Raw genomic sequence first — 72,089 nt, 5'->3', positions numbered from 1 at the left:
TCAGGTCAGCCACCAACTGCTTTATTAGACATCAGTCCTAGTGAGTTAAACCTTGTGAGCTGACATGGCAATTCATCTACCAGAATCAGCTAAGTGCCTTTACAGTTTGCCCAGATTTCCTTGCAAGGATGGTGTGGTGGTGCATAGCGGGCAATACAGAGTTAGAGGTATAAAAATGTGCCACTCCACAAAATCTCTCTCTATCTCGATCTCTCTCAGAATCAGGAAGTCCCCCTAGTATGTGACCCAAATGCAGGAATGGGGGGTCAGGAAGAGGGGGATGTTGACATGATGGCTGTTGACATGACAACTTTGGATGAAATGCAGGCTGAGGACTTTGGAGATTCTTCTGGGGTGGTTGAGGCTCATTTACAGTGGGCGTGGGGTCCCAGGTAGTGAGAGAGCAGGGTTTGGGATACATGTTTCCCAGTTTCAAATACACCAGGGTAAGCAGCTTTCTGATGGACTTTCAGTCTTTTATGATTAAATGCTGTCACTAATGTGGCCTCTGTAGTGGGTGGAAGAAGTGGGGCCTGACAGGGTAATTTTGTGTTCAGAGTCTGCCACTCTCCTGGTTGTACTGAGCGAATGGAAGTCTAGGGCACATCCAAATATTTGTTAATCGAGCTGCTGATGGCACTTTATGGGGTGGGGCAGAAAGGGTGTGTAAGGTATGTTTTCTGTGAGTCCCAGCCCATGTAGGGGTTAGGGGGAAATGAAGCAGCAGATAAGGAAGCTAAGGCAGCTCTGAAGAGGGAGAAGGTAGATGTGGTGGTCCCGTTAGGGAAGATGGAATGTAGGTGCATCATAGCAGAAGGGATGACTCAGAAGTGGCAACGTGAGTGGGAGAGTAAGTAGATTGAAGGATTGTTTTTCTCTATCCAGAACTCTGTGAGGAAGGTCAGTAGGTACCTGGGGAGAGAAAGGGAATGGGGTTCCTGTTAACAAGGCTAAGGTTAGGTCATTGTGGATTGGGAGGTGGGTTAGCTTTAGTAGGGAAACATACAGATGGGAAGTGTGAGAACTGTTGGGAGGTGGAGTCTGTACAGCATGTCCTGCTATAATGCAGGTGGTATAAAGAGAATATGAGGGAATTGTACTGTGAGCTGGCTACAATTTCACTAGAAAGTCTCTTGGGTTCAATATGACCGGCAGTGCGAAATAGCTTGACAGCTTTTGGCTTTTCTCTATACCACTGGCCTGCACTTACTGGTGCGAGGCTGGAATGTGAGATGTATAAATGTATAATAACTACGCCAACCTGTGAAAGGCAGCAATGCATCGGAAAGTTACAAGAAGAAGAAGACAAGAAGTACCTCCTACAAACTTTCTCGAGACTCTGAGTTTTCTGTCTGTGTGAACAACAACAGTCCAAATGGCACAACAGAGAGTTCTGCTGGACCAGGACCAGTTCTGTTGTTCTGTCTGTCTGGTTCAACCGAATGATCAAGTTACTTTTCACTGTGGACACAGTTACTGTAGGAGCTGTATTCAAGACTGCTGGGATCAGGATGATGACAATTGCACACAGTCCCCATTGCACACAGACCTTCACTCCAAGGCCTGCTCTGAGGAAAAATAACATTTTGGCTGAGGTGGTGGAAAAACTGAAGAAGACAGGACTCCAGGCTGCTCCTGCTCTGTACGATGCTGGACCTGGAGATGTGGCATGTGATTTCTGCACTGGGACCAGAAAGCAGAAAGCCCTCATGTCCTGTCTGGTATGTCTGATGACTGCTGTGAGACTCACCTCCAGCCTCACTATGATAATTCTGGACTAAATAAACACAATCTGGTCAAAGCCACCGCACATCTACAGGAGAAGATCTTCTCTCGTCATAACAAACTGCTGCATATTTATTGCCGTACCGATCAGCAGTGGGTTTGTTATATTTCTACAATGGATGAACATAAAGGCCATGATGCAGTGTCAGCTGAAGCAGAGAGGACTAAGAAAAGGGTAAGGTGACTTTGAACATGGCACAGTCAAAGGATGCCACCTTTCCGACCAAACAGTTTGGCAAATTTCTGTAAGGCAAAAAAACTGTAAGTGCTGTTATTGTGAAGTGGAAACTTCTAGGAGCAACAACAAAGGCTCATCCGCAAAGTGGTAGGCCACACAATCTCACAGAACAGGACCGCTGAGTGCTGAAGCGCGTAGCGTGTAAATATTGTATGTCCTCGGTTGCAACACTCACTACCGAGTTCCAAATTGCTTCTGGAAGCAATATCAGCACAAGAACTGTTCATCGGGAGCTTCATGAAATGGGTTTCCATGGCCGAGCAGCCGCACACAAGCCTAAGATCACCATGCGCAATGCCAAACGTTGGCTGGAGTGGTGTAAAGCACGCCGCCATTGAACTCTGGAGCAGTGGAAACGTGTTCTCTGGAGTGATGAATCACGCTTCATCATCTGGCAGTCCAATAGACTAATCTGGGTTTGCCAGATGCTAGGATAACTCTACCTGCCCCAATCCATAGTGCCAACTATGAAGTTTGGTGGAGGAGGAATAATGGTCTGGGGCTGTTTTTCATGGTTCGGGCTAGGCCCCTTAGTTCCAGTGGATGGATATCTTAACGCTACAGCATAAAATGACATTCTAGACAATTCTGTGCTTCCAACTTTGTGGCCACAGTTTGGGGAAGGCCCTTGGCTGTTTCAGCATGACAATGCTCCCGTGCACAAAGCGGTCCATACAGAAATGGTTTGTCGAGATCGGTGTGGAAGAACTTGAATGGCCTGCAAAGATCTCTGACCTCAATCCCACCGAACACCTTTAGGATGAATTGGAACACCGACTGCGAGCCAGGCCTAATCACCCAACATCAGTGCCTGACCTCACTAATTGTCATGTTCTGACCTTAGTTATTTTGTTATGTCTTTGTTTTAGTATGGTCAGGGCGTGAGTTTGGTGGGTTGTCTATGTTCTTTTTTCTATGATTTGGGATTTCTGTGTTTGGCCTGGTATGGTTCTCAATTAGAGGCAGCTGTCAATCCTTGTCCCTGATTGAGAACCATACTTAGGTAGCCTGGTTTCACTTTTGAGTGGTGGGTGTTTATTTTCCGTGTCTGTGTTCCACACGGAACTGTTTCGGTTTGGTTATTTCACGTGTCGTTTATTGGTTTGTTTTAGTGTTCGATTGTTTTAATAAAAGAGCATGAACACGTACGACGCTGCGCATTGGTCCTCCGATCCTTACTACTCCAAGGTGGCATAGCAGTTCAGACGTCTTTTGTCCTCGTCTTGTCGTGTCCTGTATATATATATATTTACAACTTTTTTCACATACATTTTATTTTTATTTTCCATCAACTCATCTTCAAAACACTCTCCTGCAACCCGCCTCACCAATTTATATTTATAAAAAAGTATTATTTACCTCAAATCTGTAATCCTCCAAGAAGCTAGCCAGAAACTCCAAGAAGCTAGCCTGAAACTAGCCAGAAGCTAATCCAGAAGCTAATCAGAAGCTAGTTCAGAAGCTAGTTAGCTTCTTTACTGGCAAATCGTTAGTATTCAGCTAACCACGGTTTGTGGTCATCAGCTATCCTTTAGCTCGAAAATCTATTGCCAGTTCTGTACGGGCGCAGCGCGGCTCGGAACGGAACATACCGGACCAATTTTTCTCTCCATGTCCCTGGATTTCGACTGCTCTCTGGACATTCATACCCGGATCTCACAGCTAGCTAGCTGCTATCCGTGTGACTATCGGCCTTCGTCGATTCAGGAGCAAACATCAATTATTCCGGAGCTAGCCAGCTCCGTCAATCACTCCTGAGTTCCATCAATCACTCCTGGGCTGCAGTCACCTATCCGGACCCGTTTTACTGCCTACGCGGAGCCCCACCGGGCCTTCACAACTGGACTGCCGACGTTATCTACCCGAAGGAGATCCGGCTGGCTCCTCCGTCGCGACGTTACCTGAACGGCCATCTGCGGCCTGCTAACCGTTAGCTGTCTTACCGGCTGCTATCTGAATAGACAATCGGACAATTTATTTATTTTTATTATTATTATGTTTTCTTCTTGGGCCTCTATAACTATATCTATTGTTTTTATTTTTGTTGTTGTTGTGTGATTTGGATTAATCCCCTCTACCACACGGAACCCCACTTATCTACTGACAGAACGCAAGAGGTGGCTAACAACAGACCTCCATCCTATGCTAGCTTGCTACCGATGGCCTGGCTAGCTGACTAAATCGCCGTGACCCCCAACCAACCTCTCCACTCACTGGACCCTTTTGATCACTCGACTAAGCATTCCTCTCCTTAATGTCAATATGTCTTGTCCATTGCTGTTCTGGTTAGTGTTTATTGTCTTATTTCACTGTAGAGCCTCTAGTCCTGCTCACTATACCTTATCCAACCTATTAGTTCCACCACCCACACATGCAATGCCATCTCCTGGTTTCAATGATGTTTCTAGAGACAATATCTCTCTCTTCATCACTCAATACCTAGGTTTACCTCCACTGTATTCACATACTACCATACCTTTGTCTGTACATTATACCTTGATGCTATTTTACCGCCCCCAGAAACCTCCTTTTACTCTTATGTTCCAGACGTTCTAGACGACCAATTCTCATAGCTTTTAGCCGTACCCTTATTCTACTCCTCCTATGTTCCTCTGGCGATGTAGAGGTGAATCCAGGCCCTGCAGTGCCTAGCTCCACTCCTATTCCCCAGGCGCTCTCTTTTGACGACTTCTGTAACCGTAATAGCCTTGGTTTCATGCATGTTAACATTAGAAGCCTCCTCCCTAAGTTTGTTCTATTCACTGCTTTAGCACACTCTGCCAACCCGGATGTTCTAGCTGTGTCTGAATCCTGGCTTAGGAAGACCACCAAAAATTCAGAAATTTTAATTCCAAACTACAACATTTTCAGACAAGATAGAACTGCCAAAGGGGGCGGTGTTGCAATCTACTGCAAAGATAGCCTGCAGAGTTCTGTCCTACTATCCAGGTCTGTACCCAAACAATTTGAACTTCTACTTTTAAAATTCCACCTCTATAAAAACAAGTCTCTCACTGTTGCCGCCTGCTATAGACCACCTTCTGCCCCCAGCTGTGCTCTGGACACCATATGTGAACTGATTGCCCCCCATCTATCTTCAGAGTTCGTGCTGCTAGGCGACCTAAACTGGAACATGCTTAACACCCCAGCCATCCTACAATCTAAACTTGATGCCCTCAATCTCACACAAATTATCAATGAACCTACCAGGTACCTCCCCAAAGCCTTAAACACGGGCACCCTCATAGATATCATCCTAACCAACTTCCCCTCTAAATACACCTCTGCTGTCTTCAACCAAGATCTCAGCGATCACTGCCTCATTGCCTGCATCTGTAATGGGTCAGCGGTCAAACGACCTCCACTCATCACTGTAAAACGCTCCCTGAAACACTTCTGCGAGCAGGCCTTTCTAATCGACCTGGCCGGGGTATCCTGGAAGGATATTGATCTCATCCCGTCAGTAGAGGATGCCTGGATATTTAAAAAAATGCCTTCCTAACCATCTTAAATAAACATGCCCCATTCAAGAAATTTAGAACCAGGAACAGATATAGCCCTTGGTTCTCCCCAGACCTGACTGCCCTTAACCAACACAAAAACATCCTATGGCGTTCTGCATTAGCATCGAACAGCCCCCGTGATATGCAGCTGTTCAGGGAAGCTAGAAACCATTATACACAGGCAGTTAGAAAAGCCAAGGCTAGCTTTTTCAAGCAGAAATTTGCTTCCTGCAACACTAACTCAAAAAGTTCTGGGACACTGTAAAGTCCATGGAGAATAAGAACACCTCCTCCCAGCTGCCCACTGCACTGAAGATAGGAAACACTGTCACCACTGATAAATCCACCATAATTGAGAATTTCAATAAGCATTTTTCTACGGCTGGCCATGCTTTCCACCTGGCTACTCCTACCCCGGTCAACAGCACTGCACCCCCAACAGCAACTCGCCCAAGCCTTCCCCATTTCTCCTTCTCCCAAATCCATTCAGCTGATGTTCTGAAAGAGCTGCAAAATCTGGACCCCTACAAATCAGCCGGGCTAGACAATCTGGACCCTTTCTTTCTAAAATTATCTGCCAAAATTGTTGCCACCCCTATTACTAGCCTGTTCAACCTCTCTTTCGTGTCGTCTGAGATTCCCAAAGATTGGAAAGCAGCTGCGGTCATCCCCCTTCAAAGGGGGGACACTCTTGACCCAAACTGCTACAGACCTATATCTATCCTACCGTGCCTTTCTAAGGTCTTCGAAAGCCAAGTCAACAAACAGATTACCGACCATTTCGAATCTCACCATACCTTCTCTGCTATGCAATCTGGTTTCAGAGCTGGTCATGGGTGCACCTCAGCCACGCTCAAGGTCCTAAACGATATCTTACCCGCCATTGATAAGAAACATTACTGTGCAGCCGTATTCATTGATCTGGCCAAGGCTTTCGACTCTGTCAATCACCACATCCTCATCGGCAGACTCGACAGCCTTGGTTTCTCAAACGATTGCCTCGCCTGGTTCACCAACTACTTCTCTGATAGAGTTCAGTGTGTCAAATCGGAGGGTCTGCTGTCCGGACCTCTGGCAGTCTCTATGGGGGTGCCACAGGGTTCAATTCTTGGACCGACTCTCTTCTCTGTATACATCAATGAGGTCGCTCTTGCTGCTGGTGAGTCTCTGATCCACCTCTACGCAGACGACACCATTCTGTATACTTCCGGCTCTTCTTTGGACACTGTGTTAACAACCCTCCAGGCAAGCTTCAATGCCATACAACTCTCCTTCCGTGGCCTCCAATTGCTCTTAAATACAAGTAAAGCTAAATGCATGCTCTTCAACCGATCGCTACCTGCACCTACCCGCCTGTCCAACATCACTACTCTGGACGGCTCTGACTTAGAATACGTGGACAACTACAAATACTTAGGTGTCTGGTTAGACTGTAAACTCTCCTTCCAGACCCATATCAAACATCTCCAATCCAAAGTTAAATCTAGAATTGGCTTCCTATTTCTCAACAAAGCATCCTTCACTCATGCTGCCAAACATACCCTTGTAAAACTGACCATCCTACCAATCCTCGACTTTGGCGATGTCATTTACAAAATAGCCTCCAATACCCTACTCAACAAATTGGATGCAGTCTATCACAGTGCAATCCGTTTTGTCACCAAAGCCCCATATACTACCCACCATTGCGACCTGTACGCTCTCGTTGGCTGGCCCTCGCTTCATACTCGTCGCCAAACCCACTGGCTCCATGTCATCTACAAGACCCTGCTAGGTAAAGTCCCCCTTATCTCAGCTCGCTGGTCACCATAGCATCTCCCACCTGTAGCACACGCCCAGCAGGTATATCTCTCTAGTCACCCCCAAAACAAATTCTTTCTTTGGCCGCCTCTCCTTCCAGTTCTCTGCTGCCAATGACTGGAACGAACTACAAAAATCTCTGAAACTGGAAACACTTATCTCCCTCACTAGCTTTAAGCACCAACTGTCAGAGCAGCTCACAGATTACTGCACCTGTACATAGCCCACCTATAATTTAGCCCAAACAACTACCTCTTTCCCAACTGTATTTAATTTTTATTTATTTATTTATTTAGCTCCTTTGCACCCCATTATTTTTATTTCTACTTTGCACATTCTTCCATTGCAAAACTACCATTCCAGTGTTTTACTTGCTATATTGTATTTACTTTGCCACCGTGGTCTTTTTTGCCTTTACCTCCCTTCTCATCTCATTTGCTCACATTGTATATAGACTTGTTTATACTGTATTATTGACTGTATTGTTTGTTTTACTCCATGTGTAACTCTGTGTCGTTGTATCTGTCGAACTGCTTTGCTTTATCTTGGCCAGGTCGCAATTGTAAATGAGAACTTGTTCTCAACTTGCCTACCTGGTTAAATAAAGGTAAAATAAAATTAAAATTAAATCTAGTGGAAAGCCTTCCCAGAAGAGTGGAAGCTGTTGTAGCAGCAAAGGATAGACCAAATCCATATGAATGCCCATAATTTTAAAATACGATGTTTGACGAGCAGGTGTCCACATACTTTTGGTCATGTAGTGTAGTTATTCACATGAAATAAATTGAGGTCCAAAGATGAAAATATGATCATAAACCAGGAGTATATTGATTCATCTAGATTCTCAGAATATCCCTGTGCTCTAGTCAGACATCATAATCCTATCCAAAAGTCAGTCTAAGCTTCCAGATAAATGCACTGTAAAAACAATAATCATTCAACTATTAACATAGATAATATACTTTTTTGAAGGGACTTCCATAACATTTGAATCCCTACGCTCTATGGGCCTTAAATCACTATACTATACTATTGAGCAAATATCGTGACATCTCAATGAAGGCTGCTGTCCACAGAGGTACCTGTACATGAGTCAGCAGAAGGTCCAGCAGGCTGTGAAATCTCTCAAGGTGAGTATTATTGATCAGAGGAGACAATTCCACTTCTCTCCTCCAGTCAGCCGATGAGAGAGGCCCCTCTCCAATCCTACTGAGCCCCAATGTGGGGAACAGGGTCATATTGGCCCCCAGTTAACAGTGGTCTTGTCTTCTCTTTCTCTCTCTCTGTCCTAACAGCGCTCTGCACAGGCAGCAGTGGAGGACAGTGAGAGGATATTTATTGATCTGATCCACTCCATTGAAAGAAGGTGATTTGAGGTGAAGGAGCTGATCAGAGTCCAAGAGAAGGCTCAAGTGAATGAAGCTGAAGGACTCATGGGGCAACTGCAGCAGGAGATAGCTGAGGAGGAGAAGCACTGAGCTGGAGCAGCTCTCAAACACAGAGGATCACATCCATTTCCTCCTGGTTGATACAGGTGATATGGAAAGAATAGAATAGATACTTTACTGTCCATTTTGTGAGAAACTCTCTCAAGGGCAATGGCAGGAGACCAGCAGCTGCCAGATTGACAGTTTTTTTCTCCCTCTCTCGAGTTATCAGTCTCTCTCCAGCCCCAGTATTTCTTCAGACTTACCCAGCATTGTTGTCCATCCTCTTTCACATTGAAGATGTGACTGGGGCTGTTGCTGAGCTGAAAAATAAACTACACAGATTCCTTAATAAAGGATATATCCTATAGAGGTGGGTTGAAAATAATAGTAAAACAAATTGTGAAACACTTTAGACCAATGAGGTCTTACGTGTGTGTAATATGATCATAACATTCTCTCTGTGAATGTGTTTGTGTGTCTGCAGTGAATACAGTGGAAGTTCTACTGCCTCCAAAGCCAAAGACCAGAGAACAGTTCTTATAATGTGAGTGTCTTTATCCTGAAGTCTCTTTGTCTCTTTTTGTTGGCACTCCTCATAAACCATAAGATAGAAATATATAGCCAAATACTAGTTAGACACAATATCTGGCTCTTGGTATCTGTAACGGCCATTGTTGGTGGAAGAAGGTGAGGACCAAAGCGCAGCGTGGTATGTGTTCATGATGTTAATATTTAATGAATCAAACTGAACGCTGAAATACAAAACAACAACGTGAACGAACGAAACAGTTCTGTCTGGTGCAGAATACAAACACTCAACAGAAAATAATCACCCACAACTAAAGGGTGGAAACACGCTATCTAAGTATGGTTCTCAATCAGGGACAACGATTGACAGCTGCCTCTGATTGAGAACCATATCAGGCCAAACACAGAAATCCCAAATCATAGAAAAAAGAACATAGACTGCCCACCCCAACTCACGCCCTGACCATACTAAAACAAAGAGAAAACAAAGGTCAGAACGTGACAGTATCACTCTGATTTGATCTATGCTCTGCTATAATCAAAGAGGGTAGTACCAGTATCTGACTTAACTTATTGTTCTAACTCCCCTCATTGGTCTCCGCTCTTTTTCTAGATTCATGTCAGCTCACATTGGACCCAAACACAGTACACACATACCTCGCTTTGTCTGAGGAGAACAGAAAGTTGACAAATACAGAATTAAACCCACTCCATCCTTTCCATCCAGACAGATTCACCAGCTTTTTCCAGGTTCTGTGCAGAGAGGGTCTGTCTGAAGGGTGTTACTGGGAGGTGGAGAGGAGTGAAGGGCAGGTTTATAGAGCCGCCTTATCTAAAGACATCATCAGAATAGCAGGTGATGACAGTAAATTCGGAAACAATGACAAATCCTGGATCCTTATATTACTCTAGTGGTAGTTATAGTTTCAGACACAATAATGTTGTGACTAAAGTATCAGGCCCTCAGTTCTCCAGAGTAGGAGTGTACCTGGATCACAAGGTAGGTATTTTTTAAATTATTATTATTAAACCTTTATTTAACCAGGAAGGGCTCACTGAGATTTAAAATCTCTTTTTCAAGAGTGTCCTGGCCAAGATAGGCAGCACCAAAGTCATTACAAAAATTACAGACAAACAACATGAAAAACTACAAGTAATCTAGTAAAAACCATAGAATTCACAAGAGTATAACAAAATCAGAAACACCAAATCAAAAACATTGACAGGTCAGGGAATCAGTCTCAAGATCATTCATCAGTGATTTAAAAATACCAATCGAGACAAGTTCTTCCAGTTTAAAAGTATTTTGTAAGGCGTTCCAAGACTATGGCGCAGAGTACATAAAAGCGCTTTTACCAAATTCAGCTCGGACATGTGGAACAGTTAGCAGGATAATGTCCAGCGAACGAAGAGAGTACCCACCACATTTCTGAACAATAAAAATGCCCAAATAAAAAGGTAGTAAACCCAAAATGGCTTTGTAAATAAAAGTATACCAGTGACTGAGCCTACGAGTGACTAGAGAAGGTCAGCCAACCCTGTCCTACTCTGTCCTTCTACAGTGTCTCTGAAACAATGACCCTCCTCCACAGAGTAAATAAAAAAACAAAATGTACATAAAGAGGTTTAAAAAGGGTTACATTCACGTGAAAACAGCAAAAATGCCCAGTACACCCCCATCACAGAGCTACACTTTCAGGTATTAATTAAACATAGTTGGGTTCCAATTGTCTAGTGTTGGATTGATGAGCAGAGTTTCACACTCCCACCTCTTCCAGGATGTTGGATTCAATGTCGGACTCTCCTCCTCTGTAAAAATGTGACATTGATAATGCAATTAGTACTCACAAACAGTATCCTAAAATAAAGAAGAAAACTGTGTGGTAGCTCCTACTTGTATAGTGCAGTGTAGTGTATGTAGTATAGCATGCTGTAAGTCCTTGCCTATGATGTCATCCTCAGTGTCAAGCTCTTTGCAGGATAGTGGATCCGGCCTAAGGCAGACAGTTTAGCTATGAAGGCCTCTTCTGCCTCCTGATGGAGCAAACACAAAAATGCATTATGTAACTTGGTAAGGCTGGTAATTTACTGTTTTTTCATAAATAGTTTGTTAACCATTAGTAAACTATATATCATTCTTCAAATCAAATATTTGGCAACTCTTATGAACACTCTCTGCTTTCACATCTAAATGATCCTAATGAAGAACCACAATGTCATTCAGGTTGTATAGAGTGGTTCTTACCTGTAACTGTCCTTTGAATTTCTCCATGTTTTTTGCTGGGATAACTTCCTGCTCTCAAAGTTTCACACGCAACGTCCAGCTCCAAGTCATACGGTTCCAACATCCTCTTCTTCTGCAGTTCAACTCTATATAAGTATTACTTTTCGTGTGCAATGAAAAAGAGTGAGCCTTTCTCTGTATAATATATTCACAGTATCAGACCTGGATTGAAGTAATATTTGTTTTATTTAGCTTTTTTATGTGAACTTTAGCTGCACTTGATTGAGGTTGCCTGGCTGCAATGTAACCAATGGGAATACTCCAAAAAGTGCAAACCCTGCCCACCCCAGGCAGGCTCAATCAAACACTCAAGAGTATTTAACAAATACTCTTTGAATCCAGGTCTGTACATACAGTATTTAATCAGCACATGCTTAAAATGTAGCCAACTTGTGTTTGTTTGTTGGCATGCCAAGACATAAGAGAGAATACGAAGGAATAAAACATGTTAACAGCAATTGATTAGTAAACAGTACCTCTGGTAAAACTCAGTGGACATGGGCTTTCTCCCCCAGTTGACCAGCTCCTTCAGCAGGGCCTTGTTAATCTGAGAGCTGTTCTCTCGTCGTTCCCACCCCTCTGTGACAGTGACAGTCGTATTACTTTATGCCAAAATTCAATCAATCGAAGAAGCGTGAGTTACATGAAATTTTGAGTTACGCATACAGTAGCCTTTTCTCAATTGCATACTCCTTGCTTCCTCTCTCCTCGTCTCCTTCTCAAAACCGAATGTAAGATACGGTCAGAGGGGAGGGACCTCTGGCTTTTCATCCATTGATTTTTGAGAAGGCAACAAGGAGAAAGGACGCAAGGATTATGCAATTGAGAAAAGGCCATAGTATCTCTAGTTAGGATTTAGCCCTTACGGACAGTGCGCTTATTCTGTTTGCATGAAACGCCCCCATTCAACTCAAATAGAGTAGGGTAGAATTAAGCAATAAGATCCGACGGGGTGTGGTATACAGTGCATTCGGAAAGTATTCAGACACCTTGACTTTTTCCACATTTTGTTACATTACAGCCTTAGTCTAAAATGGATTTTAAAACATTTTAAAAATCCTCAGCAATCTACACATAGTACCCCATAATGACAAAGCGAAAACAGGTTTTTAGAAATGTTTGCAAATTTATTTAAAAAAATAAAAACAGAAATACCTTATTTACATAAGTATTCAGACCATTTGCTATGAGACTTTTTAAATTGAGCTCAGGAACATCCGGTTTCCACTGATCATCCTTGAGCTGTTTCAACAACTTGGAGTCGACCTGTGGTAAAATCAACTGATTGGACATGATTTGGAAAGGCACACACCTGTCTATATAAGGTCCCACAGTTGACAGTGCATGTCAGAGCAAAAACCAAGCCATATGAGGTCGAAGGAATTGTCCGTAGAGCTCTGAGACAGGTTTGTGTCAAGGCACAGATCTGGGGAAGGGTACCAAAAAATGCCTGCATCATTGAAGGTCTCCAAAAACACAGTGGCCTCCATCATTCTCAAATGGAAGAAGTTTGCAACCACCAAGACTTTTCCCAGAGCTTGCCTCCCTGGCCAAACTGAGCGGTTGGGGGAGAAGGGGTTTTGTCAGGGAGGTGACCAAGAACCCGATGGTCACTCTGACAGAGCTCCATAGTTCCTCTGTGGAGATGGGAGAACCTTCCAGAAGGACAACCATCTCTGCAGCACTCCACCAATCAGGCCTTTATGGTAGAGTGGCCAGACAGGCGACACTCCTCAGTAAAAGGCACATGACAGCCTGCTTGGATTTTTCCAAAAGGCACCTAAAGTCACTCAGCCTTGAGAAACAAGATTCTCTGGTCTGATGAAACCAAGATTGACCTCTTTGGCCTGAATGCCAAGTGTCACGTCTGGAGGAAATCTGGCACAATTCCTACGGTGAAGTATGGTGGTGGCAGCATCATGCTGTGGGGATGTTTTTCAGCGGCATAGACTGGGAGACTAGTCAGGATCGAGGCAAAGATGAATGGAGCAAAGTACAGAGAGATCATTGTTGAAAATCTGCTCTAGAGTGACCTCAGACTGGGGCGAAAGTTCACCTTTCAACCGGACAACGAACCTAAGCCCACAGCCAAGACAACGCAGGAGTGGCTTCGGGACAAGTCTTTGAATGTCCTTGAGTGGCCCAGGCAGAGCCTGGACTTGAACCCGATCAAACATCCCTGGAGAGACCTCAAAATAGCTGTGCAGGGACGCTCCCCATCCAACCTGACAGAGCTTGAGAGGATCTGCAGAGAAGATTGGGAGAAACTCCCCAAATACAGCAGTCATGCCCAAGAAGACTCGAGGCTGTAATCGCTGCCAAAGGTGCTTCAACAAAGTACTGGGTAAAGGGTCAGAATACTTATGTAAATATATTCTTATTTTTTATTTATTTATGTATTTGCAAAAAATTCAAAATAACTGTTTTTGCTTTGTCATTATGGGGTATTGTGTGTAGCCAGCCCTTAGCCGTGGTCAATTTGCCATATACCACAAACCTCCGAAGTGCATTATTGCTCTTATAAACTGGTTGCCAACGTAATTAGAGCAGTAAAAATACAGGTTTTGTCATTGCAGTGGTATACGGTCTGACATACCATGGCTATCAGCGAATCAGCATTCAGGGCTCGAACCACCCAGTTTATAATATAATCTAGATCATCTTTGCCCCTGTTAGAGTGCTGCTGCTGAAGGCCCTTGGTGATGTCTTTGATCTGAGACTAGTAGCTGGTGACCAGAGCACTAAGCGATTCCCTGGTCACATATACACTGCAAGGCTACCACCGTCAGCTGACTCTACACATGCACAAAGCATAAATAATGAGAATAGATCACATATCCCATCTATGCCAAATGGTTGGTTATTAAAACACATATAGGCCTAGGCCCCTCATTTCTATTTGGGTTTGGTCATTCAACTTTAATCCAAAATGATCACATGGGCTGTAGTTTTCCCATGTCTGGCCTAGGGGGTAGGGACTAGGGCAGCATTTCCCAATGTCGGCCCTGGGGACCCTAAGGGGTGTGCATTTTGTTTTTTGCCCTAATACAACACAGCTGATTCAAATAATTAACTAAATTAATCTATCAAATGTAAAGCCCTTTTTACATCAGAAGATGTCACAAAGTGCTTCTACAAAAATCCAGCGAGAAAACCCTGCACATCATCATCTCATCATCAAACTTTGATTGTTTGAATCGGTTCTGTAGTGCTAGGGCAAAAACCAAAACATGCACACCTTGGGGTCCCCAGGACCGAGTTTAGGGAACAGTGGCCGAGGGGTTGTTTCTGGATGAGGCCAAAGGATCTGGTACCTTCCTGCTGTGGTCAGGTTGGGACCTGGGAGGGGCCTGATCCATCTGCTGCCAGAGGCCCTGGCTGAGGGCGTGTCCCACCAGCAGCTGGGCGTTGGCCTGCAGGAGCTCCGCCCCCATCTCCAGTTTCCTGCTGGAAACTGTGGCCAATCAGCTGCGTCTCCAGTCCCAGGTGCGTCTTGGCGATTCTGGCACTGAGATCCTGTTGGAGGGAGAGATGGAGACATAGGGAGGTGGGTGTCAGACCACAGTGACAAGGTGACAGGGACATCTTGACAGTCTCAAACAGAGCCATAGTTGGACGGAGTATAGCGAACATTAGAAACATCTTCCTAATACTGAGTTGCACCCCCCCTTTTGCCCTCAGAAGAGACTCAGTTAGTCAGGGCATGGTGTCTACAAGGTGTCGAAAGCATTCCAGTAGGATGCTGGTCCATGGTAACGCCAATGGTTCGCACAGTTGTGTCTAGTTGGCTAGTTGGATGTCTAGTTGCTAGTTGGATGTCCTTTGGGTGTTGGACCATTCTTGATACACACGGGAAACTGTTGAGCATGAAAAACCGAGCAGTGTTGCAGTTCTTGACACAAATTGGTGCGCCTGGCACCTACTACCATACCCTGTTCAAAAGCACTTAAATATTTTGTCTTGCCCATTCACCCTCTGAACAGCACACATACACAATCCATGTTTCAATTGTCACAAGGCTTAAAAACCCTTATTTAACCTGTCTCCTTCCCTTCATTTACACTGATTGAAGTCGATTTAACAAGTGATATCAATATAGAGTCATAGCTTTCACCTAGATTCACCTGGGCAGTCTATGTCATGGAAAGAGCAGGTGTTCTTAATGTTTTGTATACTCAGTGAATGCCTCTAAAGCAGTTTGTCAATTAATTCCTTGGGGGGGATCTTAGAGTGTCCACTAACACACCTGATTCAACTAATCAAGGGCTAGGCAATTAGACATGTTTGCTCTGGGATGTTAACAGAAATGTGCACCCCCTTGGAATGGTTTGAAGAAACTCTGGACAAAACTAACGTCTTCATCTCCATTTTGTTGTAAGAAATCAATGGAACAAAAATGTGAACGCAAGATGGAACAATTTCAACAATTTTACTAAGTTACAGTTCATATAAGAAAATCAGTCAATTGAAATAAATGCATTAGGCCCTAATCTATGGATATCACATGACTAGGCAGGGGTGCAGCCATGGGTGGGCCTGTGGAGCCAACTCACTGGAGGCCTTGCCAATCAGTATGTTTTTAATACAGACAGAAATACTCCTCAGTTTCATCAGCTGGCGGGGTGGCTTGTCTCAGACGATCCCGCAGGTGAAGAAGCCAGATGTGGATGTCCTGGGATGGTGTGGTTACAAGTGGTCTGTGTGTTGAGGATGGTTGGATAACCTGCCAAATTCTCTAAAACAACATTGGAGGCGGCTTATGGTAGAGAAATAAACAATCAATTCTTTGGCAACAGCTCAGGTGGACATTCCTACAGTCAGCATGGCAATTGCACATTCCCTCAAAACTTGAGACATCTGTGGCATTGTGTTGTGTAACAAAACTGCACATTTTAGAGTGGCCATTTTATTGTCCCTAGCACCTGTGTAATGATCATGCTGTTTAATCAGCTTCTTGATATGCTACACCTGTCAGGTGGATGGATTATCTTGACAAAGGAGAAATACTCACTAAAAGGGATGTAGACACATTTGTGCAGACAATTTGAGAGAAATACGCGTATGGAAAATGGGACCAACAATTTACATTTTTGTTTATATTTTTGTTCAGTGTAGTTCATTATTGTTGTAAATGTAAGTGGAAGTGTTACTGGACCGGATTCTGAGCTTTCATCTTGGTTGGGCTGACTGTTGCCTGGGTCTGGTTCACTAGAGCCAGCAGGGACCTGAAGTCACTCTGAGACAGCACCTTGAGCTTGGACAGCCTCATCTCCTTCAGGATCCTCAGGCAGAAGTGTCTGGCCAAAAAGTGCCTCTACACCACAGCTAGCAGTAGTTATTGTTTCTTCTCGATCAACATCCCCTCGTGGCTGGGATAGAATAGAATAGAACAAAATAGAACAGAATAATGATAGGTCAATATGCCCAAATGCATATCTTGTCATTGATTTCAAAGACACTGAATCTTATTATGTACATTAAACACATTGTATTAAATCTATTAAGTTGTCAATGATGAATATTCTATTATATATTTTGACACACCTGCCAGGCAAAAGCATGGATTGATGTGGCTCCCTGGTTCACCTGTGGGCTCCCGAGTGGTGCAGTGGTCTAAGGCACTGCATCTCAGTTTCAAACTACAGTCCCTGGTTCAAATCCAGGCTGTATCACATCTGGCTGTGATTGGGAGTCCCATAGGGTGGCGCAAGGTTGGCCCAGTGTCGCCAGGGTAGGTCTTCATTGTAAATAAGAATTTGTTCTCAACTGACTTGTCTAGTTACGTTTTTAAAATAATAATAAATTCAGCACGTACCTCTGTCTGACCACCAGGCCTCTGAGGATCTTCAAATGCTGTTCATCTAGGTGTCTAAGGCAGGCCAGGGCCACCTCCTCACACCATACCTACATTGGGTCAAACAGAAATACAGTATTAAAACCAGGGGCGTATTCATTAAGGCACAACGTAGCAAAACGTTTTATTATGGAAAGCAAAAACAAGTGGTTCTTATTGGTCCAGGTATTCTCTCCGTTTCATTCCGTTTTCTTCAGTTTGGTACCTAATGAATACGACCCATGATGAGATAAACCTGGGGCCTGTTCAGTGGACTGTAATGTTACAGAACGTCCAGATAGAAATGTATTGAGCAGAAAGGATGTCTGTCAGGTCAAATAAGAAATCAAGTCAGCTCTATTCATTACATTTCTAGGTCTGGAAGAATTCCTACCTGTCCATCTTGTTCCAGCTGAGCCCGTAGGCCCTCCAGTTGCCGTTTGACATTGGCCTCTGCCTGCTGCAGCAGTGCAGCCAGGTCACCATCTTGATCCAACCATAGCCTCTGATCCTGGTCTGGCATGATGCCTCTGGAGATACAAAAGCAATGGTGATATACCATGAGAAATAAGAAAGACCAGTGCTACAAGGCGAATGCTGACTGCTTGGGGCTATTGGCTAGGATATATCAATTGACAAAAACCAGGGGACTCCTCAACCTCTTTGACAAGGTGGAATGAAGTAAACAGTACAAAACACATACAATAGGTTAAAAAGTTGGGTGGTGTCGTGTAAAAATCTTCCCAGCGCGAAATAGTTCCCAATCGTTCTGATTGTGTTGTGACTGTGACGTCATGTTGTCATATTGTGACATTAGGTGGGTGCTACACGAAATACACTATATATACAAAAGTATGTGCACATCCCTTCAAATTAGTGGATTTGGCTATTTCAGCCATATCCGACAGTTGTATAAAATCGAGCACACAGCCAGCCATGTGTCATGACTGTCCTGTAAGGATCCAAATAGGTCAGATCAGCTTAGCAACAAATTATTTCCAACAGAACCTCTCTCACCCACAGAGAGGGGATAAGGGAACTGGTGGGAGTTGACAGCTCACAACCTGTTGTAAATCAAGGACAGAACATTCACATATCTCCCTCTCCAATGATCACCACAGGAATGTGCCTTTGTTTCACAGACACTTTTCCCGCCAAACCTCTAACACTTTCTAAAACAAATACTGGAAAAATATTTCTAACGTAGAACATGGGGAATGGTCAGAGGCGACCTAAAGAATAATAATGTAATTTTGGTTGTTATTTTGTGATGTCATTAAAAATGTTATAAAGGATATACTATAACTTGAAAAGTACACACACTATATGTGTGAAGTGTCCTTCCGATGCGTTGTGCATTAAATATGGTGAGTGTTTTTGTTAAGAGAGGGATGTGATTTTAGAAACTATAAGAGGAAATTGTTTCTATAACTTTGTTCAAGTAATTATTCACTGAGTAATTATTGAGTGAGGTCAGAGAGTGTGTCAGCCTGACAGAACCGCCCTTTCGAATGAACTGTATAAAAAAAGTGGGTTAAGAATGAACATATCAGACTAGAAAGACGTGGAGCTGCAGCTCACATCCAAAGTGGTTCGAACTCTGAATCTCAACACGAGGTAGAGACGATAAAGTCACCTCCTGGAGAATCACTGGTACTGCTGATTAGCTGTCCTAAGCAAAGTATCTAGAGAAGCAAATTTAAGTGGGACCATTCTACTACTCTTCTCAAATCACCTTAGTATGCTATTCTCATCACCCCACTGATAACCATTGACACGGCTGGCTAGCCTATCTTCAAATAAGCATCTTATTTGGAAGTAGAGAATGGAAGTAGAATAAAATCTGTAACCGGATACCGGACGACAACAGAGGCTGAACTCCATTTCCAAGGCGGCGTGGTCCGACAGGTATACACGAAGAACCAAGGCATTTACATGTAAATACATTCATGATTTCTTACTTCAAACGGGCGCTGGTTCGTGTACAAAGTATATGATTACTGTGAGAGAAGTTTCTAAACGTACCAAAGTATTATGTCTCTGTCCCTCTCTGCCCTCCTCTTTTGTAACAAGCCACCAAATTGTGTCAGTCCGCTAGTGACCTGTTTCTAATTTATTAACTTGTTAGGGAGGGTGTTCCTCTGGCGGGATCAAATCAGCGGATATTTTAGAGCGCCACCTATTGTTTTCGATAAAACTCAAACTTTCATTAAAACACAAATGCAAGGTAGTGAATTAAAGCTACACTCGTTGTGAATCTAGCCACCAAGTCAGATTTGTAAAATGCTTTTCGGGGGAAAGCATGAGAAGCTATTATCTGATAGCATGCACCCCCAGAATACCAGACCGTCAACAAAACAACAGATTTAGCGGTAGCCGGCGCTACCCAAAACGCAGAAATAAAATATAAAACATTCATTACCTTTGACGAGCTTCTTTCTTGGCACTCCTATATGTCACATAAACATCACAATTGGGTCTTTTTCCCGATTAAATCCGTCATTGTATACCCAAAATGTGATTTGCTGACGACCGGTCTGATCCAGAAAAATGCCCCTTTACATGACGCAACGTCACTTTTTAAAATTACAAAAGTTACCTATATACTTTTACAAATCACTTCAAATTACTTTTCTAAACCAACTTTAGGTATTAATAAACGTTAATAGTCTATTAGATTGATCACGGGGCGATCTGTATTCGATAGCAGCAAGTCTTGAAATCATCGTCCATGTTTTCACTTTCAAAACATCCTGTGGTGGGCCCAAAGAAAGGAAATGCGTCACACTACCAAACCAAGGATAAAACAGACTGAAAATGACAGCATTGGCGACATCGTGTGGAAGCTGTAGGCGTTTACAGGGGCTTGATATGTATTTTTTTCAGCCAAAGACAATACATTGACTGGCGGATGGATATTATTTTTGTGTTTTGGGTGAGCAGTTTTTCGAAGGATTTTGACTCCTAAACACGTTATGTTCTAGCCACAGACACGATTTAACCAGTTTTAGAGACTTCAGGGTGTTTTCTATACACACACACTTATCATATGCATATACTATATTCCTGGCATGAGTAGCAGGACGCTGAAATGTTGCGCGATTTTTAACAAAAAGCTGCGAAAATTCGCAGCCTCCTTCACAGGTTTTAAGTGTATGTTTATCCTTTGTTACCATTTAGTTAGCTAGTAAATAAATAATTAAACCAATTTGTGTAGTACTTTTGCAGATACAGGAGGTTCTGTCTGTTCAGAATGATGATATGATACAAGGTTATGATTAATAAGTTGACTGTTTATGGATGATAAGACATTTAGAGTTTAATTTGTGAGATTGTAACTCTTTAAAGAACTACTCTCGTGGTGCCCCAAATTCTAATGAGTCAATGGTTACATAATTAATTTAATCAGGTAACAATTAAAAATAGTTAGTTGATTAGATAAATAACAGATTAATGAAAGTAAAGTCACGACACATGCAATCTCCATAGACAAACATTGTCAGTAGAATGACCTTCCTGAAGAGCTCAGTGACTTTCAACGTGGCACCATCATAGGATGCCTCCTTTCCAACAAGTCAGTTCAACAAATTTCTGCTCTGCTAGAGCTGCCCCAGTCAACTGTAAGTGCTGTTACTGTGAAGTGGAAATGTCTAAGAGCAACAGCGCTCAGCCGCAATGTGGTAGGCCACACAAGCTCACAGAATAGGACCGCTGAAGTGTGTAAAAACCATCTGTCCTCGGTTGCAACACTCACTACCGAGTTCCAAACTGCCCCTGGAAGCAACGACAGCACAAGAACTGTTAGTTGGGAGCATCATGAAATGGGTTTCCATGGCCGAACAGTTGCACACAAGCCTAAGATCACAATGCGCAATGTCAAGCTTTGGCTGGTGTTATATAAAGCTCACCGCAATTGGACTCTGGAGCAGTGGAAACGCATACTCTGGAGTGATGAATCAAGCTTCACGATCTGGCAGTCCGAAGGACAAATCTTTAGTCTGCCGGATGCCGTTAGAACGCTACCTGCCCCAATCCATAGTGCCAACTATAAAGTTGGGTGGAGGAGGAATAATGGTCTGGGGCTGTTTTACATTGTTCGGGCTAGGCCCCTTAGTTCCAGTGAAGGGAAATCTTAATGCTACAGCATCTAGACAATTCTGTGCTTCTAACTTTGGGGAAGGTCCTTTCCTATTTCAGCATGACAATGCCCTGTGCACAAAGCAAGGTCCATACAGAAACGGTTTGTCAAGATCGGTGTGGAAGAACTTGACTGGCCTGCACAGAGCTATGACCTCAACCCCATCAAACAAGTTTGGGATGAATTGGAACACCGACTGCGAGCCAGGGCTAATCGCCAAAATCAGTGCCCGACCTCACTAATGCGTTTGTGGCTGAATGGAAGTAAGTCCCCACAGCCATGTTCCTACATCTAGTGGAAAGCCTTCCCAAAAGAGTGGAGGCTGTTATAGCAGCAAAGGGGTGATTAACTCCATATTAATGCCCATGATATTGGAAGGAAATGTTCAACTGAGCAGGTGTCCCCATTTTGATCATGTAGTGTACCATTAAAGACAAACTACCCTCCAAAGACCCCAGACTGCCACTCTACCACAGCTCCAAGTCACTGCTCAGCTTCTTTTGTTTCAGAAGATTTTTTACATTTAACTAGGCAAGTCAGTTAAGAACAAATTCTTATTTACAATGACAGCCTAGGAACAGTGGGTTAACTGCCTTGTTCAGGGGCAGAACAGATTTTTATCTTGTCAGCTCAGGGATTTGATCTAGCAACCTTTACAGTTACTGGCCCAACACTCTAACCACTAGGCTACCTGCTCTTGATACAACTGGAGAGGAAAATTGAACTGTTAAACCTGGAGCATGCAGCTATCAGGAGCAATTAACAATGTAATGTAATGAGATGGATAACTGTTATAGACTTACACAGAGGTGGCACTCATCCAAAGTAGACTTTAAAGTGAAGTGATTGAATAGATCAATGTGAGCAGTAGTTTACTACTACTATTGTTGTGGCACTGGACATATGACAGGGAACGAATGAGCCTACTAAAAGAGAGATATTGACCTTCACAAATTTCTGTGGGTCACTGTGAGTCTGTGCAGAATCCAAGACACGGCTACTCTACTTCGCTTGAGTCCTCAAGAGCTTCTTCTTCTTGGAGTCGATCTTCTTGCACTTTTCATACTGAAGTTCCTTGGTCTTTATCCTGCATTCTGCAACATGTAGTTTTGATCACAATGCTACTACACTAAGTTGCTGATTCGGCACAGAATATGACCAGTTTAACACAATTAACTTCATTCTTCTGTGTATCATTATGCACTTACCATTTATAGTCTAGTAGTTCATTACTACAAATGTACTTATGATGGGGCTGCAGGTAGCCTAGTGGTTGGATGCATTGGGCCAATGACTGGAAGGTTGAAGGATCGAATCCCCGAGCTAACAAGGTGAAAATCTGCCGTTCGACCCCTGAGCAAGGCACTGTTTCCTGGGCACCGTAGATGTCGATTAAGGCAGCCCCCGCACCTCTCTGATTCAGAGATTTAAATGTGGAAGACACATTCAGTTGGACAACTGACTAGATATCCCCCTTCCCTATGTCAAGACTGTATTACTATACAATTATATTTTATTTTGGTTTGCATTGGTGCTCTCAAAGACTGATCACTTGAGACTTCCATACATTTATTTGATTCAATCTTGTTAGCAATGGAGAAGAGGCCGTAAAAGGGGATATTTTAAGACACCAGTTCATTTAAGATGAGGAACTAGGCCACATAATACTGAAAGATTGCCACCATATTCCTCAGGAGGGACGTCCAGCAGGGTATTACAGAATTACACAACTTCCCAGTGGGCATAACTGCTTGCAAAGATGTCATTATGATACTATGTTCCAAATTCTACCCTCTGGGTACTGATTTCACATGAACTAGAATGCTAATCTACTACACAATATTTGACCTGATATTGAATTCAAGGAGGTCACTCTTTTGTTAAAAACACACACCAGTTTCTTTGCTTCACCGGTTGGCTATTTGAAGTTGGTGGCCCGCGAGAACAATAATGTGTCAGGAATCCCCCGGTTAGCAGTGCACATACAGATTAACGAAAAACGTGTGTGTGTGTGTGAGTGTGCATGCTCCTGCGAGTATGCATCTGTGTCTGCGTCATGAGTCACCTTCACTGCAGAACTGGAGCCCATCGGTCAGGGCAGCTTGCAGCACGGCCAGGGTCTTATCCATGGTGGCGAAGGTCAGGTGTCCGTCACTGGTCAGCTGCTCCAGGCCCCGGGCCACTAGGCCCTGTCTGGGGGATGCCTCCCGCCGGAGCAGGGCCTGCTTGGCCCGCAGCACACCCTTCAACTCCTCCCACCACAGCAGCTTCTCCTGTGTCCTCTGGGAGAGCCGGTGGGAAGAGAGATATGGATCTAGAAACAAGCCTTACCGCCTTGGCATTGCTTTTGTTTTTGCAAAGTCTTTGGGGTCTAGTTCTGGTTACAGTATAAGCACTTTGTGACAACTGCTGATGTAAAAAGGACTTTATGAATAAATTTGATCAAATTTAAATTCACTTGTGTAGCTAGATCTGAGAAGCCTATAAAACTGGATATGTGTATGCCATACCTAGAGCGAGTCAAACAAACATTATTAAAACAGGGATGTATTCATTAAGGCACACCGTAGCAAAACGTTTTAGAATGGAAAGCAAAAACAAGTGGTTCTTATTGAACAAGTCCAGGTTATCCCTTCCTGTTTCAGTCCATTTTCTCCAGTTTGGTACCTAATGAATATGACCCATGATGAGTGAAGCCTGGGGCCTGTTCAGAAGACTTTACAGATGTTACAGAACGTCCAGATAGAAATGTATTGAGTAGAGATGATGTCTCTCTCTTATTTTGACTCATTCTTACAGTTTCTCACCTTCATGTCTGCGGCCTGAGTCTCAGTCAACTGGATTTCCACCAATAGGAGACAGTGGATGAGGGTGTGGATAACATCATGGGCCTCATTTCTGGGGAGAATACTGGACCTGCCCAGCAGTCTCTGGCAGAAGGCCTCCACCTGTTTGCTAAAGCCCTTTGTCTGTGGAGCGACACATACAGTTTCCCACCAAACTTTAAGATCTTTTTCGAAGAAAAGAAATCCCAAACTTCAAAGATGTATTTTTTAAAGTTTCCCATAAACTTAATTCCCCCCATTTAAATCAAGTCTTACTTGCCTGAGCAAATAATATGGTTCAGACTTGGCGGTTCAATTTGTGTAATGTGAATTACCTACTATGCGGGTTGAAAGGTTTGATTGTGCTAGTCTACTACGTAGACAACGTTTTATACGTTTTCATGTCTTCATTTAACACACCGTGTAAACAGTATGTGAACCCTTGGATTTATGTGAACCCTCCTTTGGCAGCAATAACCTCAACCAAACGTTTTCTGTAGTTGCAGATTAGACCTGCACAACGATCAGGAGGAATTTTGGACCATTCCTCTTTACAAAACTGTTTCAGTTCAGCAATATTCTTGGGATGTCTGGTGTGAACTGCTCTCTTGAGGTCATGCCACAGCATCTCAATCAGGTTGAGGTCCGGACTCTGACTGGGCCACTACAGAAGGTGTATTTTCTACTGTTGAAGCCATTCTGTTGCTTCACCCAACTTCCGTTGAGCTTAAAATGGCAGACAGCCTAACATTCTCCTGCAAAATGTCTTGGCGAACTTAAGAATTCATTTTTCTGTCAATGATAGCAAGCTGTCCAGGCCCTGAGGCTGCTTAAAACCATGATGCTGCCTCCACCATACTTTACAGTTAGGATGAGGTTTTGATGTTGGTGTGCTGTGCTGTGCATTTTCTTCTCCACACATAGTGTTGGGTGTTCCTTCCAAACAACTCAACTGCAGTTTAATCTGTCCACTGAATATTTAGCCAGTAGCGCTGTAGAACATCCAGGTGCACTTCAGATGTGCAGAAAGGTTTTTTTGGACAGCAGTGGCTTCTTCCATGGTGTCCTCCTATGAACATTCTCCTTGTTTACTATTTTACGTATCGTAGACTCGTCAACAGAAATTAGCACATTCCTGAGATTTCTGTAAGTCTTGAGCTGACACTCTAGGATTCTTATTAACCTCAATGAGCATTCTGCGCTGTTCTCTTGCAGTCATCTTTGCAGGAGGGCCACTCCTAGGGAGAGTAGCAACAGTGCTGAACTTTCTCAATTTATAGACAATTTGTCTTACAGTGGACTGATGAACATCAAGGCTTTTAGAGATACTTTTGTAACAATATCCAGCTTTACGCAAGTAAACAAGTCTTAATCTTAGGTCTTCTGAGATCTCCTTTGTTCGAGGCATGGTTCAAAAAATATTTGAAAATAAAAAATAAGCTAAGGACCCTGGGATTAAACACCTCCCTCTGCAGCTAGAGGATGCCCCCATTCGAGCATGCCCCCATTTTCATTGACAGGGCTGTAGTGGTGTAGATTGAAAACTTCAAGTTCCTTGGCATTCATATCACCAATTAACTGACATGGTCCAAGCACACCAAGACAGTCATGAAGAGGGCACGACAAAACCTATTCCCCCTCAGGAGACTGAAAAGGTTTGGCATGGGTCCTGAGATCCTCAAAAGGTTTTACAGCTTCACCATTGAGAGCATCCTGACAGGTTGCATTACTGCCTGGAATGGCAACTGCTTGGCCTCTGACAGCAAGGCACTACAATGGGTAATGCGCACGGCCCAGTACATCACTGGGGCCAAGCTTCCTGCCAACCAGGACCTCTATACCAGGCAGTGTCATGGGAAGGCTCTAAAAATTGTAAAAGACTCCAGCCACCATAGCACAGCAAGCGGTGCCGGAGCACCAAGTCTAGCTCCAAGAGGCTTCTATTTTACTGCTGCTCTTGAATTATTTGTTATTCTTATCTCTTACTTTTTTAGGTATTTTCTTAAAACTGCATTGTTGGTTAAGGGCTTGTAAGTAAGCATTTCACTGCAAGGTCTACTACACCTGTTGTATTCGGCACGTGACAAATACATTTTTATTTGATTTGACATTACATAGCAAGTATTATCGCTGGAAATGGACAAAAAAGCTTATATCATGTCTTATAATGCTATATGGGGATATAATAGGCACTATAAGATCATTCATAACAGATTATGAATATTTGGCTTAGTTTGGTAAAAAACAGTAGGATAAATACACATGTAGGTAGAGTCCATTCTCACTTTTTTTCTCCTTTTCTTTTAAGAGCTTTGTCACAACAGACCAGTCAGTCAATGCATTATGAACAGTTAGCATTATAAATAGTTTGCTAGTGTGTGATGAAATAAAGAGGTCACCCACCACACATTTCTCCTTCAGGACCTGTGAACAGTGTTGCTGCATGTTCCTGCAGAGCCTGACAGTATAGGCTGATCTTGCACTCAAATCTACAATGATAACAGCTACACTAGAATCAGCTTGTATTTACAGTAGAACACATTAAAGGTACTCAGAAATATGACATCATCATACACAGCTAGAACTTTGATGATCCAGTCCAAGGGATAGTTTATCTACATTAAAGTGAGGATTGTCTATATACACTCTTATACACCCCATGGGAGAAACCTTTGAGTAACCCTTTTGGGTTCCATGTAGAAACCTTTCAACAGAGGGATATACATGGAACCCAAAAAGGTTATCCCATGTGGCTAGGCAAATAACCTTTTTGGATCCCTTTTATCTAAGAGTGAAGACTGATTTCATGCTAAGAAAAAACACATCTTAATATGTAATTTCTCTGAATTATCCCTTTAACTGAATATCTATCCCACATCAGCTCACTCTGTCTAAGAGACTGTGTAGGGGTAGTGGGCCACCTGGGTGAAACTCTCGTTCTGGAGGCTCTTGGGGACCAGCGAGGAGATTAACTGGCTGCTGTCATCATCGTCCTGGCCACGGCTCAGTGACCCCGCTAGAGTCAGATGAGGACACTCCTTTGGGGAGGATGGGAAGCTTGGAGTGCTCGTGCAGCGATGGGATGGAGGCTCCATCCGCTAAGGGCTGTCATTGGGAATTGACATTAAAGGGACAGTTCGCATCAAAGTCAAAGTTTGCCAGATGTATTCAGTCCTATTTAACGTGGTCTTAAAATGGAAAATTCAGCCATAGACTGCTTTCAAGGAAAGGGAAATAAAATAGGTATTTGTGCTGAACTATCCCTTGAGCCCCATCCCATGCTCTTGGAATGAAGGCAAAATTACCTTCCAATAAGGGTTACAATCTGGATAGATTTGGTTAGAACCTTTTATAGCTTCTGTGGCATGAAGTCTGTAATATAAACAGATATCCCGAGTGGCATAGCGGTCTAAGGCACTGCATCTCAGTGCTAGAGGCCTCACTACAGATCCTGGTTTGATCCCAAGCTGTATCACAACCAGCCAGGTTCGGGAGTCCCATAGGGAGGTGCACAATTGGTCCAGCGTTGTCCGGGTAGGCCGTCATTATAAAATAAGAATTTGTTCTTTACTGACTTGCCTAGTTAAATAAAGGTTAAATAAAGGATCTTACTCTATATTTCTGGTTGATGGGGTACACCACCTTTGCCTGTGATGCAAAAGCAGCCACATCGCTGTTCAAGTGTGGCTTCTTCTTTTCCTGATAAATTAATAAACACAGTGAATTGTTATGGAGTCAATGAGTCAAGTCAATGAAAGCCAAATCAGCTTTTATTTACACATACTGTATGTTATGGTTTAGTTTTTCAAACAACAAACAGTTGTTCTCATTTGAAGCTGACGTTTATCTCAATCTCTTCTTGCTGACACAGTCACTTTGGTTGTTCTCCCTATCCAGGTCGTCTCCCTCAAACAGTCTTCTGGCATCATAGCCCTGGTGGAAAGGAAGACAGTTCAACTATCAGTGCATAGATTACATGAATATGGAAAGGGGGATACCTAGTCAGTTGATCAACTGAATGTATTCAACTGAAATGTGTTTTCCGCATTAAACCCAACCCCTCTGTATCTGAGAGGTGCAGAGGGCTGCCTCAATCGACATCCACGTCTTTGGCGCCCAGGGAACAGTGGGTAGCATTTCGCTACACCCGCTATAACATCTGCTAAACATGCGTATGTGACCAATACAATTAGATTTTAACTGCCTTGTTCAGGGGCAGAACGATAGATTTTTATCGAGGTGTTTTCAAAAGGACTACTCCTGACTTTAAGTTGTTAAAACCTGTTTGGGAAAGGCGTGCCGCTAGCGGGACACCTCGACAACATCTGGTGAAATTGCAGAGGCGCCAAATTCAAACTAAATTCTTATAAATATTTAACATTCATAAAATCCCAAGTGTAATACATTAAAATAAAGCTTAACTTCTTGTTAATCCAGCTGCTGTGTCAGATTTCACAAAGGCTTTACGGCGAAAGCAAACCATGCGATAATCTGAGGACAGCGCCCCGCATACAAACACATGAAAAACATATTTCAACCAGGCAGGAGCGACACGAAAGTCAGAAATAGCGATATAAAACATGCCTTACCTTTGATGATCTTCATCTGTTGGCACTCCAAAAGGTCCCAGTTACATCACAAATGGTCCTTTTGTTTGATATTGTCCTTCTTTATATCCATAACAAACTCAGTTTAGCTGGCGCACATCAGTCAATAATCCACCCAGTTTCCCTCCATAAAAAAGGAAAAAAAAACAAATCACAAATGTTACTAATAAACTTTAGGTAACCTAATACGCAAATAAACAACAAAATTCAAGAAGGAGAATTGTTATTTTCTTTGCCTGAGAAAAATACCAAAGAACACGCTCTCCTCCATGCGCTTGGAAACACTACAGCCAAAATGGAAGCCACCAAGAAAAAGTACATATTTTTTCCACAAACCAGCCTGAAACTCTTTCCAAAGACTGTTGACATCTAGTAGAAACCCTAGGAACTGCAATCTGGGAGGACTTGGCCTTATAATTAAAGTGCTATAATAAAAGTGTCCTCGGGGTTTCGCCTGCCATATCAGTTCTGTTATACTCACATACATTATTTTCTCTAGAGTGTTTTCTATCCAAATCTACCAATTATATGCATATCCTAGTGTAACAGTATAAATTTAGACCGTCCCCTCGCCCATACCCGGGCGCGAACCAGGGACCCTCTGCACACATCAACAACAGTCACCCACGAAGCATCGTTACCCATCGCTCCGCAAAAGCCACGGCCCTTGCAGAGCAAGGGGAACCACTACTTCAAGGTCTCAGAGCAGGGGACGTCACTGATTGAAACGCTATTTCGCGCGCACCACCGCTAACTAGCTAGCCGTTTCACATCCGTTACACTAGCATATTCTGGGTCTGAGTAACAGGCAGCTTACTTTGGGCACGCTTTTCATCCGGATGTCAAAATACTGCCCCCTAGCCCAAAGTTAAACAGTTACAACGCATTGGTTGAAATAGTGCTAATATTACATTGATGTTTGCCAAATAGTGTGCTTATATGACTGTACTGTTATTGAATATTGCTGTTAGTATTCTCAGTGCAGTATTTGGTCATTTCAACCAACATGCTATGACACAAACTAATAATAATCACTACAAACTTATTGTCGAGTTAGAAGCATAGGCTTTAGGTTAAACTCATACAGAAGGGCTGCTGCTATGATTCCAGAAAACCCCCGCATACATATCCTGTAAATATATGCAGAGATTCGGCAAACAGAGCCAAGACGTCATTGGAGCATTCAGTAATCATATCCTGGTCATTCATTTTTTGATAATTCCCTGGTGCAATGAAAGAAAATAGCCGAAAAACACGCGCATATCTCCAGAAAAAGATTTTAGGCTAGGTCTGAAAGAATGAATCAGGACAACAACTCAAACTGATCATGGATAAAAATCGCACAGCATTGTGCTACAGAAAACAACCCTAAAAGTTACTTCTAAAACCTTTTTATGGTAGAGAAAGTAATAACTTGAGGTATGACACAGCAAATAACAAAACAACAATATACTAAGGCACCAAGGTTACAAAGTACCTTTTTTTTAGATTAACAGAGTCGATGTTTCACAGATGAAAGTATTCGACCAATTGTTGAACAGATTTGATGATACGCACGTTAGGGTGGAGCTTGTCATTTTCTTCATAGTTTTGGGGAAGTCTTCAAGGAAGTTTGGATGACCAACTTCCATGACCAGGGTTTTTACAGTGGACAAACTGTTTAGCCTACTGTTTTTTGTCTATTTTCCTTGACACATTTGTTTTATATAATATAGCACAATGTCGTGTTATCAGAGAACAATTACAATGTTGACGTTGTGTGTGCAACTTTCGGTCACAGTAGCAGGAGAATGAAAGATGTAACGGATTTCAGAAGTAGTGAAAGTTTTAGGACACAAACGAATTCTTCAGGTACATTTCTTCATGGAAGTCACTGTATTCTCTATTTTCAACTAGAATATAGGCCTATATTTCGGATGCAACGTCTACAACACCTCCCTTTTAATTTGTATGGGTTCTACAATGTAACCCATCATGAAACTCCATGCCATTCACACAAGCTTACAAACAATTACAATGGCAAAGTCACAATAATCCTTAGAAAGGCTTCAGATCAAAGTCTACGTTGAGACCGAAGGGAGCAAGAATCTTTAAGTTAAATAAGTATATTGTGACTTTGCCATTGTAATTGTTTGTAGCTTGTGTAGTCTAAAATGAATCTATGATCGTTTGCTATCCATTTGTTTTTTGTATGCTGTTCTTTGTATGCCATTTTAATATTTGAGAATTAATCAATGATATTAGGCCACTCTTGGACATGATTAGACACCTGTGTGTCTTTTGACACTATATAAACGAATCATCCCGCAGTGTTTGTGATTATACCCTGAGGATATTACATTTTTGCATCTGAGCTCCTAGAGTGTGCGGCTCTCCTTTATTTTCAGAGTGATGCACAGCCATCAGCGTTTGGACTCACATTTCACAAATTTGCCCAGGTAAATCCTTTTGACTGTGTAACGGACAGGCTTCCTTTGCTTATTGCTTGTTACTGTTCATGTAGACCGGCTTTGTGGTAGTCTATACGTGTGCCCACGCGACATTTGTAGTCAAAGTGGAAGACTTCACAGCTATCATATCATGTACTCAACACAATATATATTTTTCTCTCGCTCTCTCATGTCCTCATATTTCCCATTGCACTATTATCTATATGATCCTTTGGGACACGGGTGGAGGCGGGGATTGATTTCCCCCATCTGACGTTCTTCCTGCTCACCCACAACATTCGGCCTCCAGGGGGCACCAACCTGTCTAAACTGGCCATCAGGGACTTCGTATCTGAGATAGCACTCTTTCAGAGTGGGGGAGATGGTGGTGAAAGGCTTCCAGACCTTCACCATCGACTCAATTCCAGGTATACAGTACCAGTCAAAAGTTTGGATACTCATACAAGGGTTTTCTTAATTATTTTTTTTACAATTTTACAATAATATGGACTTGGTCTTTTGCCAAATAGGACTATCTTCTGTGTACCACCCGTACCTTGTCACAACACAACTGATTGTCTCAAATGCATTAAGAAGGAAATAAATTCCACAAATGATCTTTTAACCAGACACGCATGTTAATTGAAATGCATTCCAGGTAACTAACTCATAGCTGGTTGAGAGAATGCCAAGTGTGCAAAGCTGTCATCAAGGCAAAGGGTGGCTACTTTGAAAAATATCAAATATATTTAGATTTGTTTAACGCTTTATTTTAGCTTCCACATGATTCCACGTGTTATTTCATAGTTTTGATGTCTTCAATATTATTCTACAATGTATAAATAGTACAAATAAAGAAACACTAGAATGAGTAGGTGTCCAAACTTTTAACTGGTACTGTAAGTCATGAGAAATCTGTCTCTCCTCTGTCACACAGGTTGTGTTAGGTAGCTATAAAACGCAAGAAGAGTACATTTTTATTATACATTTGATTGAATGGTCGGTACTACCTGAACCTGTCTAATAACAGATTATGAATGGTTAGGTACCACCTGCACCTGTCTAATAACAGATTATGAATGGTTAGGTACCACCTGAACCTGTCTAATAACAGATTATGAATGGTTAGGTACCACCTGCACCTGTCTAATAACAGATTATGAATGGTTAGGTACCACCTGAACCTGTCTAATAACAGATTATGAATGGTTAGGTACCACCTGAACCTGTCTAATAACAGATTATGAATGGTTAGGTACCACCTGAACCTGTCTAATAACAGATTATGAATGGTTAGGTACCACCTGAACCTGTCTAATAACAGATTAGGTTCACTTTTGTTTTCTGTTTCAAAAGGTTCTGCTAGTGTGTCCCACTGAACAGGACCTCAGGCTCCACTTGAACTATCAAACATGACCATTGTGAGAATGATTACGATATGGATTTTTACATTGGTTTGGTTGTGTTTCTACAGCTGGGTCTCATTATGTTGTGACGTATACTGGCCTCATCAATGGTCACGAGTGAAATTCTGGACCTGTCAGCCCTCCTAATGTTCTCCAATGCCTCACTGGTACTGAACTCACACTTATTTTTTCATATTTAACTTGCTCTTTTTGCTTCTCGTCATCTGAAACACTTTACATTACTGTACATAGGCATCAGAGGAGGCTGGTGGGAAGAGCTATCGGAGGACAAGCTCATTGTAAGGGCTGGAATGGAATTAATGGAACAGGGTCAAACGTGGATTCCGTGTGTTTGATACCATTCCATTAATTCCATTCCAGTCTTTACAATGAACTCATTATCCTATAGCTCCACCCACCAGCCTCCTCTGATAGGCATTATTTCAGGGTAACTTTAACTGTTCTCGCTCCACAGAATGGCGTCAGTATGTTTGGTCCAGCGGTGGCTAATTTAGCACTAAGGGTGAACTCCATGGACAAGGTAACTTAGTATGGACTTTTTAATACAGTAGCCTGCCTCACCTTACAGATGTTTTATTACAGTTATCAGGTCACAGGTTTGGCCATGACCCTGATACTAATTTCCTTCTCTATATTGAATATTATGTAAATATCTCATATGACCTACTTTCAGAGTCACCCCAATCATGGTGTCCACTTTGCTGACTTCTTTCGTAGCTCTGTTTTTTCCTGTGATTTACTCCTCCCGTGTATGATAGTTTTTGCCTGCCTCACTAACGACGCCTTTTGCCTATTCCCTGCTTGTACTTTAGCCTATCGGATTTCCTGTTATCTACCCATTGACGGATTTCCCCCAGACTACGTTACTAGCCTTTTCCCTGCCTGTACTGTTGTCCTTTTGGACCAGTGTGTATGACCTAACTGCCCCTGGACCCAGCTACCTGCCTCCTCCTGTGGTCCTTTGTAATAAACACCTGCTGCGCCCTGCGCTTGAAACCAGCTCTCTGTCTCCCCTCGTGTTCATTACAATTGTGTCTTATACTCTAGGCTTATATGATATATTTATATTCTGACTAGACTGAAGTAGTTGCAATTTAGTCAGCATCATTATGTCAGGATGCTTAGAAGTTAAGGTACAGCCTGCTGGGGGCTACCTCCAGTCTGGAGAGCAGCCATGTTCAGATGTACAAGGATGTGATCGCCACCCTGCTGGTCACGCTGCGCTCTCAGAATCACATGTCCCAGCAGGCTGAGCAGCGCATCCTGAGCGTGCTTCACAGCCAGCTGATGGGCTTGGAGGGCAAGCTGAAGGAGGCGCACATGGTGCATGGCAGCCCAGTGTAACCTGGAGACCATGGAGCAGATGGCGGCGGAGCACTGCAGAGAGGCCCAGGAGAAACCCGGGCAGAGGTGCTGTTTCAGCACGCCGGCCAACAGGTACTGTCTGTAGGGGCTATCGCCAATCCAAAAATCACTGGCTCAGGTAGAGATCAATGTGACTTGTGGACAAGAAATTGGTTAAACAGGCCAGAAATGGCTCCTACGGGCACAGATGGAGAACCAACCCCCTAGTCCAGGGCTGGCTTGGCTAACACTGTTCCTGGAAAGTGTGGGTGTGCAGGCTTTTGCACCAGCATTGCGCTAACCCCCCCTGATTCAGCTAATAATGCTGAAGACAATGGTTAGGTGATTATTTGAAGCAGGTGTGGACTGGAGCAAAAGCCTGCACACTGAATAGCTCTCCATGGCGCAAACAATATATATTTATATTTAGACAGGCTAAATAAAGTATTTCACACTTCTCTTTGACTCAGGTCTGGTTGATTCTCCAGGAGCTCCTCCAATGCAGTGCCCTCCTGGAGAAGCTCCAGCGCACCCTGCTGGCGAGACACGAGGAGGAAGCTGCCAAGGTCCAGAGGCACATTGTGGAGTGGAGGAGAGTAGAGCTGCACAAGATCTTCTCCGAGGAACACGAGGAAGCCACCAGGATGGGCGAGCTGGAGAAGACTGTGGCCAGGAGTCTCCTGCATGACTGCTTCACCTACCAGATAAGCTAGTGAGCCAGAGCCTATATCTGATTTACGTTCAGTAGGAACAAACAGACGGAAACGCTTTAAAACGGGCAACAGAAAAAGCATTTATATAGTACATGTTCAGGTTGTGGATATAGTTTTTAGAAATGTTGTGTGTGTGAGTGTGTGTGTGTGTGTGTGTGTGTGTGTGTGTGTGTGTGTGTGTGTGTGTGTGTTTGTCTGAATGTTGTTTCGGGCTGAATGTTGTTTCGGGAAATACTGTGAAATGGAAACTAGTTGTGCTTCTCATTTCATGGCATCTCTTCAATCAATCAAATGTGTATATATAAAGCCCTTCTTACATCAGCTGATGTCACAAAGTGCTGTACAGGAACCCAGCCTAAAACCCCAAACAGCAAGCAATGCAGGTGTAGAAGCACGTTAGCTAGGAAAAACTCCCTAGACAGGCCGGAACCTAGGAAGAAACCTAGAGGAATCAGGCTATGAGGGGTGGCCAGTCCTCTTCTGGCTGTGCTGGGTGGAGATTATAACAGAACATGGCCAAGATGTTCAAATGTTCATAGATGACCAGAAGGGTCAAATAATAAAAATCACAGTGGTTGTAGAGGGTACAACAGGGCAGCACCTCAGGAGTAAATGTGAGTTGGATTTTCATAGCCGATCATTCAGAGTATCTGTCTAGGGAGTTGAAAACAGCAGGTCTGGGACAAGGTAGCACGTCTGGTGAACAGGTCAGGGTTCCATAGCCGCAGGAAGAACAGTTGAAACTGGAGCAGCAGCACGACCAGGTGGACTGGGGACAGCAAGGAGCCAGGTAGTCCTGAGGCATGGTCTTAGGGCTCAGGTCCTCTGAGAGAGAAGAAATAGAGAGCATGCTTAAATTCACACAGGACACTGGATAAGACAGAAATACTCAAGATATAAGAGACTGACCCTAGCCCCCTGACACATAAACTTTTGCAGCATAAATACTGGAGGCTGGGACAATGCTGGGGGAAAAGGCCCAAAAAATTATACAGACAATGACTTCATCAAACAACACTGTTTCAAGATGCATCAGTGACATGGCAGGAGATGTATTGAAGCAATTACTGCTTCACATACAAGGCAGTGAATTATATGCATTACAGCTGGATGAGTAAACAGACGTGGCGGGCCTGTCCCAGTTCCTGCTATATGTCCATTACATTTATGGGGGGTCAATTAAGGAAGATGTCCTCTTCTGCAAACCACTGGAAACCAGGACAACAGGACAACAGGAGAGGACATTTGAATGTACTGGACAGCTTTGTGATATCAAATGGACTTTGGTGGTCAAGATGTGTTGATATCTGTACTGATGGTGCAAAAACCATGACTGGGAGACATAGTGGAGTGGTAATGTGCATGCGAGCAGTTGCTCCCGACGCCACTTGGGTACACTGCAGCATCCACCGAGAGGCTCTTGCTGCCAAGGGAATGCCTGACAGCTTGAAAGACATTTTGGACACTAGAGTGAAAATGGTTAACTTTGTTAAAGCAAGGCCCCTGAACTCTGGTGTATTTTCTGCATTATTCACTGATATGGGCAGCGACCTTTTGAGGTTTTTACAACATACAGAAGTGCGCTGGTAATCAAGGGGCAAAGTATTGACACGTTTTTTTTTTTTAATTGAGAGACGAGCTTAAAGTTCTCTTTACTGACCATAATTTTCACTTGTCTGACCACTTGCATGATGATGAGTTTCTCACACAACTGGCCTATCAGGGTGATGTTTTTTTCTCTCCTGAATGATCTGAATCTAGGATTACAGGGACTCTTCGCAACTATATTCAATGTGTGGAACAAAATTGAGGCTATGATTAAGAAGTTAGAGCTCTTTTCTGTCTGCATTAAAAAGGAAAACACACAGGTCTTTCCATCATTGTATGATTTTTTGTGTGCAAATGAACTCAAGCTTACTCAAGCACCTATTTGAGCTGGGTGCGCAACTACGCAGATACTTTCCCGAAACGGATGACACAAACAACTCGATTCGTTATCCTTTCATGCCCTGTCTCCAGTCCACTTACCGATATCTGAACAAGAGAGCTACATCAAAATGGCAACAAGCGGTTCTGTGAAAATTGAATTGAATCAGAAGCCGCTGCCAGATTTCTGGATAGGGCTGCGCTCAGAGTTTCTTACCTTGGCAAATCGCGCTGTTAAGATACTGATGCCCAGGCCTCCCGGGTGGCGCAGTGGTTAAGGGCACTGTACTGCAGCGCCAGCTGTGCCACCAGAGACCCTGGGTTTGCGCCCAGGCTCTGTCGTAACCTGCCGCGACCGGGAGGTCCGTGGGGCGACGCACAATTGGCCTAGCGTCGTCCGGGTTAGGGAGGGCTTGGCCGGTAGGGATATCCTTGTCTCATCGCGCACCAGCGACTCCTGTGGCGGGCCGGGAGCAGTGCACGCTAACCAAGGTTGCCAGGTGCACAGTGTTTCCTCCGACACATTGGTGCGGCTGGCTTCCGGGTTGGATGCGCGCTGTGTTAAGAAGCAGTGCGGCTTGGTTGGGTTGTGTATCGGAGGATGCATGACTTTCAACCTTCGTCTCTCCCGAGCCCGTACGGGAGTTGTAGCGATGAGACAAGATAGTAGCTACTAAAACAATTGGATACCACGAAATTGGGGAGAAAAATGGGTAAAATTTCCAAAAAAGAAAAAAAGATACTGATGCCCTTTGCAACCACGTACCTATGTGAGAGTGGATTCTCGGCCCTCTAAATACAGGCACATGCTGTGTGGAAAATTATGAAGACTGAGACTCTTTCCAATACAATCCAACCCAGAGTTATGTGCATCCTGTCAAGCACACCCTTCTCATTAACCTGTGGTGAGTTATTCACAATTGTTGATTAACAAATAAGGTTATATATATGGCTAAATAAAGAGCAAAATTGTTGATTATTATAATATTATTTGTTCCCTGTCACTGTGTCAAAACTCACACATTCTTATGTTTAATAAATGTATTGTATAGTGTGTGTGTGTGTGTGTGGCAGGCTTACAATGATGGAAAAAACAACATTTGAGAGTGCGCTGACCATGGTGCCAGAGGAGGTACACAGCTGGAGGTTGAATGTTTGAAGGGGTACGGGACAATAAAAAGTTTGGGAACCACTGCACTAGGGAATAGAACTCTTGGAGCAGTTTGTGCCGTGCACCATATGTTTAGGCTGGTGTCTGTCAGTGAATCACACCAGCACAATGTGTTTGTCAGTAAACGTTGAATGTAGTTTGTTTCACATCTTAAAGGCTTATAAGACACATTCATCATGTCAGTTGAATCATGTATTTTGGCTCCTATCAACGGAATTTGAACATGGCCCCTTTTTGCCATTGTAACTAGCTACCTGTAAAACAAATAGCCTGCCACAAAGGCTAGTATTTGAAAGAAACTACAAAGAAATGGTTCAACATAACAGCATTAATTTAGGGATCTAGTGGCAAGCTAAGACTTTATTGATCATACAGGGGGGTGCTGGCATTTCTGTACACATGTGAACGTTTACAGCACTGTCGAAGTAGTGAGACCAATCAATGGGATCTCACTGAGGAGGAAAGAATACTACTTCTGTGCATCATATGTTCCCATCTGCCTATGATACATTGGCTAGGAGCATGGAACACTTCTGTCAACGTCCTGTCTGGCCTGGCCAACATTCTGTTTGGACTCTGTTGTTTATGTGAATAATGCTCTTTGTTTGAGGACGCCTGGCCTGGGACTTGGCCTGTCTATTCAGGGAAGTTCATGAGAACGTTAACTTAAGTAGCATAATGTCCATCTCCATCTGCTTAGTTAACCTGGCCCTCAAGTGAATCATTTATATAATTACATGTATTTGTATTTACTTTTATTTGACAGGGACCATGTACAATTTTTAAAAAATCAAAACACATCAAGGGAAATGTGATGCATTGTAGATGTATTCTTGATATAACTAGAGAGTTAATTTCCTTCTCCGTTCTGGGCTGTTTTCTCAGGTGGCCAGGGGGAGCAGGTAAATCTCTGCTTGTCAGACTGAGGGAGGATATGGTGGAGAGGAATTTCTCAGCCCACGCAACGGACCAGGACCGAAACCAGTGAGTGGAAGACAAAGACTCTCAACTTTCTTCTGGAGCTTTTATTTCCAATGTGGATACACTTTATCTAAGGCCCCAATTAAATTTTCAGAATATTGACCATTTAGATTTTTTATTTAACCTTTATTTAACTAGGCATGTCAGTTACGAACAAATTCTTATTTACAATGACGGCCTACCAAAAGGGAAAAGGCCTCCTGCGGGGACGGGAGCTGGGATAAAAAAAAAGTAAGATATAGGACAAAACACACATCATGACAAAAGAGACACCACAACACTATATAAAGAGAGACCTAAGACAAAAACACAGCAGGGTAGCAACACAACATGACAACAATATGGTACTAACACAACATGGTAGCAGCACAAAATATGGTACAAACATTATTGGGTGCAGACAACAGCAAAGGGCAAGAAGGTAGAGACAGAAATACATCACACGAAGCAGCCACAACTGTCAGTAAGAGTGTCCTTGATTGTGTCTTTGAATGAAGAGATTGAGATCAAATTGTTTGAGTGTTTTTTTTCAGCTCTTTCCAGTCACTAGCTGCAGCAAACTGAAAAGATAAGCGACCCAGGGATGTGTGTGCTTTGGGGACCTTTAACAGAATGTGACTGGCAGAACAGGTGGAGGATGAGGGCTGATAGGTAGGTAGGAGTGAGGCCTAAGAAGGTTTTATGAATAAGCATCAAACATTGGGTCTTGCGAAAGGGTATACAGAGATGACCAGCTTACAGAGGAGTATAGAGTGCAGTGATGTGTCCTATAAGGAGCATTGGTAGCAAATCTGATGGCCGAATGGTAAAGAACATCTAGCCGCTCGAGAGCACCCTTACCTGCCAATCTATAAATTACGTCTCCGTAATCTAGCATGGGTAGGATGGTCATCTAAATCAGGGTTAGTTTGGCAGCTGGGTGAAAGAGTTGAGATTACGATAGAGGAAACCAAGTATCGATTTAACTTTAGCATGCAGCTTCGATATGTGCTAAGAGAAGGACAGTGTACTATCTAGTACTTGTATGAGGTGACTACCTCAAGCTCTAAACCCTCAGCGGTAGTAATCACACCTGTGGGGAAAGAGGCATTCTTCTTACCAAATCACATGACCTTTGTTTTGGAGGTGTTTAGAACAAGGTTAAGGGCAGAGAAAGCTTGTTGTACACGAAGAAAGCTTTGTTGTAGAGCATTTAACACAAAATCCAGGAGGGTCCAGCTGAGTATAAGACTGTATCATCTGCATATAAATGGATAAGAGAGAGTACTACTGCCTGAGCTATGTTGTTGATGTAAATTGAAAAGAGCTTGGGGCCTAGGATCGAGCCTTGGGGTCCTCCCTTGGTGACAGGCAGTGGCTGATACAGCAGATGTTCTGTCTTTATACATTGCACTCTTTGAGAGAGGTAGTTAGCAAACCAGCCCAAAGACTCCTCGGAGACACCAATACTCCTTAGCCGGCCCACAAGAATGGAATGGTCTACCGTATCAAAAGCTTTGGCCAAGTCAATAAAAATAGCAGCACAATATTGCTTAGAATCAAGGGCAACGGTGACATTATTGAGGACCTTTAAGGTTGCAGTGACACATCCATAACCTAAGCGGAAACCAGATTGCATACCAGAGAGGATACTATAGACATCAAGAAAGCCAGTCAGTTGATCATTGAAGGTTTTCCAGCACTTTTGATAAACAGGGCAAAATAGAAATTGACCTATACAGTTAGGATCCGCTTGATCTCCCCTTTAAATAAAGGATGCACTGTGGCTGCCTTCCCAGAGAGGAGCGACAAGTTTAAAAGGTCAGAGATAGGCTTTCCCAATGATAGGGGCAGCAACCTTAAAGATGAAAGGGTCTAAACCATCTGACCCAGATGTTTTTTTGGGGAGAAACTTTGTAGCGGGGCAGGGGAAAAAGAGGGAGGGGCATCGGGGCTAGTCGCATTAGAAGGGGAGGGAGATGAGATGTTGGACAGGCAAGGAGACATGGCTGAGTCAAATAGGAATCTTGACTCAATGAAGTGGTGATTAAAGTGCTCAGCCATGTGCTCCTTGTCAGTAACAACCACATCATCAACATTAAGGGACATGGGCAGCTGTGAGGAAGATGGTTCATTCTCCAGGTCTTTAACCGTTTTCCAGAACTTCTTGGGGTTAGACCCATAGAGAGAGACCCTCTCTTAAACTTTGGCCTTCCGGATAGCCTGAGTGCACTTATTTCTCATTTGCCCGAATGAGAGCCAGTCAGCCTGAGTATGCGTGTGGGTTAACTGCCTGTTCAGGGGCAGAACGACAGATTTTGTACCTTGTCAGCTCGGGGGTTAGAACTTGCAACCTTCCGGTTACTAGTCCAACGCTCTAACCACTAGGCTAGCCCCTTGCTTCCTGAGGCTCACTGCAGGCTTCTTGTTCGCGCCTTTAATTCACAAATCCAAATTCCCTTACGAGATCCCGTTAACGGGATCAGGCCAGAAAGTGCAGGGCGCCAAAAGTTTAAAAATTTTAAAGATCCAAACATGTCAAACGATGTATAGAATCAATCTTTAGGTATAGAATCAATCTTTAGGATGTTTTTAACATAAACTTCAATAATGTTTCAACCAGAGAATTACTTTGTCATTAGAAATGCAATGGAACGCAGCTACCTCTCACAGGAGCACGCCTGAATGATCTCATGGCCTTCTGGCAGACCTCTTACTCAATCAGCTCTCATTCTCTCCTCCTTCACAGTAGAAGCCTCAAACAAGGTTCGAAAGACTGTTGGCATCTAGTGGAAGCCTTAGGAAGTGCAATCGGACCAAATTTACACTGTATCTTGGATAGGCAAAGAGTTGAAAAACTACAAACCTCAGATTTCCCACTTCCCGGTTTCATTTTTCTCAGGTTTTTGCCTGCCATATGAGTTATGTTATACTCACAGACATCATTCAAACAGTTTGAGAAACTTCAGAGTGTTTTCCATCCAAATCTACTAATAATATGCATATCCTAGCTTCTGGGACTGATTAGCAGGTAGTTTACTCTGGGCACCTTATTCATCCAAGCTACTCAATACTGCCCTCAAGCCATAAGAAGTTTAAGCATGTCCCAGTTTAGGTCACCTAGCAGGACAATTTCAGACTCAGTGTAAGGGGCCAGGAGAGAGCTTAGGGCAGATAGGGTACAGGCCAGTGCTGATGAAGGACAGTAACACCTAACAACAGTCAACAAAAATCAGCTGAAAATCATCTGAAAGTGATCCTTGGTAAAGATTGCCACTCCACCCCCTTTGGAAGATCTGTTATGCCGAAAAAGGTTATAACCAGAAAGGTTAACATCAGTATTCAAAACACTCTTCCTTAACCGTGTCTCAGTAATGACCAACACATCTGGATTTGAGCTGTTAACTCACACTTTCAGTTGATACATTTTAGGTAATACGATTCTAGTGTTAACGTGCAGAAAACCCAGGCTTTTACGAGAGCAGAAATCAGTGAAGCAGATACCAGAGCACAAGTCAGAATTGGGGCTAGCAACAGTAGATGGGCCAGAGTGTACATGCACATTTCCAGATATCAGCAGCAGTAATACAATCATGGCACTGCATATGACAGGGAGAGCTCTGCAGTGTTGATTTATGACATTTGAATGTGCATTAGATGGCAACAAGATCATATTGTACAGCAATTTCATCAGGTAACATGAATACAAAGCAGCCGAGAGGTGGTTAGAATAGGATGGGAGGCCAAGAGTCTGTGTAGTCAATAGAGAGTCAGAGACCCAAGTGTGAGAACAAACATAGTCTGTCCCACAGTTGGGTGAACAAGAAAGTTCATAGTCAACAAAGCATGCAGGAGTCAAGAGGCAAATAGCATAAGTTACAAGAAAAACATATAACGACTTTGTGCTAGCCATTGTAAGTTCAGAGTCACTCGCCTCAACAATGCGTGTGTACTGGAGGTAAGCGAAAGCTCGGGAGAGAGGGTGGAGTGTAGCGAGGGTACCTGTACCAGACAGGGGGAGACAGGCCAGGGCAGACGGTGAACAGCTCGCCAGGTGTAATCCAAGCAGCAGTGCAGTAGGCAACGGAAGTAGGTGTCACACCCACTTGGGAGAAGCTTTTTTCTGGAGGCAGATTTCTTGTAGAAAAAAACAGTGGATGGTCTCTGAACAGCGGAAGGTGGCTTCAAAGGCATTGACTCCTGCAATTGTTGGGCTCAAAGGCTTTGACACCTCTTACTTCACACCTCATTGCTAATTGAAGTTGTATCTGTTCTGTCCTAGCAAGCATTGCAGCTTTAACTTAGCATTCAGTCCCCATAAAGTAAAATATATATCATTGTAATGTATTTATATTATTTTTTCTTGGCTTTAAATATAGCATCAGACCAAACATTACTCACTCAGTTCCAGGTTGGATGGTGTCCTCAGGTCTCTGCTGTTTGTTTGCCAGAGCACCCACTGTATAGCTTGGAAAAAGGAATCCTTGGTAGTAGGAAACCTTCCCGGTAATTTTGTCCAAAATCAATTTGTATGTTGGTTAGTTTGATCTGGAGTGAATGTTGTGCTATGGAGGGTAGCATAATGTATATGTCCCTGCCAAAAAATCCAAGTTTATCTTTTTGTAAAAACATGCTGAAAAAAGCAGGAGCTCACATGCAGCTGTGTTTCTCTATCTCCCTCTTAAACTTATCAATACAATGCTAACGAGGACAGGTGGGTCTGTGTGAATTTAAAAAGGTTAATACCTCAATAATGATAAAGCATAGCGACATTGAGTGGTACATCCATTTTGGTCCCACTAATAAAAATAACAAAAGCCTTTGTGAACCCAATTCTGTGAACCCTAATTGAATTGAACCTATGGGTATGTGTGCTAATTACAGTGCATTCAGAAAGTATCCAGACCCCTTTTTCCACATTTTGTTACGTTACTTCCTCATTCTAAAATTGAATAAATTGGGGGTTTTCCTCATTAATCTACACACAATACCTCATAAGGACAAATCAAAACAGTTATTTTTTTATTCTTGCAAAATATTACATTTACATAAGTATTCAGACCCTTTACTCAGTACTTTGTTGAAATACCTTTGGCAGCGATTACAGCCTTGAGTCTTCTTGGTTATGATACTGCAAGCTTGGCACACCTGTATTTGGGGAGTTTCTCCCATTTTTCTCTGCAGATCCTCTCAAGTTCTTTCAGCTTGGATGGGGAACATCGCTGCACAGCTATTTTCAGGTCTCTCCAGAGATGTTCAATCGGGTTAAAGTCCAGGCTCTGGCTGGGCCACTCAAGGACATTCAGAGACTTGTCCTGAAGCCACTCCTGGTCTGAAAGTCCTTTAGGTGCCTTTTGGCAAACTCCTGACGAGCTGTCATGTGCCTTTTACTGAGGAGTGACTTCCATCTGGCCACTCTACCATAAAGGCGTGATTGGTGGAGTGCTGCAGAGATGGTTGTCTTTCTGGAAGGTTCTCCCATCTCCACAGAGGGAGTCTGGAGCTCTGTCAGTGACCATCGGGTTCTTGGTCACCTCACTGACCAAGGCCCTTCTCCCCTGATTGCGCAGTTTAGCTGGTCGGACAGTTCTAGGAAGGGTCTTGGTGGTTCCAAACTTCTTCCATTTAAGAGTGATGGAGGCCACTGTGTTCTTGGGGACCTTCAATGCTGCAGAAATGTTTTGGTACCCTTCCCCAGATCTGTGCCTCGACATAATCCTGTCTCAGAGCTCTACGGTCAATTCCTTTGACCTCGTGGCTTGGTTTTTGCTCTGACATGCACTGCCAACTGTGGGACCTTTCCAAATCATGTCCAATCAATTGAATTTACCACAGGTGGACTCCAATCAAGTTGTAGTTGTAGAAACATCTCAATGATGGTCAATGGAAACAGCATGTACCTGAGCTCAATTTCGAAGTCTCATAGCAAAGGGTCTGAGTAGTTATGTAAATAGGTATTTCTGTTTTTTATTTTTTATACTTTTGCAAATATTTCTAAAAACCTGTTTTAGTTTTGTAATTTTGGGGTATTGTGTGTAGATTGATGAGTAAAAAAATGTTATTTAATCCATTTTAGAATAAGGCTGTAACGTAACAAATTGTTGAAAAAGTGAAGGGGTCTGAATACTTTCCGAATGCACTGTAGGTGCTTCAGAATTCCTAATGAAATGTCATGATCTTCATTTTCCAGGTTTCAGGAGAAGAGGCAGAGCCTGCTGGAGAGGCTGTTCCTCAAACCCAGACCTGAGGCTCCCAGGGACGTCATTCAAGTGTTGGTCCAGGAAAAGGGGAGGGAGGGAGGGAGTTCTTCGACCCACTCCACAACAACCCACTCCCAAACCAGTCGCGACTGGAATGAGCCAAACCACAACCTCGGAACAGCTCCAAGACGTTGTTCTGATTTCAGTGGGAGGAGGAGTAGAGGAGGACAGTGAAACTGTGTTTGACTCTACTACTGCAGCAAAACCCTCCACCTCTGGCCTGGGAAACGATGCAGTAGTACTGGACATCCCCACTACGGGGGAGAGGGTGTTTGTGTTCCGCACCCCGCTGGAACCCCAGAACACCACGGGAGCCACCAACAGGAAGAGGAAGAAGAGGAACTTCCTTAATCTGAAGAATGGGTCGGTGGCCCCCACGGACCAACCCTGAGTTTGTTGGTGGTTTTAGACGACCAACCCTGAGTTTGTTGGTGGTTTTAGACGACCAACCCTGAGTTTGTTGGTGGTTTTAGACGACCAACGCTGAGTTTGTTGGTCCGGGTTGGTCGTCTAAAAATTGGTCATAGGATCAATTCTGGGTACAGAAGATTCCTACTGGTCCTATACTGTACCCCAAGCCTGGTCCCAGATCTGTTTGGTGTGACAAGAAACAAATAAGTCATTACAGATGACAATGGCCAAAACAGCATAAACAGATCTGGGACCAGGGTAGGGGGGACCCTGTTAGATTCTGCTATGTGGTCTTAAATGTCGCACCAGTATGTTACTCACTGATGGTATGATAAAAATGAACAGAATTATTTATAATAATTTTGTTGAAATAGTCAGCAAGTAATATAAAATAGTCAGATAGTTGCAGGCTTTGTCTTTAGGCAGGTAAATCAAATAAAGTCAAATGTATTTGTCACATACACATGGTTAGCAAATTGTTAATGCGAGTGTAGCGAAATGCTTGTGCTTCTAGTTCTGACAATGCAGTAATAACCAACAAGTAATCTAACTAACAATTCCAAAACTACTACCTTATACACACAAGTGTAAAGGGATAAAGAATATGTACATAAAGATATATGAATGAGTGATGGTACAGAGCGGCATAGGCAAGATGCAGTAGATATCGAGTACAGTATATACATATGAGTATGTAAACAAAGTGGCATAGTTTAAAGTGGCTAGTGATACATGTATTACATAAAGATGCAGTAGATGACAGAGTACAGTATATACGTATACATATGAGATGAATAATGTAGGGTATGTAAACATTATATTATAAAGTGGCTAGTGATATATTTTACATTAATTCCCATCAATTCTGAACCCAAACTGCCTGCGTGCATAGATGACTGTATTTTGTCCCCCCACACCAAACACGATCACGACACGCAGATTAAGATATAAAAAAAACTCTGAACCAATTATACTAATTTGGGGACAGGTCGAAAAGCATTAAATATTTATGGCAATTTAGCTAGTTAGCTTGCACTTGCTAGCTAGTTTGTCCTGGGACATAAACATTGAGTTGTTATTTTACCTGAAATGCTGAGGTGCAGGAGGTCCCTCCGCCCCCCCTGGACATCGAGGGGGCCCCGGTGTACACAGTGTGATCCATACTGGAGGTGTCGGGTGAGAGGCCATCAGTACCTCGTGAATTGGGAGGGGTACGGTCCGGAGAAGAGATGCTGGGTGCCGGTGTAGGACGTCTTGGACCCATCTCTACTGAGTGAGTTTCACCGCCTCCATCCGGATCGCCCTGTGCCTCGTCCTCCGGGTCGTCCTCGAGGCCAGCGTCAGCATGCTGTGGGAGCCGCGCGTCGGGTGGGGGTAATGTCACTACTTCCACCGAAGGTGGCTCCTCTCACCGTTCGGGCGGTTTACACCTGTGTCTTATTAGTTGATTTCGGTGGGTATATTTACCTCCACTGCCTGCTAGTCTTTGTGCGAGATTGTTCTCTGTGGTTACGTAATTAGGGGTGCGTGTCTGCACCAAGGGGTTTCTTTTCTCACGGTAGTTGTGCCGCTTGGTATTGAGTTTAGGAGTAGAGATTTCTCCTCCGTGTGTAGCGCTTTATTCCCTGTGTGTGTGGCAACCTCGTTTGGGCGTGTTTCAGTCCCATGTTGTAGTTGTAGTTGAGTTGGGACTGGTTAATTAACTATTTTGCCACTGGGATTTCCTTGCTCTCCTGCTCCTGATTCCTGCACCTCCCTCCGTTAAGAGGCACGTAACAGGGACAGGTCGAAAAGCAGTAAACATTTATGGCAATTTAGCTAGCTAGATTGCACTTGCTAGCTAATTTGTCCTATGTAGCTAGCTTGCTGTTGCTAGCTAATTTGTCCTGGGACATAAACATTGAGTTGTTATTTTACCTGAAAAGCACAAGGTCAATTGCAATATCGGTCAGGAAGTCTACCGACAGGTGTGACCAAGGCCGCTGTGGAACGGCGAGGGGTTGTAACTTCCCTCTGGGCAGGTGTCTAGGAGCCTTGCACTGAGTGCACACTGAACAGGAGGAGACATAGACCCTCACGTCCTTAGCTAAAGTGGGCCACCAGTATTTCTCCGTAAGGCTTCGCACCGTCCTATCGATACCCGGAAGACCTGAGGGGGGTAACGTGTGCGCCCACCGAAACACGAACACCAAGCGGGACGTACCTCCGTCCAGCTGGACACTGAGGTGGAGTAGGCTCTGACCCGAGATGCCCGCTCGATGTCCGCGGCCACCTCCCAAACCACCGGCGCCACCAGACAAGAGGCCGGAAGAATGGGGGTGGGATCGATGGAACGCTCCTCTGTATCGTACAGACGGGACAGTGCGTCTGCCTTAGCGTTCTGGGAACCTGGTCTATACGATATCGTAAATCTGAATCTGGTGAAAAATATGGCCCACCTTGCCTGGCGAGGGTTCAGTCTCCTCGCCGCCCTGATGTACTCCAGATTACGGTGGTCGGTCCAGATGAGGAAAGGGTGTTGAGCCCCCTCAAGCCAATGTCTCCATACCTTCAGGGCTTTTACAACAGCCAGCAACTCCCAGTCCCCCACGTCATAGTTTCGCGCCACCAGGCTGAGCTTCCTCGAAAGGAAAGCGCAGGGGCGAAGCTTCAGGGGCGAGCCCGAGCGCTGTGAGAGCACGGCTCCAATCACAGCCTCGGATGCGTCCACCTCCACCATGGATGCCAAAGAGGGATCCAGGATGAGCCAACACGGGAGCCTCGGTAAACAGATTCCTCAAGCAACAAAACGCTCTGTCTGCCTCAGCCGACCACCGCAGACGCACCGGTCCCCCCTACAGCAGTGAGGTAATGGGAGCAGCCACCTGCTCAAAACCCTGGATAAACCTCCGGTAGTAATTGGCAAGCCCTAAAAACCGCTGCACCTCCTTTACTGTGGTGGGAGTCGGCCAATTACGCACGGTTGCAATGCGGTCACACTCCATCACCAACCCTGATGTGGGAATGCGATAACCCAGGAAGGAGACGGCCTGTTGGGAGAACACGCATTTCTCAGCCTTGGAGTACAGGTCATGCTCCATCAGTCGCCCAAGTACTCTACGCACCAGAGACACATGCGCGGCGCATGTGGCGGAATATATCAGAATGTCATCGATATACGCCACCACATCCTGCCCGTGCAGGTCCCTGAGAATCATCTCGTCTACGAAGGATTGGAAGACTGCTGGGCCATTCTTCAACCCATACGGCATGACAAGGTACTCATAATGGCCGGACGTGGTACTAAACGCTGTCTTCCACTCATCTACCTCCCAGATACGCACCAAGTTATACACGCTCCTGAGATCCAGTTTTGTGAATAAGCGTGCTCTGTGAAATGACTCCGTAGCGATGAGCGGTGGCGGGTAACTGTACCCCACCATGATAAAATTTAGATCTCTATAGTCAATGCACGGACGCAGACCTCCCTCCTTCTTCTTCACAAAAAAGAAACTTGAGGAGGCGGGTGACATGGAGGACCGAATATACCCCTGCCTCGGAGATTCAGAGACATCAAATCAAATCAAATTTTATTTGTCACATACACATGGTTAGCAGATGTTAATGCGAGTGTAGCGAAATGCTTGTGCTTCTAGTTCCGACAATGCAGTAATAACGAACAAGTAATCTAACTAACAATTCCAAAAAACTACTGTCTTATACACAGAGTAAGGGGATAAAGAATATGTACATAAGGATATATGAATGAGTGATGGTACAGAGCAGCATAGTTAAGATACAGTAGATGATATCGAGTACAGTATATACATATGAGATGAGTATGTAAACCAAGTGGCATGGTTAAAGTGGCTAGTGATACATGTATTACATAAGGATGCAGTCGATGATATAGAGTACAGTATATACGTATGCATATGAGATGAATAATGTAGGGTAAGTAACATTATATAAGGTAGCATTGTTTAAAATGGCTAGTGATATATTTACATCATTTCCCATCAATTCCCATTATTAAAGTGGCTGGAGTTGAGTCAGTGTCATTGACAGTGTGTTGGCAGCAGCCACTCAATGTTAGTGGTGGCTGTTTAACAGTCTGATGGCCTTGAGATAGAAGCTGTTTTTCAGTCTCTCGGTCCCAGCTTTGATGCACCTGTACTGACCTCGCCTTCTGGATGACAGCGGGGTGAACAGGCAGTGGCTCGGGTGGTTGATGTCCTTGATGATCTTTATGGCCTTCCTATGACATCGGGTGGTGTAGGTGTCCTGGAGGGCAGGTAGTTTGCTCCCGGTGATGCGTTGTGCAGACCTCACTACCCTCTGGAGAGCCTTACGGTTGAGGGCGGTGCAGTTGCCATACCAGGCGGTGATACAGCCCGCCAGGATGCTCTCGATTGTGCATCTGTAGAAGTTTGTGAGTGCTTTTGGTGACAAGCCAAATTTCTTCAGCCTCCTGAGGTTGAAGAGGCGCTGCTGCGCCTTCTTCACGATGCTGTCTGTGTGAGTGGACCAATTCAGTTTGTCTGTGATGTGTATGCCGAGGAACTTAAAACTTGCTACCCTCTCCACTACTGTTCCATCGATATGGATGGGGGGGGTGTTCCCTCTGCTGTTTCAGACATGTTTCCATAGCCACCGCCTCCTCCTGTGACAGGGGATACACGTGACACCTGGGAAGTGCGGCTTTTACCTGGAGGTTTAATCGCACAATCCCCTCATCGATGGGGTGGTAATTGGGTCGCCCTCTTTTTACAGAAGGCGACAGCCAAATCGGCATATTCGGGGGGGAACGTGCACGATGGAGTTTTGGTCTGGACTCTCCACCGTTGTTGCACCAATGGAAACTCCCACACACCTACCTGAGCACTCCTCTGACCACCCCTTTAGAGCCCTCTGTTGCCACGAAAAATGGGGTTGTGAAAGGCCAACCAGGGAATCCCCAGAACCACTGGAAACGCAGGTGAATCAATGAGGAAGAGATTCCTTGTGACCACCCTGTATAAACATGTCCAGTGGAGCCGTGGCCTCCCTGACCACCCCTGACCCTAATGGTCGACTCTCTAGGGAGTGCACATGGAATGGTTTGTCCATCTGAACCAGGGGAATCCCTAACATATGCGCAAAACCGCAGTACATGAAATTTCCCGCTGCGCCTGAATCGACTAGCGCCTTATGCTGGGAATGGGGAAAAAACTCATACATGTGACCAACAGGGGGCTCTGGGTGAGCCTGGTGCTGACTCACCTGGGGTGCCCGAACAGTACTTGGCCTGCCGTCTGGACGCCAAGACGAGCTCCTCCAGCACCTGTTGGCAGTGTGCCCTCTCCGACCACACCCAGTTTAGGAGGAGGCTCCTCCTCCGATCGCCCTCGCTGCAGCACACCCTAACTCCATGAGGGTTGGAGCGGAGGCTGGGGGGGTGGAACCAACAGGACCCGAGCCGGACGCCCGCGCATAGCCAGCAAGTTGTCCGACCTGATGGACATGTCCACTAGCTGGTCCAGGGTGAGGGTAGCGTCTCTACATGCTAGCTCCCTGCGGACGTCCTCACATAAGCTGCACCTATAGTGGTCAATCAGGGCCCTGTTGTTCTACCCTGTGCCTGTGGCCAAGGTCCTGAACTCCAGCGCAAAGTCTTGAGCGCTCCTCGTCTCCTGCCATAGATGGAACAGACGCCCACCCGCCGCTCGACCCTCGGGAGGCCGAACAACACGGACCGGAAGCGGCGGGTAAACTCTGGGTAGTGGTCCCTCGCCGAGTCTGGAGACGAGGGCATTCACGCCCTCACTTCCCGAAGGAGTCGGGTGCACAGTTGCCATGTAAAGCTCCAGCTGGAGAAAAAAAACCTTGCACCCGGCAGAAGACCCATCGTACTGCGCGAGCCGAATACCGCTGGGAGAAGGTGGTGGTGCTGGTTGGAGTGTGGCCGGTGAAGGCGCAGGCAGGCCACCTCTCTCCCGTCTCTTCATCATCGCCATCACTTGATCCATAGCAGTCCCGAGACGATGGAGAACGGCGGTGTGGTGTTGCACGCGCTCCTGCTCCATAGAAGTGGAGAGCGTGTCAGCTCCTGCTGATTCCATAGGGGGGTGCGGGATTCTGTTACGTGCTTCCTAATGGAGGGAGATGCAGGAATCCTGAGCAAGAGAGCAAGGAAATCCCAGTGGCAAAATAGTTTATTGAGCAGTCCCAACTCAACTACAACATGGGACTGAAACACCCCAAACAAGGTTACCACACACACAGGGAATAAAGCGCTACACACGGAGGAGAAACCTCTACTCCTAAACTCAATACCAAACGGCACAACTACAACATGGGACTGAAACACGCCCAAACGAGGTTGCCACACACACACAGTGAATAAAGCACTACACACGGAGGAGAAACCTCTACTCCTAAACTCAATACCAAACCGCACAACTACCGTGAGAAAAGAAACCCCTTGGTGCAGACACACACCCCACAGGAAACAATCCCGCACAAAGACTAGCGGAGGTAAATATACCCACCGAAATCAACTAATAAGACACAGGTGTAAACAATACAAACAGACACAAACGAAAAATGAATCGGTGGCAGCAGGTAGGTGACGACGACCGCCGAGCACCGCCCGAACAAGGAGAGGAGCCACCTTCGGTGGAAGTCGTGACGTTCCCCAAATTAATATAATTGGTTCAGAGTTTGTTTTGATATTTTAACCTGCGTGTCGGGATCGCGTTTGGTGTTGGGGGACAAAATAAATGTATGCACGATGGCGCCTGTATTGGTTCCGTGTTACAAGGAAAACTACAGGCTAATATCCGTAGAATATCCAACTTGAAACTGTCTTTACCTCGGTTTGATATTTCAACCTGCATGTCGTGATGGAGTTTGTTGGGGGACAAAATACATTTTCGCGAATCCGGTATGGTGTTAGGTAGGTTTTAATAATGCTATAAAGTTGGCTGCCAACAGCTATATTAAATCCAAAAAGAAGAAGAAACCATATGCATTAAATATGCATTAATACATTTTGATTGTTACAAAATGGGATGATGCACTTTGTTGCGCATTAAAGTGTTATTTGACGTGTATCATTTTTGACACGCAAAGACCCAAACGGCGTATCATATTCCATACACTTGTTTCCAAAATGTAATGAAGAGTGAAATATTTTTCTTCGACGTCATCATTACTTTTTTTTTTCGGTCCAACTATAATCTGCAAAGGTGCTGGGCGAAGCACACTCGTGTTGTAAAGCTCTTACCTAGTTGCCCCAACACAATAAGCTTGTTTTGACCGACGCAACAACGATTGAAAGATGAGACTCGCACTTTTGTTGTGTTTCTTCAGTTTTATTTGGTTGGCTGACTGTGCACCACCGACATGCTATTCCCGAGTGCTCGGCTTGAGCAAGGAAATAGTAGGCCTTTTGGGAAAACTACACAATTTTCATCGCACGGTGAGCTATTCCAAATTACATTATTGATTTGATAAAACAGTTTCCTAATGTATCCAAATGTTTTCTAATTGTAACTTTTTCTTTTGCAGAAAACATGCGTTGAGATTCTGCCCAAGATGTTTCTGGATGTGCAAGTGAGTTGTTATAGTTCAACATCATCCTGTTGATGTGAACAAAAGGTTGATTCTCAAACGTCAGTATTTAACAAATGTTTGACAATGAACCTGCATCATATTTGATGTCTCATTGGGTTATGTTGCAGCAACTGTAATGAGTTGGTGATGCAATATCTACGTTTGCCGTAGACTAGAAGATGCATACATTCCATAATGTTGTTGGATGCCAACAAAAGCTTAAAAACATATCTTGCCAATTAATTTAAATTCATATAATAACATTGTTGTACCTCAGTAACTGAACCTGTTTATGTGAAACTTTTTCATTCAAAATAGTAGAATATCCATTGAGCTATAGGATTTACAATGCCACTATTATTTCCCTATAGAATTCGTGCATCAATACCAAGCTCCGTGACTTCCTCTATGTCATGGAGAACCTTCCTACACAGTACTGCAGAGAGCGACCCAGGATTGTGTTGTTGAAGCAGAAAGTCACCAACCTGTACAGAATCATCAACAGAATCTGTTATCGGGTATGTCTGCTCAGCTCTGCAGAGGAATGAACCATGCTGTCTCTCATAGCCAGAATAATTCATTTTTTAAGAAAAAAAAAGGTCTGTCATAGCCTACTCTGTATGTGGTGCAGGGAATAACTAGCCTGGTTCCAGGTCTGTTTGTGCTGTCTTGCCAACCGTTATATAACGACAATGACCACAAGAGTTGGAGCATTTCTGATAATTGCTTCTGTAGTTTATTATCTGTTGACATTTCAGTCAGCTGTGCATCCACATTCTGCCGTTGGAGATGTCGTGTATGCCTTAGTGTGACTGTTTGACCTCCCCACAGGACCTAGTGTATTTTACAGATGACTGTGAGGCCATTGAGACTGGCCAGAGTACCCCTCACTACAGAGAGGACAGGCTCCAGATGCTGGTGGAAGAGAAGAGATGAGCCCATCCAGAGACACACGCATACACAGGAATATAATTGTGAGGGCATGTAAACTCTGTTTCACTCACACACACACATACATAGCACCACACACAACTGTAGCTAAAAAACATGCCAACATAGTTTAATTTCTAACCTTTAAGCCTAAAGATTTGAGTTTTTTGTCCAAGTGAGGTCTCATGTTAGATGGCATGTGACTGGTTACATTTCAAATGGAGAACTTTCCACAGGAAATGAGCTGAATACCAGCTATTCTGATAAACCTTTTACCAGAATAAACCAAAATGTTTGTGTGCCTCACTTACCGCTGCTTACCTACCACACTGTTTGAATGCCTTGTTTATCCAAATATCTTGTATGTTTCCATAACTCTTCATACATACCGAGGTCACAGCTCGTACATCCCTGAGAAAAGATTGATTACCTCATGCTGATTGTATGACTAGGCCTAGTCTTTAACCTAAACTCTAGTAATGTATATTGTTCAGATGTAGGCTATACTTAATCATGATTGCATTTTCTTGTAATTGGTGCAGTAGGCTATACATATGTGTATTAGTTATATGTATGTAATAAAACAACTTTTTTAATGCTTGTGAGCTTTCAAATATGTTGTGTGAGTAGCAAGCACAATTGCAATTGATTGCAACCATTCGCTACCATGTCTCAACTTTACCTGTTGTGCTTGCCTGTAAATATTGGTTGTTTTGCCGATCGGACAATGTTTCTCAGACTGTTAGGATTCAAACAAACGTAATGTTTCTCGCAGAGATGAAGCCAAGACTCTAGAGACCCATACTATAGATCAGACCAAGACAGTTAAAATGGGGGGGAAACACACCGTCTGGCTTCCATATGGAAAAATGTAGTTTCCTGCACTTCTGAGTTGTCACTCCGAGTTAGTTAAAATACTGGTAGAGCTGGTACTCAGTGGTGTATCTCGACCACATGGGTTGAGAGACTACAAAAACCATCCTCTTGTCCATGACCAAGGCCCAGACCGAGACATTGTTTTCCAAGACCCTTACCTTGTGTATCGAAATGATGTCCCAGACTTGACATTGTGTGCCAAGACCATGAGATGAAGACTTCACCTCAGTTTCACTTGACAAAGTTTGTCAAGTGAAACCAGACTAATAAACATTGGTGGTGTTGTGATACTATTTGCTTAAACACACAACATTTGTTGAACAGACACCACCAAATTATTAACTCTATCTTATTAGCTATTATACTGCTTTACTGAAATATTGGTGCAGTATTTTTCCACTTTCTTTGTAACATACAAACCATATTCTCTTGCTCATCCTCTGTCTTGCTAGCCTGTTAATCTAGGTGATTGTGTTTCCACACCCCTTTGAGATCTGTTGTAGAGTACTCTTTATTATCCCCAGCGGGCTATTAATTTAGCATAGAGTACATGGCAATAAATATACATCAAAACAACACATGCAGCGATATGTACACAGCTAACCGTATTAATATAGTTTATTGAGAAAGCTGATAGCAGTTGGCATGAAGGAGAGTTTTGACCTGTTTGTTTTGAACTTGGGGAGCCTGTATCTGCTCTCTGAGGGAAGCAATATACTGTATATTCATCAAACAAGGGATGCTGGGAGTCCCTCAGAATGGATTGTGCCTTACATATGACTGTCTGACAGTAGAGAAAGGTCAATTAAGTAACATTTTAAACATATGACTTTCTCACAGTGTCCTTACTAAAAATCAAATACCTATACATGTTTAGATAAATTGGTAACACACATGAATAGGTTTACTGTAGGAACACACTGTTAGATGGTACTTATTATAACCACTATGACTTATGAGAGTGAACTGATATTGCTTGTCAGCTGTTTCCAATTTCTGCTGTATCTTCTGGACCAATTTTATATTACATGTGTTCCAAAGGCAAACTGGGAAAATGTATGATACTTTTTGACTTACTTGATACTTTACAAGATATCAATCTTACTCATCACTAGGTTTTGAATCCACCAGATATCTTTTCTTGGGATTTGGCAGGAAGCCTCCCTTAAGATACAGTATGTGTCATGGATCCTCCATCTAGTGGAGCTGTAGAAATCGGAAACCATTAAAGGTAGACTCGGCGAAATGACGTAATCACGAGCAGATATTGACATGAGTGAGATGAAGGACTTCGCTCTCACAGTATCTGCGCATGTGCATATGCTCATTTCGCGCTGCAAGGTAGACGGCACCAAAATAGCGGAGAAATTCAATGCCAGGATCAACTGGCGTTTTGCAGAAATTGCCCCAATTTACTTTCTGCATCTATCTCATATCGCTGAATCTACCTTTAATGATCTATTTGGTGTTTGCTGGGTGAGAGGAAGTAAAATAAGTATTTAGGAAGATTCCAGCTGCACCGTTAAAAGAGAAGATGGGGAACTGTAGATATTATTATAATCCACACATAGAGAAATACACACTTCAAATACAAGACATCCACTGTTTTACAACTGCAATGACTTTCCCAGACATACAAAATATTTTGATTATGCGCCGCTCTCTGTTGGGAAGCTGAAGTATTACAGTATTTGACAGCGTAGCCTAGTGGTTAGAGCGTTGGACTAGTAACCGGAAGATTGCAAATTCAATCCCCCGAGTTGACAAGGTACAAATCTGTCGTTCTGCCCCTGAACAGGCAGTTAACCCACTGTTCTTTGGTCGTCATTGAAAATAAGAATTTGTTCTTTAAATGACTTGCCTAGTTAAATAAAGCTAAAAATAAATGTAATTACAGTGTTACTTGTACTTTACAGAAATAAGAACAACTTAAGTAAAAATCTAACCACAAATCCCTTTGCAGATTAGGTATTTCCTTAAATTACTGTTTGCCTAGTGATGGGGACCCAAAGTTGGGTCTTGGGATAAAATTGATGGATTAGGTTGTGGCAAGATAGATGGCTGTTTTGTTTATCTGGTCTGGCTTAGAATATTTGAAAGGTTTTTATTATTAGTTCTCATTTACAACTGCGACCTGGCCAAGATAAAGCAAAGCAGTGCGACACAAACAACAACACAGAGTTACACATAGAATAAACAAGCGTACAGTCAATAACACAATATAAAAAAATCATGTCTATATACTGTGTGTGCAAATGGAGTGAGGAGGTAAAGCAATACATAGGCCATAGTAGCGAAGTAATTACAGTTTAGCAAATTAATACTGGAGTGATAGATGTGCAGATGATGATATGAAAGTAGAAATACTGGTGTGCAAAAGAGCAGAAAAGTAAAAAACAATATGGGGATGAGGTAGATCGATTGGGTGGGCTATTTACAGATGGGCTATGCACAGCTGTAGCGATCGGTTAGCTGCTCTGACAGCTGATGTTTAAAGTTAGTGAGGGAAATATAAGTCTCCAGCTTCAGCGATTTTTGTAATTCCTTCCAGTCATAGGCAGCAGAGAACTGTAAGGAAAGGCAGCCAAAGGAGGTGTTAGCTTTGGGGACGACCAGTGAGATATACCTGCTGGAGCGCATGCTACGGGTGCGTGTTGTTATCGCAGTGGTGGGTGGTATATGGGGTTTTGGTGACAAAACGGATGGCACTGCGATAGACTGCATACAGTTTGCTGAGTAGAGTATTGGAAGCTATTTTGTAAATGACATCAACGAAGTCGAGGATCGGTAGGATAGTCAGTTTTACGAGGGTATGTTTGGCGGCATGAGTGAAGCAGGCTTTGTTACGAAATAGGAAGCCGATTCTAGATTCAATTTTGGACTGGAGATGTTTAATTTGAGTCTGGATGGAGAGTTTAGTCTAGCCAGACACCTAGGTATTTGTACTTGTCCACATATTCTAAGTTAGAACATAACCGTCCAGAGTAGTGATGCTAGTCGGGCGGGTGGGTGCGGGCAGCGAACAGTTGAAAAGCATGTATTTGGTTTTACTAGCTTTTAAGAGCAGTTGGACGCCACGGAAGGAGTGTTGTATGGCATTGAAGCTTGTTTGGAGGTTAGTTAACACAGTGTCCAAAGGAGGGCCAGATGTATACAGAATTATGTCGTCTGCGTAGAGGTGGATCAGGGAATCACCCGCAGCAAAAGCGACATCGTTGATATATACAGAGAAAAGAGTCGGCCTGAGTATTGAACCCTGTGAGACTGCCAGAGGTCCGGACAACAGGCCCTCCGATTTGACACACTGAACTCTGTCTGAGAAGTAGTTGGTGAACCAGGTGAGGCAGTCAGAGAAACCAAGGCTGTTGAGTCTGCCGATAAGGATATGGTGATTGACAGAGTTGAAAGCCTTGGCCAGGTCGATGAAGACGGCTGCACAGTATTGTATTTTATCGATGGCGGTTATGATATAGTTTAGTACCTTGAGCGTGGCTGAGGTGCACCCGTGACCAGCTCGGAAACCAGATTGCACAGCGGAGAAGGTACGGTGGGATTCGAAATGGTCAGTGATCTGTTTATTAACTTGGCTTTCAAAGACTTTAGAAAGGCAGGGCAGGATAGATATAGGTCTATAACAGTTTGGGTCTTGAGTGTCACCCCCTTTGAAGAGGGGGATGACTGCGGCAGCTTTCCAATCTTTAGGGATCTCGGATGATGCAAAAGAGAGGTTGAACAGACTGGTAATAGGATTGCAACAATGGCGGATCATTTTAGAAAGGGAGGGTCCAGATTGTCTAGCCCAGCTGATTTGTACAGGTCCAGGTTTTGAGGCTCTTTCAGAACACCTGCAAACTGGATTTGGGTGAAGGAGAAGCTGGGGGGACTTGGGCAAGTACCTGCGGGGGGTGCGGAGCTGTTGGCCGGGGTTGGGGTAGCCAGGAGGAAATCATGGCCAGCCGTAGAGAAATGCTTATTGAAATGTTAAATTACCTAGCCTCAGTGCAGTGGGCAGCTGGGAGGAGGTGCTCTTATTCTCCATGGACTTTACAGTGTCACAAAACGTTTTGGAGTTAGAGCTACAGGATGCAAATTTATGTTTGAAAGAGCTAGCATTTGCTTTCCTGACTGACTGCGTGTATTGGTTCCTGATTTCCCTGAAAAGTTACATATCGAGTGGAGTATTCGATGCTAGTGCAGCCACAGGATGTTTTAATGCTGGTCGAGGACAGTCAGCTATGGAGTGAACCAAGAGCTATATCTGTTCTTAGTTATACATTTTTTGAAAGGGGCATGCTTATTTAAGATGGTGAGGAAATTACTTTTAAAGAACGACCAGGCATCCTCGACTGACGGGATGTGGTCAATATCCTCCCAGGATACCCGAACCAGGTTGATTAGAAAGGCCTGCTTGCAGAAGTGTTTTAGGGAGCGTTTGACAGTGATGAGGGGTGGTCGTTTGACCGCGGACCCATAGCGGATGCAGGCAATGAGGCAGTGATCGCTGAGATCTTGATTGAAAACAGCAGAGGTGTATTTGGAGGGCAAATTGATCAGGATAATATCTATGAGGGTGCCCATGTTTACAGATTTAGTGTTGTACATGGTGGGTTCCTTGATCATTTGTGTGAGATTGAGGGCATCTATCTTAGATTGTAGGAATGCCGGGGTGTTAAGCATATCCCAGTTTAGGTCACCTATCAGAACGAACTCTGAAGATAGATGGGGTGCAATCAAATCACATATGGTGTCCAGGGCACAGCTGGGAGCTGAGGGGGTCTATAACAGGCAGCAACAGTGAGAGACTTACAGTATTTCTGGAGAGATTATTTTTTTAAATTAGAAGCTCGAACTGTTTGGGCATAGACCTGGAAAGTATGACAGAACTTTGCAGGCTATCTCTGCAGTAGATTGCAACTCCTCCCCTTTTGGAAGTTCTATCTTGATTTCAAAATGTTGTAGTTGGGGATGGAAATCTCAGATTTGTTGATAGCCTTCCTAAGTCAGGATTCAGACATGGCAAGGACATCAGGGTTGGCGGAGTGTGCTAAAGCAGTGAGTAAAACAAACTTAGGGAGGAGGCTTCTGTTGTTAACATGCATGAAACCAAAGCTTTTTCGGTTACAGAAGTCAACAAATGAGAGTGCCTGGGTTCACCTCCACATCACCCGAGGAACAGAGGAGGAGTAGGATGAGGGTACGGCTAAATTCTATCATAACTGGTCGTCTAGTGCGTTGAGGACAGAGAATAAAAGGATCAGATTTCTGGGCTTGGTAGAATAGATTCAGGGCATAATGTACAGATAGGGGTATGGTAGGGTGCGGGTACAGTAGAGGTAAACCCAGGCACCGAATGATGATAAGAGAGGTTGCATCTCTGGACGGGCTAGTTATGCTGTTTGAGGTCATCACATGTGTGGGAGGTGGGACAAATGAGTTATCTGAGGCATGTTGAGTGGGACTAGGTGCTCCACAGTAAACTAAGACAATAATAACTATCCTAAACAATAGTGTGCAAGGCATATTGACATTTGAGAGAGACATAAAGTGGGGCATAAAGTAATCGCAAGTGTTGATTGGGAGAGCTAACTAAGGCAACAACGGGTAAGACAATAACAGCTAATCAGCTAAAACAACAACAACAGGTAAAATGGCGATGAATGGGCAGAGAGGGTCGGTTAACTACACACAGGATCTGAGTTGGGGCCGACAGATAAACAAAAAATAAACAAAATGGGAGTACCGTGATTAATGAACAGTCCAGCAGGCATCAGCTATGTAGCCAAGTGATCATAGGGTCCAGTGAAGAGCAATAGATGGAACAGGGAAGGCGCGGGATAGTCGGTACTACGCTAGCATGCTGGAGACACAGCGTTTAAAGTTAGCAGGCCGGGGTAAGTAGAAGAGTCTGCTCCGACGTCGGGCGAAGGCCGGTTGAGGGCACAGCGGATGGAGTTAAGTCGGCGGACCAGTCGTGGTGGTACGGCGGGGTGCCGTGTTGATAAAGGGTCCAGTCCAAATGGCGAAAGAGGTAATTGTAGTTGTAGTAATTTTGTTTACTAGCCGGGAGATGCGCCTGACTCGCGGCTAACTGGAGCTAGCTTCGGGGCAGGTGCGTTAGCCACTATAGCCACTTGGTAGCAGCGATGATCCGATACATAGGTCCAGAGCTTACGGCAAGGATCCGGCGGAGTGGTGGATTCTAGCCGTGTTGGGGTAGAGTCCGGGAGGCATCGACTGAGTAGCCAGGTGATCACAGAGTAGGCCGGGAGGTGGGCCTGGCTCAGGGCTAGCTTCGGGGGTGGGTCACACGGTGGCAGCTAGCTAGCTGTGATGATCAGGAGTAATGGTCCAGGGTTTACGGCAGGAATCCGGCATTGTAGTGGAGAAAACAGTCTGATGCTGGCAAGTATTATCCAGGCTAAAAGAACGTCTGGTGTCTGTGCAGAAGGAAAGGCCGCTAGCAGTGGCTAACAATGGCTAAATAGCTAGTAGCTAATTAGCTGGCTAGCTTCTGATGGAGGATCTGGCTATAAGGTCTAAAAAAATAGCGGATCCGTGTCACATTAAGTGAGGTGGGTTACCGGAAGCTATATTTAATTTTAAAATGGAAAAGAGATTGAAAATACATTTAAATATATACAAAAAACAGATTAAAAATACAAAAAGTACACGTTTGCCGCCTTTTCCTCTCATCATTTGTACATCATCTGCCTCTCGTTCACTCTGACTTTCTGTTTCACCTATGTGACAGGGTGGGAACCAAATTGTTGACCAATGTTTCTCAAGGAACCCTAATCAGGGTGGGACAGGTAGAAATGTATAGAAACACCCCCTGACCTATTCAGCGGAGTCTAATTGTCCTGTGTAGTGTATGCTGTGTTGCTGACAAGCGTAGGAGGGAAACCCTTTTCTGACCATGCTGTTTGAGAAGAAATGTGTTGAGTTTGGTTATCAGTGTATATGTTTGACAACAATGTTTGCAAATGTTTTTGTATGCCACTACAGTAATGTTTCCAGTTATTTCAGGTGGTTTGTGTTTGGAGAGGCTTTGGCCGTCCAAGGTGACCATCACATAATTCACTGTTTATGTTTAAATGCAGTGACTACGTTCTTTAAAGGGGCACTCTGCTATTGCTATATCCATTTTTATTGCACTTTTAAAGAAGAATATATCTTATAAATGACTAATGAGCTTAGTTCAATTGTCTTACCCCATGAGAACCCCAAATATATGTTTTTTTACTCCTTTGTTTGTAAACAAAGTAATTGTAAACCAACACTGTATAGCCTCAAAACATGGTTAAAACTACAATTTTGATCTCATTGATGCTTAGTCCTTGCAACATCTCCCTTTCTATGAATTTGAGAGTGGTATAACATTTATTCAATCCCATCCCTTAACTTCTGATTGCCCCTTTAAAGGAAGAACCCTTAAACCAGAGACAATGCAGTTGAAGTAGTGTGTTACAGTAATGTAACAACAACAAACAAAAAAAACAGGCTGAAAATGTTAGGTTTGTAATACTCATTGTAATAGAATGAAATTAAGAAACATGCAACCTTGTTAAAAAATAATTCCTCTTTAACCATCAGCATGTGGCTTGTTTGGAGGTCCAATCCCCTCCTATTAATATAGCATAATTGCAATGCTGATTGATAATCATTACAGGGTAACATATTTGCCTTTATCCAACTTTTATTGTGTGTCATTATGCCAAAAAGCAAACAAACACTCACGCATCGGGGGGTCAGGGGGTCAGGTTATGTTCTGTGACATTGCACTAAAACAATGCATGTGCCACGTTGTAAAGCTCAGTAATTTTGCCAAAGGGTGGCAGAAACCATTCTCTGGTTTGCTGAATTGAATTGGCCTGTAAAAGAAAGATCAGACACTTGTTGTTTATATTAAGGGCTTGCTGAAGCAGTATTTATGTGCGTTTTAATGCTTTTATTTATGAGGGTTTCAGGCAATTTTCCATCACATTTACAACGTTAGTGTCTTAAAACAAATACTGCCTCATTAGTTCACATTAGAAAATATTTCCCTTTAAATGTTCTAACTGAATGGCAAGCAATCGTAATTATACCTAATTATTATACCTCAACAAACACATTTGGCCACAAATAGATTTGTGTTTCATTGTATTCCACCCTCTTCGAGTTGAGCAGGACTCCTAATTACATTCAATGTCTGATAAAGGCTTTGCCCCTCTTGTCATTCGCATTACGTAGTTTGTGCACGTTGCAACCTTTTTATGTAGCTTTTAACACAAGTTAAAACAATTATTTAACAAAAGGACATTAGAGGAGGTGTGGTTGCCCATTCTTTTCAGTATTCCAAATGGGGGATGGAACATCTATGATGTGGAATCGGTCAGAACTACACTGTTCTAACCACTAAACTGTTCTTCTTCTTCGGGATTGGTTTGGTGGGTTGCATCCAACTTAAAGGTGCATACACAACCTACTGTCCTAAAGTGTGAAGCCAGGCACGGCCTACCTACAGTAAATTCTCTTCAATATTCCTGTTTCTAAAAGAAACAGTTGCACCATCAACTAGCCCTTCTCCTATATTCCACTATTTCATAAAAAATATAAATCACTACCCAATTAACTCTTCTGCAGTAAAATCTCATACATCCAGGTATTTCTGGAGTTGCCACCTACACTCATTAAAAACCCACTACCCCATTCCACTACTTTGACCTTATCTGCTCCTGCACCATGCCAACGGCCTGGGAGGATGGGACACCACCCCTCAACACACCCTGGAACTCTTCTGAAGTAAAATCTCATATACCCAAATACTTCTCTGTAGCTGCCACCACAACATCTATTTACTTTCCATTTCTGTGGTACAGTTGATAACCATTGCTATGAACGCTAAGAAGCCAACCTTACTGAAGCATAATTCACTCGTTACCCTATCCCTCTGTATTGGCACAAATCTTCTACTCACTGGGTTCCTCACAGGTTCCTCACTCTTGACCCCTCCTCCGCCACTTTCTTCACTGCCTCAGCATACAATACCCGCTAAACTACTCTGACTCTGGCCACTTCAATCTGCCTCTCTCGGACCAGACACTTCAGATCCCCAGCAGCATGAGCATCCTTACAATTGACACACAACTTTATCCACTGAAACTACACAATTCTCTGTCCCATGCCCACCTGCACACTTCCCACATCTTGGAATCTCTCTCCTACACATTGCTGTAACATGACCATAAATGTTGCACCTGAAATAGCGTAGTGGATTCTGCACAAAACCCCTAACAGGATAACTGATATATCCTAATGTAACAGTATAACTTTAGACCGTCCCCTCGCCCATACCCAGGCGCAAACCAGGGACCCTCTAATGTAACAGTGTAACTTTAGACTGTCCCCTCGCCCATACCCAGGCGCGAACCAGGGACCCTCTGCACACATCAACAAGTCACCCACGAAGCATCGTTACCCATCGCTCCACAAAAGCAACGGCCCTTGCAGAGCAAGGCGAACTACTACTTCAAGGTCTCAGAGAAAGTGACGTCACCGATTGAAACGCTATTTAGCGCGCACCGCTAACTAAGCTAGCCGTTTCACATCCGTTACACTCACCCCCCTTTTGACCTCCTCCTTTTCCGCAGCAACCAGTCATCCGGGTCACGGCAACAATGTAACAGTATAACTTTAGACCGTCCACTCACGCGAACCAGGGACCCTCTAATGTAACAGTATAACTTCAAATCAAATCAAATCAAATCAAATTTTATTTGTCACATACACATGGTTAGCAGATGTTAATGCGAGTGTAGCGAAATGCTTGTGCTTCTAGTTCCGACAATGCAGTAATAACGAACAAGTAATCTAACTAACAATTCCAAAAAAACTACTGTCTTATACACAGTGTAAGGGGATAAAGAATATGTACATAAGGATATATGAATGAGTGATGGTACAGAGCAGCATAGGCAAGATACAGTAGATGATATCGAGTACAGTATATACATATGAGATAAGTATGTAAACCAAGTGGCATAGTTAAAGTGGCTGGTGATACATGTATTACATAAGGATGCAGTCGATGATATAGAGTACAGTATCAACGTATGCATATGAGATGAATAATGTAGGGTAAGTAACATTATATAAGATAGCATTGTTTAAAGTGGCTAGTGATATATTTACATCATTTCCCATCAATTCCCATGATTAAAGTGGCTGGAGTAGAGTCAGTGTCATTGACAGTGTGTTGGCAGTAGCCACTCAATGTTAGTGGTGGCTGTTTAACAGTCTGATGGCCTTGAGATAGAAGCTGTTTTTCAGTCTCTCGGTCCCAGCTTTGATGCACCTGTACTGACCTCGCCTTCTGGATGACAGCGGGGTGAACAGGCAGTGGCTCGGGTGGTTGATGTCCGTGATGATCTTTATGGCCTTCCTGTAGCATCGGGTGGTGTAGGTGTCATGGAGGGCAGGTAGTTTGCCCCCGGTGATGCGTTGTGCAGACCTCACTACCCTCTGGAGAGCCTTTACGGTTGAGGGCGGTGCAGTTGCCATACCAGGCGGTGATACAGCCCGCCAGGATGCTCTCGATTGTGCATCTGTAGAAGTTTGTGAGTGCTTTTGGTGACAAGCCGAATTTCTTCAGCCTCCTGAGGTTGAAGAGGCGCTGCTGCGCCTTCTTCACGATGCTGTCTGTGTGAGTGGACCAATTCAGTTTGTCTGTGATGTGTATGCCGAGGAACTTAAAACTTGCTACCCTCTCCACTACTGTTCCATCGATGTGGATGGGGGTGTTCCCTCTGCTGTTTCCTGAAGTCCACAATCATCTCCTTAGTTTTGTTGACGTTGAGTGTGAGGTTATTTTCCTGACACCACACTCCGAGGGCCCTCACCTCCTCCCTGTAGGCCGTCTCGTCGTTGTTGGTAATCAAGCCTACACTGTTGTGTCGTCCGCAAACTTGATGATTGAGTTGGAGGCGTGCATGGCCACGCAGTCATGGGTGAACAGGGAGTACAGGAGAGGGCTCAGAACGCACCCTTGTGGGGCCCCAGTGTTGAGGATCAGCGGGGAGGAGATGTTGTTGCCTACCCTCACCACCTGGGGGCGGCCCGTCAGGAAGTCCAGTACCCAGTTGCACAGGGCGGGGTCGAGACCCAGGGTCTCGAGCTTGATGACGAGCTTGGAGGGTACTATGGTGTTGAATGCCGAGCTGTAGTCGATGAACAGCATTCTCACATAGGTATTCCTCTTGTCCAGATGGGTTAGGGCAGTGTGCAGTGTGGTTGAGATTGCATCGTCTGTGGACCTATTTGGGCGGTAAGCAAATCGGAGTGGGTCAATGGTGTCAGGTAGGGTGGAGGTGATGTGGTCCTTGACTAGTCTCTCAAAGCACTTCATGATGACGGATGTGAGTGCTACGGGGCGGTAGTCGTTTAGCTCAGTTACCTTAGCTTGGGGCTTTAGACCGTCCCCTCGCCCATACCCGGGCACGAACCAGGGACCCTCTGCACACATCAACAACAGTAACCCACGAAGCATGGTTACCCATCGCTCCACAAGAGCCACGGCCCTTGCAGAGCAAGGGGAACTACTACTTCAAGGTCTCAGAGAAAGTGACGTCACCGATTGAAACGCTATTTAGCGCACACCGCTAACTAAGCTAGCCGTTTCACATCCGTTACACTAACATGACTCTGTCTGGTGGAGAGTGACTCAAAACTCAAAAGGACTGACAATGACTCCTCTGTTTCACCCCGCTCCCCACTGGGTCTCCATCACACTAAACGGCGGGCATCACAAACACCAGGAATTTTCTACTTCAATTGCTCCACCTCCACACCTAACGCTACTCCAGAAATGACTCCTTTCAATGGTTCCTAAGAGCAAAGCAAGAAACAGCAGGGTAGCCTAGAGCGTTGGACTAGTTACCGGGAAGTTGCAAGTTCAAACCCCCGAGCTGACAAGGTACAAATCTGTCGTTCTGCCCCTGAACAGGCAGTTAACCCACTGTTCCTAGGCCATCATTGAAAATAATAATTTGTTCTTAACTGACTTGCCTTGTTAAATAAAGGTAAAAAAACAGATCTTGACCCAAGTTGCGTGACACACCTTCTCCCTCTGGTCAGAAGTAACACAAACAAATATCACAAGTCCTCTACAGGTTACCTTCACAGATTCAACTACACACAACTCCTTTCTCACCCACCCTGAAACCACAAATGGATCTGGCAAGGGGTTCTAACCACCTCCTTTGAGGTTTATCTGCAGACTACACTAATAAAGTGTATTTCCCACCACCTGTATGGGGCAGTAAAATAACCCCAAAACCAAAATATGTTTTGTATGAACAAATTCATACTAACTACCAAAAACAAAACACACTAACCAAAAGTCCAATGTGCTCCCTAAACAGGCTCATAAATCTGGCAGCCCTTGTAGGTCTCCCGCTGTGAATTCTTTCAGGCCCAAAAACTTTATTGCCGCAGCCACAATGATTTCCAATTTTTGTGCTATTATGTGTTTTTTTTTTGCATTATTTATAACTTATTTTATACATAATGTTTCTGCAACCGTATCTTACGGAAAAAAAGAGCTTCTGGATATCAGGACAGCGATCACTCACCTCGGATTAGACAAAGATTGTTTTCTACAACAAGGAGGACGCACAGGACATTCTCCAAACACCCAACAGGGCCGACATCCCCGTTATTTGCAAGAGGAAGCGACGCAGGTACAGAGGACAAAGAGCCGGATGCCTCGTCAGGACCTGGAGAAGTCGAGTGGGAAAGCTGCCGTTACCGTCAATACTACTCGCCTATGTGCAATCATTGGACAATAAATTAGACGAGGTACGATCACGAATATCCTACCAACGGGACATCAAAAACTGTAATATCCTATGTTTCACGGAATCGTGGCTGAATGACGTGGATATTCAGCTAGCGGGATATACGCTGCACCGACAAGATAGAATGGGGGGGGGCTGGTCTGTGCATATTTGTAAACAACAGCTGGTGCACGAAATCTAAGGAAGTCTCTAGATTTTGTTCGCCTAAAGTAGAGTATATTGTGATAAATTGCAGGCCACACTACTTGCCTAGGGACTTTTCAGCTACACTTTACGTGGCTGTTTATTTACCACCACAGACAGATGCTGGCACTAAGACCGCACTCAGTCAGCTGTATAAGGAAATAAGCAAACAGGAAACCACTCACCAAGAGGCGGCACCCCTAGTGACCGGAGACTTTAATGCAGGGAAACTTAAATCAGTTCTAACAAATTTCTATCAACATGTTAAATGTGCAACCAGAGGGGGAAAAATTCTAGATCACCTGTACTCCACACACAGAGACGCGTACAAAGCTCTCCCTCACCCTCCATTTGGTAAATCCAACCACAACTCTATCCTCCTGATTCCTGCTTACAAGCAACAATTAAAGCAGGAAGCACCAGTGACTCGGTCTATATAAAAGTGATCAGATGAAGCAGATGCTAATCTACAGGACTGTTTTGCTGTCACAGACTGGAATATGTTCCGCGATTCTTCCGATGGCATTGAGGAGTACACCACATCAGTCACTATCTTTATCAATAAGTGCATCGAGGACGTCGTCCCCACAGTGACTGTACATACATACCACAACCAGAAGCCATGGATTACAGGCAACATTCGCACTGAGTTAAAGGGTAGAGCTGCCGCTTTCATGGTGCGGGACTCTAACCTGGAAGCTTATAAGAAATCCTGCTATGCCCTGCGATGAACCATCAAACAGGCAAAGCGTCGATACAGGGCTAAGATTGAATCATACAACACTGGCTCCGACACTCGTCGGATGTGGCAGGGCTTGCAAATTACTACAGACTACAAAGGGAAGCACAGCTACGAGCTGCCCAGTGACACGAGCCAACCAGACGAGCTAAATCACTTCTATGCTCACTTCGAGGCAAGCAACACTGAGGCATGCATGCATGAGAGCATGAGAGCATCAGTTGTTCTGCATGACCTCCGTAGCCGAGGTGAGTAAGACCTTTAAACAGGTCAACATACACAAGGCTGCGGGGCCAGACAGATTACCAGGACGTGTGCTCCGGGCATGTGCTGACCAACTGGCAGGTGTCTTCACTGACATTTTCAACTTGTCCCTGATTGAGTCTGTAATACCAACATGTTTCAAGCAGACCACCATAGTCCCTATGCCCAAGAACACAAATGCAATCTGCCTAAATGACTACAGACCCGTAGCTCTCACGTCATAGCAATGAAGTGCTTTGAAAGGTTGGTAATGGCTCACATCAACACCATTATTCCAGAAATCCTAGACCCACTCCAATTTGCATACCGCACAAACAGATCCACAGATGATGCAATCTCTATTGCACTCCACACTGCCCTTTCCCACCTGGACAAAAGGAACACTTAAGTGAGAATACTATCAAGGCAAGGGCTGATTTCAAGGTTTTACTGCTAACCTACAAAGCATTACATGGGCTTGCTCCTACCTATCGCTCTGATTTGGTCCTGCCGTACATACCTACATGTACGCTACGGTCTCCTAATTGTCCCTAGAATTTCTAAGCAAACAGCCGGAGGCAGGGCTTTCTCCTATAGAGCTCCATTTTTACGGAATGGTCTGCCTACCCATGTGAGAGACGCAAACTCGGTCTCAACCTTTAAGTCTTTACTGAAGACTCATCTCTTCAGTGGGTCATATGATTGAGTGTAGTCTGGCCCAGGAGTGTGAAGGTGAACTGGGAAGGCTCTGGAGCAACGAACCGCCCTTGCTGTCTCTGCCTGGCCGGTTCCCCTCTTTCCACTGGGATTCTCTGCCTCTAACCCTATTACAGGAGCTGAGTCACTGGCTTACTGGTGCTCTTTCATGCCGTCCCTAGGAGGGGTGCGTCACTTGAGTGGGTTGAGTCACTGATGTGATCTTCCTGTCTGGGTTGGCGCCCCCCCTTGGGTTGTGCTGTGGCGGAGATCTTTGTGGCCTATACTCGGCCTTGTCTCAGGATGGTAAGTTGGTGGTTGAAGATATCCCTCTAGTGGTGTGGGGGCTGTGCTTTGGCAAAGTGGGTGGGGTTATATCCTTCCTGTTTGGCCCTGTCCGGGGGTATCATCGGATGGGGCCACAGTGTCTCCTGACCCCTCCTGTCTCACCCTCCAGTATTTATGCTGCAGTAGTTTATGTGTCGGGGGGCTAGGGTCAGTTTGTTATATCTGGAGTACTTCTCCTGTCCTATCCGGTGTCCTGTGTGAATTTAAGTATGCTCTCTCTAATTCTCTCTTTCTCTCTTTCTTTCTCTCTCTCGGAGGACCTGAGCCCTAGGACCATGCCTCAGGAGTACCTCACATGATGACTCCTTGCTGTCCCCAGTCCACCTGGCCGTGCTGCTGCTCCAGTTTCAACTGTTCTGCCTGTGATTATTATTATTTGACCATGCTGGTCATTTATGAACATTTGAACATCTTGGCCATGTCCTGTTATAATCTCCACCCGGCACAGCCAGAAGTGGACTGGCCACCCCATATAGCCTGGTTCCTCTCTAGGTTTCTTCCTAGGTTTTGGCCTTTCTAGGGAGTTTTTCCTAGCCACCGAGCTTCTACACCTGCATTGTTGCTGTTTGGGGTTTTAGGCTGGTTTTCTGTACAGCACTTTGAGATATCAGCTGATGTACGAAGGGCTATATAAATAAATTTGATTTGATTTGATTTTATATTCATTGACTACAGCTCAGCGTTCAACACCATAGTACCCTCAAAGCTCATCACTAAGCTAAGGATCCTGGGACTAAACACCTCCCTCTGCAACTGGATCCTGGACTTCCTGACGGGCCGACCCCAGGTGGTGAGGGTAGGTAGCAACACATCTGCCACACTGATCCTCAACACTGGAGCTCCCCAGGGGTGCGTGCTCAGTCCCCTCCTGTACTGCATGTTCACCCCCGACTGCATGGCCAGGCACGACTCCAACACCATCATTAAGGTTGCAGACGACACAACAGTGGGAGGTCTGATCAACGACGAGACAGCCCATAGGGAGGAGGTCAGAGACCTGGCATGGTGGTGCCAGAACAACAACCCATCCTTCAACGTAACCAAGACTAAGGAGATGATTTGAAATACACAAGTATTACAGGAAAAGGAGGACCGAGCATGCCCCCATTCTCATCGACGGGACTGTAGTGGAGCAGGTTGAGAGCTTCAAGTTTCTTGGTGTTCACATCATCAACAAACTAGAATGGTCCAATCACACCAAGACAGAAGAGGGCACAACAAAGCCTATTCCCCCTCAGGAAATTAAAAAGATTTGGCATGAGTCCTGAGATCCTCAAAAGGTCCTACAGCTGCAACATCGAGAGCATCCTGACTGGTTGCATCACTGCCTGGTACGGCAATTGCTCATACGGCCCAGTAGATCACTGGGGCTAAGTTGCCTGCCATGCAGGACCTCTACACCAGGCGGTGTCAGAGGAAGGCCCTAAAAATTGTCAAAGTCCCCAGCCACCCCAGTCATAAACTGTTCTCTCTACTACCACATGGCAAGCGGTACCAGAGTGCCAAGTCTAGGACAAAAAGGCTTCTCAACAGTTTTAACCCCAAACCATAAGACTCCTGAACAGGTAATCAAATGGCTACCTGGACTATTTGCATTGTGTGCCCCCCCAACCCCTCTTTTACGCTGCTGCTACTCTCTGTTTATCATATCTGCATAGTCACTTTAACTATACATTCATGTACATACTACCTCAATTGGGCCAACCAACCAGTGCTCCTGCACATTGGCTAACCGGGCTATCTGTATTGTGTCCCGCCACCCAACACCCGCCAAACACTCTTTTACGATACTGCTACTCTATGTTCATCATATATGCATAGTCACTTTAACCATATCTACATGTACGTACTGCCTCAATCAGCCTGACTAACCGGTGTCTGTATGTAGCCTCGCTACTTTTATAGCCTCGCTACTATACATAGCCTATCTGTCACGACTCCTGCCGAAGTTGGCTCCCCTACCTGTTCGGGCGGTGCTCGGCGGTCGTCGTCACCGGCCTACTAGCCGCCACCGATCCCTTTTCTGTTAGTTTAGTCTTATGAGTTGCACC

General features: G+C 44.2%; 1 protein-coding gene and 1 pseudogene across 1 annotated transcript; one reads left to right on the top strand and one right to left on the bottom strand.

Moving 5' to 3' along the window:
- Window positions 1–14,012: 14,012 nt before the first annotated feature.
- LOC112255334 lies at window positions 14,013–31,087 on the bottom strand (annotated as a pseudogene).
- A 21,205-nt stretch (window positions 31,088–52,292) lies between these two features.
- LOC112255523 (cytokine-like protein 1) lies at window positions 52,293–54,713 on the top strand. Its single transcript, XM_024428507.2, has 4 exons — window positions 52,293–53,053; window positions 53,143–53,187; window positions 53,559–53,705; window positions 54,019–54,713. The coding sequence occupies exons 1-4, from the start codon at window positions 52,913–52,915 to the stop codon at window positions 54,121–54,123; spliced, it is 438 nt and encodes a 145-aa protein (XP_024284275.1). The 5' UTR covers window positions 52,293–52,912; the 3' UTR covers window positions 54,124–54,713.
- Window positions 54,714–72,089: the final 17,376 nt, after the last annotated feature.

Source organism: Oncorhynchus tshawytscha, linkage group LG07 (genome assembly GCF_018296145.1).
Source record: "Oncorhynchus tshawytscha isolate Ot180627B linkage group LG07, Otsh_v2.0, whole genome shotgun sequence".
NCBI classification, from domain to species: Eukaryota; Metazoa; Chordata; class Actinopteri; order Salmoniformes; family Salmonidae; genus Oncorhynchus; species Oncorhynchus tshawytscha.
This window is presented reverse-complemented; position numbering and strand designations above follow the sequence as displayed.

Excerpts from the sequence above, each read along its gene's own strand:
- LOC112255523 (XM_024428507.2), top strand. The coding sequence starts at position 52,913 with ATGAGACTCGCACTTTTGTTGTGTTTCTTCAGTTTTATTTGGTTGGCT. Across the intron at positions 53,188-53,558 it reads AGATGTTTCTGGATGTGCAA|AATTCGTGCATCAATACCAA; the intron begins GTGAGTTGTTAT and ends ATTTCCCTATAG. Across the intron at positions 53,706-54,018 it reads TCAACAGAATCTGTTATCGG|GACCTAGTGTATTTTACAGA; the intron begins GTATGTCTGCTC and ends ACCTCCCCACAG.